The sequence below is a fragment of the Brassica napus genome, chromosome C7, assembly GCF_020379485.1.
Source record: "Brassica napus cultivar Da-Ae chromosome C7, Da-Ae, whole genome shotgun sequence".
Classification (NCBI taxonomy): Eukaryota; Viridiplantae; Streptophyta; class Magnoliopsida; order Brassicales; family Brassicaceae; genus Brassica; species Brassica napus.
Window position 1 is genome coordinate 26,698,985 of NC_063450.1, and position 59,464 is coordinate 26,758,448.

The window sequence follows — 59,464 nt, forward strand, 5'->3', positions numbered from 1 at the left end:
AACTTTTAAATTTTGGCTTATGTTTACCAATCGAGAGATGCTTAGTTTGTAGGTAATGGTTGTAGTAAATAATATTAATAGATTTTTTGTATGCAAGAGTAAGTGATCAATGGTAAAGATAGATTATTATTAAGTTAAATGTAATTATATAAGAGACAAGGGCCTTGTCCGCGCTTCGCGCAGAATATTGTTTCATTGTTATTAAGTATGATTTTTTGGATGATGTAACTATGTGGTCGTGTTTATTTGTTAAGACCATTATTTGGTATTTTATTTTGCTATGTATTAGATAGGTGATAGGTTAATATATTATGTGTTTGTTTTTTTAATAATGTTTTGTTGTGTATATAGTAGCATTTGTTAGTGGTGAAGTGAGTCTTTGATGTAAAACATATTGAATTTCAATAAGTTTGCATTTAAGAATTTGTTGATTCTAAGATTTACGGTTTCAACATCAAAATTGTATTTTATATTTCATATTTTGGAACATTATTCCTATAAGTTATTTTGTGCCCTCTCCCCAAAGATTGACCTTGAGCCGTTACCATCTATGTATTTCGTTTACCTTTTTTGTGTAAACGGTGTGTGGGTGCTTCTCACCATCACCGGAAAAAGACTCATATCCATGCTCTTGTTCTTCCTCGCCTTTTTCTCCTATGAGATTATCTGGTATTTTTTGTAGATCGGGTTTATGAGTTCCCACTTGTGCGGTTGTTTTTCACGGTGTTGTAGGCTGTTCCGGTCAATATTGGCGTTCCTTTTCTTCCTTAAATTTTGGCTTATGTTAAGAGCTGCATCTCCTTAGGTAGGGTCATAGTTTAGTCGTCTTTGATGTTGTCTTTCTCGTCGTTGGTCTGCCGTCGATAGTCCCTACTCGTCTTGGTTTTCAAGATCTAGTTTTAGGTGATCTGACTTCTATGATCTCTTTCATAGCTCGAGGACGATTCCATGACTTGATGATTTTGTTTCGTCTCCCTCTTCCCTCTCTGTTTTCTCATTTCGTTGCAGCTTTCATCAGTGCTCGCATCTCTGGTGGCTCTTCCTTTTGCCATGTTTGTAAGTCCAGGTTTAGATAGTGATTTCCTCTGTGTATGCTTTTTGGGCTTATAAGGTTGTTTCTGGTCTCAAGCTTAGGCTTTGGTTTTTCGGTGCTTGCCTCCCATTCTCCTTCTCTTCAGGTTGTTTCTATTCTTCACCTCATTCCCTTGGTATAGGTGTGCGGAGTTAATCTCTTGGAGTTTTGGTCATTTTTATCCAGAGCTTTGTGGTTCTTTGCTAGCATGCACAACTTGTCTATGTTTGTTTAGTCTGTGAGGTGTTTCTTACCTCTTAGCTGGTGTTTGTGCTTTCGGTGACTTTGGCATTCCAGTGATTATTCTTCCTAAGACTTCTTTCTTGGTTTTTCCGTCGTTTGTTGATCGCGCTTTTTTGTGTCGGGAATTGCTTTGTCTCATATTTTTTCTTTCTACCATTTTTTAACATTTGTTTGTTGTGGCCAAAATACTTTATGGTAAGGTGAGGTAATTTAGTTTTCGCTCTTGATCTCATTTCAGCTCCAGACCTTTATTAAATTAGTTTTACTATGACATTTCAGTTTTCTCTGTGACCGTGGAGGTTTTAAGTTTAAATTATGTGTTTTCTCTAGTTTTTTCATCTTAGTTTGGTTATTTTATAATTTTTAATAATAAAACAAATATATAATTTGTAAATGAAATATTAGTAAATAGTAAAAATACTAAATTAATGAAATTTTATGTGGCTGAATTAAATATTTAATTTTATGTTATGTGACGATGGTTAGTGTAAGAAGGTTAAAATTGCAGTAATACAAAAGAAGAAGGATTCAAAATGTAAAAAAAAATATGAAGACATATGTCATCAAATCTCCCTTCCACATGTCAAAAGACAAGAAAAATCTACTATATATATATATATATATAGATAGGATTCACGAGTTTAATTTAGTAATTAAGATAAATATAAATGTTTTTGATATTTTAATAACGGGAACCAGTAGACTTCTAAATAGTAAATAAAAATGGTACTTCTGTATTAAGATATGCTCCCCCCTTGATATGATATATACTTGCGGAATCGCGTTTCATACGCCATTCCGCCATTCCGCATTGTTACCAATCAAAGCCACAGTCACGTCAAATATATTACTCGGTTTTGTAAAGCAGGTATGATTCTTTGATTTCTTTATACGAGATTTTATTAAACACGCGTTATGGTTACATTGTGAATAATTTCCGATGACAAAATGTGCTCATCAAGTGAATGAGTTGATTATAGTTGGTTAAACAGTTGAATTATTTATTTATTTTAGCTTGTTGAAATTTTGAATCTATACTGAGAAGTGAATATGTTGATTTGTCATTGTTTTCATGATTTTGAGTTTTTTAATTGTGGAAACCGAAATTCGCAATGTCGATTTCCGCTTAAATAAAGAAACTAGGAAAACCCTAATTTCTCAGAGGTCCCAGATATCTGCTAATACCACACGTCAAGCAATCAGAACACGAAACGAGAACAATAATGAAATAAGAAATCGAAAAAGAGAGCAAGATAGTTTTTATTCCGAATCTGCGTTTGAGCGTTTACAACAAGGTAAGTGTCTGGGCTACGAGAGCTCTCGGCGAAATTCCTAGTTCTTAAACCCTAAGACGGCAAAAACCTAATTGAGTCGCAGCTCGAATAACAAAAACGGAAAATTGCCTAAAATTGCTCTAAGTGCTAAGTTTGCGGTGAAAAGTCCTCCCTATGCCTCTCGCCTAGGACTCCTTATATACTGGCTCCAAGGTCGGTTTACGCTTTTCCACTTCTGCCCTTAAGCCGCCATAGCATAAAAATGGAGATATTCCATATTTTCCGATCTTCGTAATTATCTTCAAAATTTCGTATTTATCCGCGGAAACTTGACATTTATCTTTCTTTGCGAACCAAGCGTAAACCGTCATGCGGCTTACGGGCTGTTGGTTAAAAAATTGTAAGTTGGGCTTCGAGTCATGTCTTAGGTCCCTTTGGGCCGTCTTCCGACTCGAAGCGTTTACTACGGCTTCTTTCGATAAAGAACGAACTTTCCGCGGTTTTTACGGTAAAGTTTGATCGATAACTTAGAATAGCGGGGAATCGTGAAATGGGTTCGCTACAGTCTTCGGGAGATAGCATCGAAGGGTAGACGAGAACGCATGGACTAATGTCGTATCGATGTTTCGGAAGAGCTCGTTCGCTACGTAGCGACTGAGCGCTCGATCGCTACACAGCGACCGAACTTTGGTTTGAGATCGTTCGCTATGTAGCAACCAAGCTCCTGCTCGAGCTCGGTCGGTACGTAGCGACCGAGCTCCGGCTCAAGCTCGGTCGCTGCGTAGTGACCGAGCAAGCTCTTGGTCGCTATGTTGCGACCGAGCGGAATGGACGTTTGGTCGCTACGTAGCGACTGAGCCTTGGCTCGAACTCGGACGCTACGTAGCGACCGAGTGGAGCACGTGTTCGGTCGCTGCGCAACGATCCTTTTCGGGCTTTTGTCCAATTACTCGCGTTTCCTCCGTAAAGCTTTTCGTAAAGAAGAATCTATTTCGTAAAAGTATTTGTCGAAGAAGTTTTCTACGTTTTTTCTTCTTCGGGGAATTGGACGTTAACTTCGTCGTAACCGTTTTTGACCCCAACAGTTAGCCCCCCAGCTCGTTGGGAGCGTGGATTTCTAGCGAGGTCCCAATGCGCGGTATGGCGAGTTTGGACGAGATTGGTGTATTTGGGCGAAGTTCGTGTCCAAAAATCCGTAGCTAAATAGTAATTTCTCATGCCTATAAGAAGGGAGGTAACTTCTTCACAATCTTCACACTTACTCATTCTCATAGAGAAGTTTTTCCTGAAAAGTTTTTTCTCTTTCTCTCAATCATTTCCTTCTTGATTAAAAAAAGAAAAACACGAGATGTCGAGTAAGAAGAAGAGTTCGAAGAAAGGGTCCTTGCCCGCGAACGTTTCTGAAGAGCTTCGAGTGCCGAAGATGGAATTCGTTCCTCATTCGGTAGACCCAGCCGAGAAAGAGGCATGGTGGGTGGCGTGTTACGGTTCGATCACGCCTCCCAAAGAAAAATCGTTCCCGGTCATGAACCATCGCCCGGTAGAGGCAGGTGCGCCGAGTAGGAGTACTAGTGAATTCCTCGAGGTCATGCGGTCGTTCTACCATATTTGGGACGCGGTGGAATTCAGGGTTCCTCGTCAAGGAGAATGCACTAGTAGTCCCCCGGAGGGCTTCTTTACTTGTTACGAGGCATTCGTAGTGCGTTGCCGTTTATGGTTTCCGATCCCCGAGATCATCGTCCGTGTGTTGGGTCGTTTCGGGGTGGCGATAAGCCAACTGAATTCTCTTGGCATCCAGCACCTCATAGAGATCCTGGTCCTGAGCTATGAGCATGGTCTTTCTCTCACCGTTGATCACTTCGAAGCGCTTCTTCGATTACAGATCATCAGAGACACGGACACGTACAGGCTGGTTCCTCGGAACTTCATGTCAGTGGTAAAGGGACTTCTAACTTCAACTCGTGGAGGAAGTTTTTCTTCTTCGTTCGTGTAGATGCAGCGTCCGTTGAGGAGAGTTGTATCCCACTGTTTCGGAGGTTGCCGAACAATCGTCCCTTTATCAACCCTCTTGCTCCGTTTCCTGAGGACATTATTGCGGTGAGGGATCTGCTCAGGAATGGTCCTTTTTTCTGGACTTCCTTTACGCCGAAGAGAGTTCGAAAGGCGCTGAGGTTTGTGCATCCTGGTCCTGCTTTGGGCGGAGAAACAAGGAGTGATTCCGAATCTGAAGACCAAGGTCCCAACGCTGCTCCCACGATTGTGACGGGGCCAAACTCTTCGAAGGGGAATAATATTGATCTCGGCGACCTGGAGTTTTCGGTGGACGATTGCATGCTTCCAGGATGGGATCCGAACCTTGCTTTCGGCTATGGAAGTGGTACGAGCGAGGTCACTATTCTGGACTTCGATGATTTTTTAGCTGGTCTTCCGTCGGGCTTTGACGCTCCTCAGGCCACGAGCGAGTCAGGGAGGCCGAAAGTTGTTGCGGAAGGATCTCGTATCATTAACGGGGTATAAACTTTAAGAATTTTGACGATCGTTATTATTATTTTTTGCTTATAACGTGTCAATCGGTTTTATAGGGTCTGAACTTGCTTGGATCGGCCATTGAGGCGAGCCATAGAGAGGCCATGATCTATCGCTTTAAAGCGGAGAAGGCGGAAAAGGATCTTGCTCGCATGCGAGACGAGATGCTGGCGCGAGACGCTCAACTCGCTCGTGATCATGCCATGGCTGTTCGTAGGGCGGAATGGAAGGGCACGAGGGAAATCGTCGAGGTGATGAAGACTCGCGCTTCTCAATTCCAGGTTGTGTACGGGAATCTTAAGGGCGTTTTCAACTCGATGGGCGACTTCCGTGAGTGTCGCGGGTCCGTCGGAGCCTTTGGAAGATGCAGGAAGATGACTACATTTTCGAGAGGGAGATGGAGTTAATGAAGGGTGGCATGAGGGATCATGCTCACGCTGAGCCGACCATTCCTCCGACCGATGGGAAGATCCAGGGATTCTAGAATCCCATCCCGGTTTCTCCTGATACCGTAGAAACTATGACTGATTTTGCCGGTGACGATGAGGAAGTGAACTTTCCCGCGGATGCATTCGGAGCTTCCTTGTCCGGGATCTGTGAGCGTTTTGACGGGAAGGACTTCTTCCCTTTATCTAGTATTTAGCGGCCGAGTGTGGCCTTTGCTCATATATGTCTGACCAAGTGTGGCCTTCGAACTTTGTATGGGCCTTTTTTAGGCCGTTTTTGTCGGGACTGGCCGTTGGTGGCTTTGAACCCCTACTGCTATGTGGTTTATATAATGGATGTTTGTTTGAGTTACTTTGTTTTAGAGTGGGTTTTGAAGTAAACATGAGTTGTCGTCTCATATTTATCTTCGTTGAGGCTTTCAATCTGTTAATTTGTTCGAGACGTGAGTTTTCGTAAAAATTACTTACGATCTTTCGGGAACGTTGAGATATGAACGAAGAGACATGTTTTAGGATCTCGTATCGTTTAGATATCATGTCTTTGAGATGTCTGAGACCAATGCGATGGGTTTAGGGCAAGACCTAGGTTTACTCTCGGTTTTAAGGTTTGTGCGGTGACTAGCCGGCTATCGGTTTTCCTGTTGCGATTTCTACCTGATTCGTACCGATTTAAAGTCCGCGATAGGTTCTCGGCTTATACGACTTGTATGGTACGAATCGAGCATCTTTCCAGAGACAAATTTTAAGCCAACTAGAAGTGCTAGACCAAAATTTCGGATTTTTTTTTGTAGCGCGGTTTCGTCCTTGAGTTGGACGTTTGAAGATCAAAAGAGTGACCAAGTTGCGTTTGTTTAAGACAGCTGATGTGTTCGTCGGGGCCAATCGACGAACGGAATGTAGGATTTGTAGTGGTCGCGTTCGGACAATTTGTTCGTATCATCTCGATATTTAACTTGGCGACGTCTCGCAGTTATTTCAAAGACAATACGTATATTTTTGGTGCTGAAGTGAGATTTTTTTGCGATTTTGTCTTAAAAAGAGCGACGCATATTTCATAAAAAATTTCAAAATCTCTATAGAATTTGATTACAATAACGCATCTTTTCCTATGTGGGAGTATACGAGTATACGCACCCACTACCCCTCCTTTTTAGAGAGTGGGATAGCTGAACTCGTCCTTCGACGAGCTGTCTACGTACCCCTTTCGAGGATCAAATCATCTCGTAGTTCTGTTTTATGCCGCGAGTATTTTCACTTGGCGGTTGTTGCCGTGCTGACCGCCTTGATCGTGATGATCGTGGCTGGATTAGTGTTCTCTTCCGGATGTTCCGGTTGAGTTGTAGTGTCGGCTTCAGATTCATGTTGAGTTTCGACACCCGAAGCCCCTGCGTCGGCAGACGATGTTAAATCGTTTTTTCTTGGAACGTTGTTGGTCGAAGATTTATCAATCTTCGTGCGTTTGCGATTTGCCGTTGCAGTGGTCGTTATCTGTCTTAACTTGTGTTCCACGAGGAAGCACAGTTGCGACTCTTTCTGACATCCCCAGATAGCTGCGACTCCGTTTGGGGTCGGGAATTTGACGCCCAGGTGGTACGTTGACGGAACAGCTTGCATAGCGTTGAGCCATGGGGTTCCCATGATCACGTTGTAGATGGCAGGATGATCGACTACCGCGAACTCAACGATTTTCGTGATCTCCTTTGCCATGACTGGTAGCTGTATCGATCCGAGGGTCATCGATACTTTGCCCGAAAAGCCTGTGAGCGGTTTCGGAATTGGAGTTACTTCTCCGAGTTCGATGCTCATCCGATTGAGAGTGTCGCGGAAGATTACATTGACCATGCTTCCCGTGTCAATGAGTACTCTTCCGACTTCCAGATCTCGTATGACGAGGTCTATGACGAGCGGATCGCAGTGAGGCTGATCAATCCCGCCGGCTTCCTCCTTTGTGAAGGTGATTGAGCAGTTCTGATCATCTTAGGTAGGAGACCATGTAGGCCAGTTTGCGCTTGACTCCGCCTTCCGCTGGTAAGCCTTGATGGCTGAAACCGTATCGTTGCAGAATTACGATCCTCTGATGATCATGTTGACTCTACGACGATTGTTATCGTTCCCTTTGTCGTCTGGCCTCCTGCCGCGTTTATCCCCAGATTGGTTTCTTTGGGGAGATCTCTCCGCAGGAAGATTTTGTCTGGCTTTGGGGGGCGATCGGTCTCGAGGATGAGATCTTTCACGCTGGTCACTTCCGAGAGTTCTCCGGCTAGTAGCTTCGCGGCCAGCCTTGCTCCCAAGACCTTGCAGTTAGTCGTGGAGTGTCCTCGGGACTGGTGGAACTAGCAGAAGGTGTTTTCATCATATCCTTGATTACGAGTCCACGTATTACCCGTGGTTCGGCCCTGGTCTGAGCTGATCACGTAATTGTGCTCTCCTTGGAGTTCTTCCCCCTCGTGATGGACATACTTGTCGTTACGAGGGTTCTTCTTCCTCGTTTTTGGGTCTACATCTTTTGAGGACGATCTCGCCGACTTATGTTTTTGCAATAAGATTTTCGTTTCTTCCTCGATCATAATGTAGTCCGTCGCCTTGTGGAGGGCGGCTAGGATCGTCCGCGGTTTTTCGAGGGATATCCATTTTCTGAATTTTGACTTGTACAAGAGCGCCTTTCTGAGCGCATCGATGGCAACTTTGTCGCTTATCCCGATCACCCTGGACATTACCAACTTGAATCGGCTGATGAACTCGCGGAGGGGTTCCTCTTCCCTCTGGGACAGACTCCAAAGATCGACATCGGAAGTTTCTCTATCTATGAACATAGAGTATTGCTTGAGAAATTCAGATGCGAGCTATCAGAAACTCCCGATAGAGTTTTGCTTAAGGCGCGCGAACCATTCGAGGGCTGCTCCTTCTATATTCTCGACGAACAGGCGGCAGTAGCCGGCGTCTCTCTCGCCGTCCTTCAGCCTCACTCTTCCCATCGTGATGTGGAAAGCCTGAAGGTGCGCTCTCGGATCGGTTGTACCATCATACTTCGGTACTTTGATTTTTCCTGGATCGGATACCCTCGTATCTGAGATGCAAGCGGTGAAAAGGGTCTTCTGAGCCCCTTCCAGCAGCATGTCGATCTCGGGGGCTGCGCTAGTAGCGTGATGGATTTGGGATTTTACGGCTCTTACTTTTGTCGCAGTCTTGGTGATATAGTCGCGAAGATCGCGTATATCCGACGTCTCGTCAGCAGATTTTCGTGCTTGTCGGCGTTTACTGCGAGTGAGCTCGGTTTGTTTTTCAGCCAGCTCTTCTTGTTCGTTCCAATAGAGGATTTCCTCCTCTTATGTCATTGGTTTATCGAACGGAGAGCTTTCCTGAGTGAATCGGCTTCTGGTCCTACTTGGATGTCTGTCGACGTCCTCATCAGTATTGTTGGAGACATCGCTAGGATCCAGGTCGACTTGCTCGACTCCGTTGTCCTCCGAAACCTTCGCGGGAGGCGGAGGGCTTTCGGAGTTTCCCTTTTTGACTGGAGATTTCTCGCTAGGGTTTCAACCCGAAGGTCGTTCCTGCGCGGCTCCAGGCCTGTTTAGTGGGGTTGCAAAGTCGAGTCTTTTCCCGCGGACTTTAGTGGTTCCGGGGGGGGGGGGGGGCGGATTGCTCGAGACCTTGCCGTTAAAGTTTCAACTTGTTTGGTCAAGTTGCTCACGAGCTTATCCTGTTCTTCCGACCTTTTTTCGTAGGTGGCGAACATCTTTTTAAACTCCTCGAGCGCCGCGGCGTTGGCTGGCCGGCGTTGGCTGGTGCGGGAGTGTGGAGATTAGTGCCGCTGCCTCTGTTAAGAGGAGTCTGCACGTTATCTGTGTCGTCAGTTGACATGTCTGGTTGAGCGTGATGTGGTTGAGAGTTAGATTGATCTGTACCCCCCCTCCTTCTAGCGCCAAACTGTGGGAACCAAAATTCGCACTGTCGATTTGTTTAAATAAGGAAACTTGGAAAACCCTAATTTCCCAGAGGTCCCTAATTTCTTATTCCGAATCTGCTTTTGAGCGTTTACAACAAGGTTAGTGCCTGGGCTACGAGAGCTGTCGGCGAGATTCCTAGTTCTAAAACCCTAAGACAGCAAAAACCTAATTGAGTCGCAGCTCGAATAACAAAAACGGAAAATTGCCTAAAATTGCTCTAAGTGCTAAGTTTGCTGTGAAAAGTCCTCCCCCATGCCTCTCGTCTAGGACTCCTTATATACTGGCTCCAAGGTCGGTTTACGCTTTTCCCCTTCTGCCCTTAAGCCACCATTGCATAAAAATGGAGATAGTCCATTTTTTCCGATCTTCGTAATTATCTTCAAAATTTCGTATTTATCCGCGGAAACTTGACATTTATCTTTCTTTGCGAACCAAGCGTAAACCATCATGCGGCTTACGGGCTGTTGGTTAAGAAATTGTAAGTTGGGCTTCAAGTCATGTCTTAGGTCCCTTTGGGCCGTCTTCCGACTCGAAGCGTTTATTACGGCTTCTTTCGATAAAGAACGAACTTTCCACGGTTTTTACGGTAAAGTTTGATCGATAACTTAGAATGGCGGGGAATCGTGAAATGGGTTCGCTACGGTCTTCGGGAGATAGCATCGAAGGGTAGACGAGAACGCATGGACTAATGTCGTATCGATGTTTCGGAAGAGCTAGGTCGCTACGTAGCGACCGAACTTTGGTTCGAGCTCGGTCGTATCGATGTTTCGGAAGAGCTCAGTCGTATCGATGTTTCGGAAGAGCTCGGTCGCTACGTTTCGACCGAGCGGAATGGACGTTCGGTCGCTACGTAGCGACTGAGCCTTGGCTCGAACTCGGACGCTACGTAGCAACCGAGTGGAGCACGTGTTCGGTCGCTGCGCAACGATCCTTTTCGGGCTTTTGTCCGATGACTCGCGTTTCCTCCGTAAAGCTTTTCGTAAAGAAGAATTTATTTCAAAAAAATATTTGTCGAAGAAGTTTTCTACGTTTTTTCTTCTTCGGGGATTTGGACGTGAACTTCGTCGTAACCGTTTTTGACCCCAACATTAATGATGTATAATTATACTATTACAAACTAAGGAAAATATTATTTTATAAGTCTTATGAGGATTCACACCTGACTGCATCACCTGAACCGTCCTATGGGGTCCACGCTTGACAGTACTTCTTGCGCCTTGCTGCAGATCTCTTGTAAGCATTTTCTCCATTAATTTGCATAATTCTGCCTTTTCTGAGAATAGAAACTCAGACCTTCTGGTGTAGAATCATTAATGAATAATTAATCAAACCACTGGACCAAGTGGACTTCTACTATTTGATTTTAGGTTTATTCAATAATTTTTTCATAAATATTTTATTATATATCTTAATAATAAACAGTTTTGAAAACATGATAATTACAATAGTTCATCTATATAAAAATTTAATATTATATTATTTGTTATTATATTAAAAAAATTCTTAGCTTAGTCAATGGTTTTAATAATATTTATATTAGATAATAAACCGTTTTAAGAAAATAGGTAACTATCACCTACACAAATATTTGATATTATCCTATTAAAATTATATAAAAAGATGATTCTCTTATATGTTATAAAAGGATTATATCTATATTTTTGGTATTAAAATTTTATATATTTTTTTGATATTAAATCATTGATAGCATAAACAGTTTATTATTTTAATTGATTAGTATTTAGTTTAAAAATATATTTTTCACAATTATAAATTTTGCTAATATGTGTTACCACCAACTGGTTACCACAGAAGCTCATGTATATGTTCTACCGATACAAAGCAGTAAACGTTTACATGTTCTAAAGAAACATACAAAAAACTTGCAAAGATAAAAGATGAATATTTTAAAACATAAAACAGTGCCTAAATATTTTCAAAACAGTGGTACATTTATTTATTAATTGAAAATCATATTTTAAAAATAAAGATAATTCTTATATATATATATATATATGTATTATGTTTTTATTTGAAAATAATATTTTCTATTATAAATTTAAAAATTAAGATGAGAGCATTTTATAATTAAACATTAATTAAAGAAAAACATTTGTAAAAGATATTTTAAAAATATTTTTAAAATGTGAGTGTTAAAAAAATTAACTCAATAATAAGCATATATATTTTGATTAAAATTTTCGATAACATTTTTAATAAAATATAAACATTTGTAAAACTATTATGCCCGCATGTGAAGGTTAAACATCTAGTTAACCATTATATATTAATATACTGTAAAGTAATATTTCATCTATTATTTTGTAGTAATTTGAGTTCAAATATGGTCACATATTACTGAAAGTATTTACTACAGGATATTTTAAAGGGGAAATTTTGGAAGAATACCTTTCCCGAAGATTTTATTTTCAAATCTACACCATCTTTTAATTTTTTTGGGAAAATACACTTTATCTCTAAATGAAAGGACTAAATTATCCAATATTAATGTTATAATTATTTTAATACTATATTAATAACTTTAATGAAAAAAGAAAAAGAAATTGAATTATGTGTTTTATAAAAACGTTTTAGAAACAAATTAAAAAAACTTGATGACACGAAATAAATTATACTTCCTACGTTTCATTTTACTTGTTGTTATAGACTTCGACACGCAGATTAATAAAACATTTAAATTTATCTATTTACTAGATAAAAACATCATTACCAATACACCTAACCAGATTTCAACCAATAGAAAAATAGATTAGAATAAAAAGCCAATAAATTTTACACTGAAATCATAAAACGACACTAATTTTGAAACGAAAATTTTGCTATAAAACGACATCTAATTCGAAACGGTGGGAGTAGTATCTATTAGAATATACTTAAGTGATAACAAAACGTCATCGCCACTTTTTCGTTCTATGTTCTCACTCAAATCACATAGCATGTGTTCTCCACATTTGCATCATTTACATGCATGTATTATTTTCTTTAATTTCAAATCATGGTCTCCTTCTCCCTTTATTTATCCAGTAATTTATTTTTTGAACTCCATTTTCAATTGTATTGAAATAACATAAGCAAACAGATCTATAAAGTAGAGAATCAATCGTTTGCTTTAAACTTTTAAAAGTCCTGAAATTTGAACTAACCAAATAACTTTTATCAAGTACTACACCAATGATCACTTAATAGAAAATGCTAACAAGATCATATGAATGAAGAATATATCTGATTAAAACGATGTTGTGTAAATTTTATATTTACATAGATTCATAAAACTGAAAATTTGTAGGAAATGTTTTAAGATATTTTGTATTCATTTTTATTTAAAAATATTAACATGTATTATCTCAAACATATATTTATCTCAAACATAAATACTTATACTTTCAAATTTTAAATTTAGTTTTAAGTTTGAAATTTTAACTAGTTTATAAAATATTATAACTCATAAAATTGTCTCAAAATAACTATAAACTAATAATTTCGAGTTTTTAATTGTTAATTTTTAAATTTAAAATTAAATAAGGGCAAAAGAGTCTTATATCACATAAATAAGTGTAGTTTTTAAAATATTATTGTAACAGTATATTTTTCAAATTTACAATCTTAAATAAGGTAGTTTACAAATTATCCCTGTTTTAAAGCTATTCAAATTTTCTTACTTTTTCTTCATGTTAGGGTCCTTAGGGATAACTTATGATTACTATGTATTCACCATATTGCAATATGACAGAAATTTTTATTTTGGATAAAAAGTCAAATACCATCAGATATAGATTAGGAAAAAGTATTAAGATATAAAATCCAAGCTTATATATATATATATATTAGAAATACATGTGAATAGTATTGATAGCGGATTAGATATACATAATTCAAGTATAGAAAAACTACTTAGAATAGAAAAGAATCAGATTTGTGTTCTGGTAAACAAATGGTTGTATTCATTATTTCAGAAATTAAAATTATAACACATAGATTGTAAACTGAAAACTACAACGTTATATATAAATAAATCTCTGAATTAAAAAATATTGCAATAGTCTTATATAGTTATATTAATTTTGAAAGTTATTTTTATAATTTTATTTATCACTACACCAGTTAATCAAAAACGTTGGAGAGTTATCAAAAATAATTTCAAATAATATATTTCTCATTTCATAGTATTTTAGTCAAATTCTGTATTTTTGTTTTATTTTTTTGTTTGGACAAGAAAATGGTAATGATTCGAATCGATTCGATTACAAGTTATTAATAATAATATACCACATGTTTTTTTAAAAAAATTAGAATGCATGTTCTTGCCGTCTCATGTCACCCAAATCATTACTTATTCAAATCAAATAGTCAAGGCGTGCATCCCTATACTCAAATAACCACAAGAGCCAAGTGAGTCAGGTCCGCTGCTCCAAGACTATTAGAGCATCATTAACCCTAAAATTGATTTAGTTATGAAAAAGATAAAAGACACTTTAGCTTTCATTATTTTCTTCCCTCCAATCAAATGCTCCATAACAAATGGAGATTAGATAGAATATTTAATCAAGATATTTACACATATACTGAAATTTGGATTTTAAAAATCGTTTTCTGCATGTGTCGTTTTTTTTTTGCCTAAAGCATGTTTCGTTTATTCCACCTTTTGTTTTTCTTTTTTTCACAAGACTTTTACTTTTGATCCCCCCATGCAAAGATAACGTTTAAATTAATTCGAGCATTAAATTTTTGCTCGTGGTTCATGTGGTGAAGTTATGGACTTATTGTTGGGTTCACCCCTAGGGTTAAGTTCACCAACCAATAGGATTGTGTTATTCATATTCGATATCTTTTAAAAAAGGAAACAAAATATTGTCAAATTATATTATTTTTTTAAAATTAAATGGTAAAAAAAATAAATAAAAAATAGTAGTAATTACAAAAATAAATATTTTTAACGTCGTCAGCAAAACATTAAACTCTAAATCCTAATCCCTAAAACTCTAAATCCTAAACATTAAACCCTAAACCCTTGGGTAAACCCTAAACTCTAGGATAAATCTTAAACTCAAAATCAAAATCACTAAACACTAAAACACTCAGGGTTTAGCGTTTAGGATTTAGGGTTTATAGTTTTAGGGTTTAGAGTTTTTATTTAGAGTTTAGGATTTATCCAAAGATTTAGGGTTTACCCAAGGGTTTAGGGTTTTACCCAAGGGTTTAGAGTTTACCCAAGGGTTTAGGGTTTACCCAAGGGTTTAGGGTTTAGGGATTAGGATTTAGGGTTTAGGGAATAGGATTTAGGATTTAGTGTTTTGCTGACGACATTAAAAAGATTTTTTTTAATTCTTTTTTCTGTAACTACTTTTTTTTATTTTTTATTTTAAAAACATAATATAACTTAACAATATTTTGTTTCTTTTTTTAATTCAAATAATGAAATCCTATTGGTTGTTGAACCTAGAGGTTCACCCTAGGGAGTGAACCCAAGAATAACTTGAAGTTATGTATCATTAGTAGTAGTATGTAACTATTCTCATAAATTATTCAAAGGCCAATATAGTTAAGTAAAGGTAGAGAGTGCGGCTAATCCCCAGCGAGACTAACTCGGAAAAGAAGTGGCTTTAATCAGTATCTCAATTAGTTAAATACTGTTTCCTCCAGTTTTTTAATATAAGTCGTTTTAAAGAAATTTTTATGTTCCAAATTAAATGACGTTTTCGGTTTTTTATGTAAAATTTATTAACACTTAATGTTATATGACCAATGATAATATACATTCTATTTTATTATTGGTTGATTTGTGGTTACGTAAATAATCAATAATGTTTTTGTTTAAAAATATAAAAAATTAATGATTTCTTAATCTACGTGAACAATTATAAAATGAATTATATTAAAAAACAGAGGGAATACTTAATTGCAGCATAATTGGTTTGCAAAGGAAGCTTAGTGAACAAGACCACGTGCGGGAAATAACAAGATTGATAAGATAAGAAATGTATTATATACTAATTTACAACATACTATTAGCTTGTAGGACAAGTCTTATCAATTGATAAAAAGGGGCACAATTTATGAGTTTACGTACTCGTTAAGACAAGAGTGAAAACTAGACAGAGAAAGTAAAGATCGATGAGCTCGGTTGAAAAAGCGGCGGCGGTAGAGAATGGTGAGTGGCGGCAACGACGGTTGGGCCCGAAACAAGGGAGTGTGTTCCCAAAGATGAGGAAACTGGTGAAGACGATGATCTTGGAGGCTCTGTTTTCATCTCGCCCTTCTTTGAAGTCCAAGCAGATAGCAAAGCCGCCGTGTAGCAAGCGCGTGCAGTCCACGCTCCGGTAGCCTCCAAGTTATATTCTACTTTTTGTTAGAGTAAAGAAGAAATCAATTTGGATCGGAACCTAGAACAAGTTAAATTAGTCTTCTCCCCGTAATGTCCTCTCCTCTCTCTGTCTCTCATGTAGGATCATTTGTGTTCTTTGCTTTATGTACGAAAAATATAGCTGCATGAGCTATTAATTTTGCTTGTTTATTTGTGTTTACATCTTTGATTCCTCGTGTATTCGTGTTAATTTAAGATTTATATTAGATTTCAGAAACAACTACTCTCTCCGTTTTAATGATAGAATTTTTAGAAAAAAAGTTTGTTTCAAAAAGATGCATTTTTGTATTTTCTATGAATAATTTGTAAATTTCAAGAAAATTAATTGATTTTATTGAATTACTATTAGTTAAATGTTATTAAAAATTGAAAATTACTGAAAACAATACATTTATTATGGTAGTTTAATGTATTTTCTTAATATATGTAAAAGTACTAAAAAATCTATTTTTGTGGTACAGAAGATATCTTATACTCCATTGTTTTCAACCAAAAAAAAGATACAGTAGTTGTATTGTTATAAACGTTGGAACTTAGAACAGATTGATAAGCTTTAAAGCTAAAAGTTACAAAAACCAATAAATGAAAAAGAAATTTAAATGCTAAAAACGTCGCTTTTAAGTCATGGTGTATCAAATTTCGTATTAGAACACGCCAAAATGAAAAAGGAAACTTGAACTAGTGAACCAAAAAACATTTGTTCAATTAGCATCCTTTGACTTATTAAATTTTGTTTAATCAAAACCATTAAGAAATTCTAGTGAAATAGATAGACAAGCTGGTGAAGCAAGAAAATTAGGGGTTGATGTCGTGGTTAATCCCTAGATGATAAGAACTGACCGTACGGAATTATTTTTTTTTAACGCCACAATCAAATAAATACATACCATTTTCTAAATGGTTCACGCTGTCAGATAATATTCAATCGACATAACCATTGAATAAATATAATCTGAGAAATAGAGCATAAAAAATTTGTCATCGTAGCATAAAATTTTGTCATTGTGGCATAAATTTTGTATTGCAAAATAAATCTCGTGTTATGATTCCAACGCAATTTTTATAATAATTTATTTTTATACCCCTATTTAAATTAAGTTAAATAATACTTCTTTCGTTTCATTTTAAATTTTGCCAAAACCGGAAAAATGTATTTTTCTGCCAAAACGCATTTTCCCGCCAAAACCAGAAAACACATTTTTTCGCAAAAAAAACCGGGAAAACGTATTCTCCCGCCAAAACCGAAAAAAGCATTTTCCTGCCAAAACTGGAAAAACGCATTTTCCCGCCGAAACCGCAAAAAATATTTTCCGCCAAAAATGCACTTTTCCCGTCAAAAACGCAAAAATACACATTTTCCGCCAAAACCGCAAAATACATTTTCCCGCCAAAATCGCGAAATGCATTTTCCTGGTAAAATCGCGGAAAAAACTTTACCTGGCAAACCCGCGAAACACACTTTTTTGTCAAAAACACATTTTCAGTCAAAACCGCAAAACATACTTTTCCCGCCAAAATCGCAAAAAAGTATTTTCCGCCAAATCCATAAAAACGTATTTTCCGCCAAAACCGTAAAAATGATATTTTTCCGCCGAAACATAAAAAAATATATTTTAGTCATTTTATTAACAAGTCCACCTGGATGCAGATGCAAGTTAAAAAAACGAACATAGCTGCATTCAGATGATTCATCTGGATGCATGGACGAAATGAAGAAACGAACAACACCCAGATGAAACATCTGGATGAGACATCTAGATGAACCATTTGGATGAGACATCTAGATGAACCATTTGGATGAGACATCTAGATGTACCATCAGGATGCATTTTCCAGATGTACAAACGAAAAGAGAAAAAAAAAGGAAGGCTGAGATTGCAAAGATTAAGAAAAGATTCAATTTTGAATGAAATATATTATGACTGAATTTTTAATGAAATTTTATTCTGAGTGATGAAAAATAAGTAATAGCAATTAGGAAGGAATGATAAATTATAAAAATTTAAAGAATAAAAAAAATTGCAGGAGAAGATTAAAAAAATGGAGAAGAAACTACTAGAAATTAAAGAATATCGTTCAAAAGAACAAATCAATCGAGACAACAGATTTATGACTGATTTTTTTGATAAAAACTAAATTTCTCTAATAACCTTCTCACACAGCTGAATCTGATAATAATGGCTACATCAATATATTTGTTTCAAAAATAAGTTTGATTTATACAACGATTTCATGGAGATGTTGGCCAAATATTAGGGTTCTTGGTGCCTATTCGTAGCTGTCAGTGATGAACATAGTCTTTTAGTTTGTGATATGTAAATGTTATCTTATTCCTTTTGCATTTTGCATTGCAGAACCAACATAATAAAATGAGAAAGTGGCTCTAGAAGTTAAAGTTTTCGCACTTTCCAATTTTAATATTTTTTTCTTTTGACTAGATTTGCATTACTATCTTATTCTCAATTAATATAACATTCTAATTTTGATAAGAAATGCAACTTCAAATAATCACTACTTCAACTCCAATTGCATGTCGAAAAACTATGATCTTAAAATAAAAAATAAATATTTTTATATCATACATAAAATCCACACTTCAATCTTTCTGAACCCAAATATTACAAACTACAAATAACACACCAAATATGGAATCAAAATTTTGTAAAAAGAAACAACATGCAGACCATTTGAAGCACTCACGACATATCAATGCCACAACTCTTTAATAAAAAAATAATTATTACAAACAAGCAAAATATATTTTATCACATATAATCTCTCCTCACCTATAACATTTTAAAAGACAACAATCATTATCATATACATCTTTTGCAAATGCAAACCAAAAACACAACTCACAAAATCATACAAAAATAATAATTTAAATGACAAGTAAAATATATCCCGCCGACCCTAGTTATATTGATTTTACTGTATTTGAATGAAGTCAATAAAAACAATAGCTGTATATCCGTTTCAAAAGAAAACCAATAGCTGTATATTTGTCTATAAGCCAATCTCCGCTTAGGTCGCTATTATTTTCTTCTGCATAAATACTACTCGTATTTCTTAGATCGGATAAAATCTTTTATTTATTAATTGAGAAACATTACAACATTATTTTGTAGCCACGTGTCATCATGAGAATAAAATTCAGAATTCTTAAACAAATATATTGGTTCATCTTAACTTATATTATACTTTTTATTAAACTAACTATTAAATTGATAAATAATATACAAAAGAATATTCTTTCACTTTCCTTAAATAAAATATACGGAATTGCCTAATATGATTAACGTATATATGAAAATTAATGATTATGAATAATAAATAGTTGATAACAATTTTCGTATCTTAGCTTTCTTTTTTAATTTTATATTATTAAAAAAAATTAAACAACCACATATAATAAAAAAATTAATTTTTTTCTTATATGTTATATTTTGAATTTTTAAAACAAATATAAATGACTAAAACGTTAAATGTCTCATTTACTAAACAAATTTTTGTGATCAACGGTTATTCTTTCACTTTCCTTAAATAAAATATACGGAATTGCCTAATATGATTAACGTATATATGAAAATTAATGATTATGAATAATAAATAGTTGATAACAATTTTTGTATCTTAGCTTTTTTTTTAATTTTATATTATTAAAAAAAAATTAAACAACCACATATAATAAAAAAATTAATTTTTTTCTTATATGTTATATTTTGAATTTTTAAAACAAATATAAATGACTAAAACGTTAAATGTCTCATTTACTAAACAAATTTTTGTGATCAACGGTTTATCTTTTTGGTAATAACAAGATACAAGTGATTATAAATCGTATGAATATGAAGTCTCATTTACTAGACATTCATATTATATATTAATATAGTTTAAAATTAAACTATATAACATAGGAAAATACTTAAATATGATCATTTCTAAATTTGTATCGAAAAAGTATTGAAACCTTAATATTTTAATTGTGAAATTTTGCATTCAAAAAATCGCACATTAGAAATTTTGTGTTTATCATATAAGTATGAATTCTCAATAATAAATATTTATATTAAAATATATTATATATCTATTTCGATGTTACTGAAATTTAGTTATATATCATATAAAATAAATAAAATAATTTTTTTGATTCATTTACCTAAAAAATATCATAAATAAATAAGATGTATTGTTTTGATTTATGTGTTTACTCTAATTTAGTTATATACATAATACGTAAATAAATAGAAATAAATAATAATATATAAAAATAAAAACATTCATCCCACGCAATTGCGCGGATCTTGAGCTAGTAAAATATAAACCCGGAAATTTAAATGGCCCTGGCCGGATCTTTCTATTGTTCCTTACGAGAACAAATATGGTTTGGTCGGAGCTTTAAAACATTTATGAAAATAAATTACAAATAATAATATAGAAATAGCGTCAAAATATATATATGTATATATAAGGACAGACATGTCTTTGGGCCCCCATGTCTTTTAGGGAAAAGCAAAACATAACATAAGTATAGAAAAGTCTAGGATTTTAAGTTTAAACCATGTCAAGAGATGTTCCACGCTTTGAGAACTAAACCAAGTGGACGCAATAAAAGGATGGCCATTAAGACGGACATGAGCAAAACATATGATAGTATGAAATGGTCGTTTATTGAAGCTGTCATGCGTAAGATGAGATTTTTAGAAACATGGATCACCTGGATAATGAGGTGTATTACGTCGGTGAAATATAAGGTACTCATGAATGGGCAGCCAAGAGGAAATATTGAACCTGGTAGAGGCCTACGCCAAGGAGATTCTTTGTCTCCTTTCATTTTTATTCTATGCACGGAAGCACTCGCTAGCCTTCTCAATCATGCAAAGAGCTAAGGGAAGATAACGGGGATGCGCGTTACACGCGCGTGTCCGTCGGTGTCCCACCTTCTTTTTGCTGATGATAGCCTTTTCTTCTGTAAGGCGGAGCCCCGTGAATATGAAGAAGTAATGAAAGTAGTCAGGAAGTATGGTAAAGCATCAGGTCAATGTATCAACTTTGATAAATCATCCTTACTCTTTGGTAAGCGGGTTAATGCAACAAGTAGACAAGAGATTAATGATGTGCTGGGAATTCAAAATGAAGGTGGAATGGATACTTATCTAGGGATCCCGGAAGACATAAGTGGCTCCAAGTGTAAGCTCTTTGCGTTCCTAAAGGATAAGCTGATTCATAGAGTGAATTGATGGACAGGTAGATGGCTCTCAAAAGGAGGAAAGGAAGTGTTGCTTAAATCCATTCTGCTAGTTCTTCCGACATATGTTATGTCTATTTTCCTGCTCCCATTGGAGATACGTGAAAACCTTGCAAGTGCCATTGCTAAATTCTGGTGGAGCTCAAATCCACCAAAGAGAGGAATACACTCCGCGAAATGGGAGAAAGTCTGTTTACCAAGGGAAGAGGGTGGGATTGGTTTCCGTATGATCCATGAGTTCAATTTGGCATTATTGGCAAAACAATTATGGAGACTAGTTCAATTTCATAACTCTTTGGTGGCCCGGGTTTTGAGGGGTAGATACTATAGAATGAGTTCACCACTCAGAGTAAACTCTGCTAGCAGCCCATCGTATGTGTGGTCTAGCATTTCTGCTGCGCGAAAGTTGCTTTTAATGGGAATCAGACAAAATATACATTCAGGCTATGAAGTCAAGGTGTGGGAGGATCCACGGATTCCAACGACCCCGGCGAGACCAGCTCTCCCCACAGCGCCGGTAATGCATCCTAATATGAGAGTTAGTGACTTCATTAATCCGGTAACGAAAGAGTGAGATGTTGGTCTTTTGGAGAATTATGTCAATCCAGAGGACATACCACTTATAAGGAGCCTGGCCACAAGTTCAGCTCATCGTCGCGATACATTATGTTGGAATTACACAAGGAATGGCCAGTACACGGTTAAATCTGGATATTGGGTGGCTCAGAATGTGTTAAAGGCAGAGGAGGAGAAGGAAGTCCTAGAACCGAGTATCACAAAGTTTCAAGCCTTCGCTTGGAAGTTAAAGGCACCTTCGAAGATATGTCAACTTATATGGCAGTTGTTAACTGGCCATGTGGCAGTAACGAGGAACTTAGCAAGACGCAATATGAGGTGTGATAACTACTTCCCAAGATGTGGAGAGCTAGAAGAATCTGTAACCCATGCTATATTCGAGTGTCCGCCAGCTCTACAAGTCTGGTCCTTATCATCAACTCCGTCAAACCCAGGTTTATTTCCAGTACCAAGCGTTTACGCAAACATGGATTATCTATTCTAGAGAAAAAACAACATTATCGAGCCGGAGCAGGACAGGGATCCTTATCCCTGGATAATTTGGTACATTTGGAAGGCTAGGAATGACAAACTTTTCAGAGGGATAGACAGAGATCCTTTGGAGCTAGTTCGACATGCATAAAGTGAATGTCAAGCCTGGTTTAATGCGAACGAAGTGGTACAACCTGTGGTACAAGAAATCACTTCTGAGGAACCCCAAGTCATAAGCTTGGGTAATATTTGCTTGCTAGATGGATCCTGGACAGCTTCGGCTCAGTTTAGTGGATGTGGATGGGTTTGGTGGGATAGTGGAGGAAACATTTAAATGCTGGGGACAAGAAATTTTGATCAACGAGAATCGGCTTTGCATTCGGAAGTAGAAGCTCTGCGGTGGGCAATAGAGAACATGCTTCAACACTCAATCTGCCAAAGCTTTGGGACAGACTGCAAGGAGCTGATAGCAATGATAAAGGAACCTCATGTCTGACCTAGCTTTGCGACGAAATTGGAGAGGATAGAGACGCTGATGATTTGCTTCCCGGATTTCAACATCATTCATGTTCCACGAGCGCGCAACCAGTTTTCAGATTTTTTAGGTAAGACTGCTAGATCTTTCCATAGGAAGTTACATTTTATTGGTTGTTATATTCCGGTCTGGTTACCCAGCCCACCTCAAGCTTGAGTAATAGAATGACCGTTTGACCTAAAAAAAAAAAAAACCATCGTGAGAAAGTATCTGCGTATATCATCCGCAAAGCGAACAACTTATAGTTTGTAGCTTTATTTACGGAGCACATGCATTTACAGTTTCAATAATGGTGCCTCTGTTTAGTCTTTATGATATGAGATTTTATTTAAGAATCTATCTACTAATGGTCACAGTAAAAAGAAAACTAAGAATCATTATTGTCAATAAGAATTCCTTCCTTTCTTTAATAGTTAGTTATAAAATACCAGCACTAAAAAAAAATCGGTAAATGTAATGGAATAATCATTTTGGATTAACGTTAACAGTATGACTGGGAAGTAGCAATTGTCAATAAGAATCCATTTTTTCCTGAAAAAGTTGTCATACAATACTAGAGTTAAAAAAAAAAGAGTTTAAGTGTAATATATCCAATAGAGATCTATATTAGCTAAATGCCTTTGTGTAATAAACTCCAAAAGTCAGTTATCTTTTTAGGTTTAGACGGACGATAATACCTTTTTTTTTTATCAGAAAAGATATACAGAAAAAGATTCAGCACAAAGTTGTTCTGACCTAGGTCTGACCATAGGAGACGTTTCACCGAAATAACCAGTGAAAAAAGAGTAGGTTTTATACAGTCTCTGATACTTCTTTTCACTGTAATCAAAACAATAACAAATATATCATGCAAGCTTCAAGAAACTACATCAATGGTGGACTGATGCTGATAATTTTTTTTTTTTTTTGATAAAAATTTGAGAATATATTGGATGTGTATTAGGCTTTTTTTTGTTCTTATAATTAGAAAGAGTGAACGAAATTTAAGATTGAAGAGAAGAGTGAAAGACAAGTGAATACATCATGGAGATTATAAAGCATGTATTGATAAAAAGACTATGTATTGAAGTTAAGATTACGTTAACGGTAAAATATTCTATAGTAGCTAATATGTTGTGTTACATATCCAATATATATTAACAGTTAACTTTGTTGTTGCCAAACATTACCTAGCTTACACAGCGTGTAACTATAGAATTTAGCGGGTATACATTATGTTAGCTGAAAACTAATTTGTGGTCAAACGATAATTATTGTAATGTGTAACCGCTAAGGCATAATAGTATATATTATTTAACATGTATGGGATAACATATCAAAATATGTAATATAAAAATAGTATTAGATGTTAACGACGAAAAATACACCATGCACTTTAATGGTTTGCATAAATTGATCCAAATATATTTATGTCTACTTAAATATTTCGATGTCTAAATATATGTGTATTGTGTTGAAGTATTGAAAGTTATTACAAAATGTTAATTGTTATATAAAATGTTAGCATATAAATAACAATTTTTCTTAAACAAATACATAAACTGCAAAAAAAAAATATGAATAACAACCAATCCGATAAAAATTTGGTTCCTCTACATAAAGACGCAGCCATCAATCTTCTTTCATAATCTTTCAGCTGTCACCAATTACGGTTCCGGAAAATTATGAAACACCTAACAAAACATGTACCAGATAAGAAATAATGTTTCAGATAACAACTTATTAATCCACACCATGTATTAACCTATTTGCCAGCTAACAAAATAAGTATAAAAAATGTACAAGCTCACAAGTTAGAGCAAGAGCATCAGTGAACCCCCCTTGGGGTTCATCTTTTCAAATTTTTATTATTAATTTTTTTTCTTTTTCTTTTTGATTTTTTTTTAAAAAAAAAAAAAAAAAAAACTAGACCAATCGCGGGCTGCCACGACACGTGGGGCCCGCGCTACAGTGTTGAACTTTAGGAGAGAGGGGTTCAGCCGAGAGAGCTTTAGGAGAGAGGTTCATGTGATTGAGTTATTATTTTTTTTTCTTGATTTCTGTGTGAACTCCCCCCATAAACCCTCAAAGCAGGTGCTCTTATTTATTCAACTATTTATCATCTACACAGACCATGTATCAATGAACGTCAAGTCTCTTGTAATATCATACCAACCAATTATCAAATCTTCGATATCAAATTATATATGTATCAGCTAATAATACATGTACCAAGTAACAAATCGTTTATCAGATAACAACCAAATTATCATGTAATATATTAATTCACAGACATGTAGCAACCCATTTGTCAGCTAATAAACTAAGTGACAAACAATGTACGAGCTAGCAAACCATTTATCAGCTAAATAAACTATGTATCAGTTAACGTCAAGTCTTTTGTAACATCATATCAAACAGTTATGAATTCTTCGGTGTTATCCTATGTGTCAGCTAACAAAATATGTAACATATAACAAATCATTTACATGTAAAAAAATTATCATACAACATATAAACTCACAAAAACACCAAAGATCTGATAAAACTAAAGATCTGCAAAAACATTCTGAAATTAATCGGAAGAGAGTGTTGAAATTAATAATCTCAAGCTCTCCAAAAATATGTTTTGATTGAGCTCCTCTTCATCACAACATTCTCATACACAACCAATTAAATCTTTTTAGGCAGACATCAATCAAAAAAATTAAAGAAAAACTAGTTCAAATCTAATTTGGTAAAAATCATTTTAAATAAAAAGAAAAAAAAAAGACAGTGTAAGAAAGATTCAAACGGCGATTTTGATTTTGTGGTACTAGTTGATACGGTCGCCCAACGGCTCTTCACCAACGGCGAACATTCTCGGCGGAAGTGGTATTTCAATCATCTGAATGGGTAAGGAGAAAGTAGAGGTGAGGAATTAGGGATTTAGGGTTCTGCAGAAATTAGGAATAGAGAGATCCAAAGTTAAAACTCATATGAAAATGAATCGACAAAAATGAAAAAGAAAAGAAGAATAGAAAATATTGGTTGGGGAAACGCGAATTAATATGTTTTTTATGGTAAAAATTGAAACCGAAAAGGAAAAGTGGAACTCTTTTGTTCTGTTTTCGAAAATGCACAAACCATGGAATTATCCAATGGTTGGAAATGAGCAATTTGACGCACAACACAGAGGTTGCACTGCATAAGAGATATAGCTTGAAGGGGCAAAAGGGTCATGCAAAATAATTTACTAAATGCAAGAGTATATGACTAAATAAAGGTGTCTTTGGGTGCAGTGGCACCAATTACTCTTTAAAAAATTGGTAAATATAATATGGAATAACCATTATGGATAGACGTCAACAGCATCAAACCTAATATGTAACTTTTTCTCCCTATATGATATAAGCACAAAATACAAGTCTTTATATAGATTACAGATACATGCCAGTTCATATTATAATTTTTGTAACTTTAAAGTCATAATGCTATGTATATTTTTGTTTGGAACTTTATCTATTTTATACATTGTTTAATACAATTAAAAACTACCGAATGTTTGTCTTTCCGGTTCCAAATGGTCCTAAGTTCTTAAGTGGGCTCGACTGTCTAATAAATGCATAGAGTTAATCAAATAAACCGAGATGCATAGAAATTTCATATTATTGTAATTTATTTTAACTCTGTAGTTTATACGTAAACCACAACTATGAAAATTTCAGGAAGTTGAACGGAAGTTTCTCTTGATTTTAATTTATTTTCCGTTCAAGCTTAAATCGTAAATAGGATATCGTTTTAATTAAAATATATGCTATTTGCACAAATGGGATGTTAACAGGTGGATTTTTCCGGTGTATGTAAACCAAAACTATCAAAATATTAGGAAATAACTGAAAGTTTCGCTTGAATTTCTTTCATTTTTCCTTTCCAAACTTATATCATAAGTAAGTTATGGTAAATAAATTTCCTCGCAACAAATGGGTGCCCGACACGTGGGTACATATATGAGCTTAGAGCTTAAGTTTAATTCTCATCTAGGTGCATTTCTTCTCTTTAATCTATATATATAAAGAGCACATTGTGCATTGGCTTCACAACCACAACAACAACAACATACACATACATACATATATACTCATACCTTCTTTTTTTAGACGTATATACTCATACATCTAGATAAGAGGGCTAAAAATGAGTTCCAAAGGAGAAGACTCTAGCTCTATGGCTGATCGGATGGTGAAGAAAGACACAGCGAGTGTGATTCCTGTTGAGAGAAAATTGGTAAAGACTATGGTTGTGAAAACCATTATCTCTGCCTTCACCCCCTCTGGTTGTACCGGGGGCTCTGAGCCTACCGGCAACGGCAATGGCAACGGAGGGCGGCGCGTGCACCCTACTCGTCGCTGATCGGTCCTTTTCTTGGGGCTGAAGATATTTGCGCCACCGCTGTGAACTCTTCTGGTATTTTTCCTGTATGCTTTTTGTAAACATAAGTTGGTGCTCTTGTCGTCTAAGCTTAATGTAATGATGCGTCTCTTTGTTTCTCTTGAGTTTGAATGTTTGTATTGTTCATGTTCCGGCCTGTAGGTGTGACGATGATTATGATGATAACCCCTTCTGTAAAAAACACATGTTGTACGGGTTATGTTTATGATAAGGTGGTGTTCTTGTCGTCTAAATTTAATGTAATAATGCGTCTCTTTGTTTTTGCTAAGTTTAAATGTTTGTATTGTTCACGTTTGACGATGATTATGTTATCCTTTTTGTTTAAAAACATGATGTATGTGTTATGTTTGTGCTACTAGTATTTAAACAGTATTCTTTCTGTTTGTAACCATGTTCACAGTTTCTAATAATTACATATGCCAACGTGCTGTCTAATTAACCTAATTAGTTTTAACATGAAATCTAAATGGGAGCAATAATGAAATGCTTTTTGACCAGACTTGTTTCTTTATGTGTGAAATTATGGAAAGCATGTGGGCTTTTTGTGGTATTTTTCTTAAAACGAATTATAGTTTCCTCCAAATTCTTTCGTTCAATTTTGGAATGTATTTAAATCATAATACTATCTTTATTGTCCAGATAAAGGTAAAAGTGTTTTCAATAAAATTTGGATCCAGAAAAAGAATAAATCGAATTTACGGCATATCACTACTACGATACGTCGATACCTTTTACCATTGACATTTATAATAATAATTGCAAAACACAAAGAGTTAAGTGTCACGAAATATACAAAAAAAACAAAAAAATACGATGAAAAGCCAATCTATAACATATATTTTCAATACATATTACTGAAAATATTTATTATAGAATATTTTTAAGCTATTCAAATTTTCTTACTTATTCTTCATGTTAGGAATAACTTATGATTTCTAGGTATTCAACATATTGCAATGTGACATATACTTTTTTTTATTGTGGATAAAAATTCGAATAACAACGGATGTAGATTAGAAAAAATATTTGGGTATAAAATTTATTCTTAAGATATATATACATATTAGAAATACATTTGAATAGTATTGATACCGGATTAGATATACATAATTCAAGTATAGAAAAACTACTTAAAATGGATAAGATTCAGATTTGTGTTCTAGTAAACAAAAAATTATAACACAAAGATTGTAAACTGAAACCTACAACATGATAAATAAACATTTGAACTAAAAAAAATCTTGCAATAGTCTTATTTAAACCAAGTGGCTTGGCCACCCGAGGCACCTAAAATGGTAAGAAAATGCAGATCATGCGGACCTCGTAGTAATTAGTCATTGGGTCTTGAAAGCTTTTGGGATCAACACTATGGTTATCAAAAAAAAAAAAGCAATTGTTAAAATTTGAGAGAATATTTGTGAGAATGTGTTGTATATTTCTTATTGCTTACACCACTATATATAGTGGTTCATACAAGGTGGAGTCAAAGGGAGAATTGATTACAAAGATACTCTACATAATGACATGGTCAAACTCATGAAGACATAATGTTGAATGTGTCTTCCATGTGGCTGGATGTAAACCCCCAATGGATTCTAGTCTTGAACTTGTATGGTCTAGGTTATGGACCATCCACTTCATGATTCATAACACTCCCCTTTGGATGCCATAACCATATAGGGTTTGTAACATACTAATGTTGCCTCATTAAAACCTCTCTTGGAAAACTCAAAACCCAATGTGGTAAAAAGAGAAACCAAAGAAAGGAAAAAAAGTACAACACACATTACTCCCCCTGATTTGGACATCACTGAAGGTCCTTGAGTCTACGCGTGCCAATCTTGTTGCGTGAACTTCCTGAATGTGCAAGAGGGCAATGATTTGGTGAAGAGGTCGGCTGAGTTTTCACTAGACCGGATTTGAAGGACGTTGACCTCTCCAGCTTTCTGCAACTCATGGGTAAAGAAGAACTTGGGTAGAATATGTTTGGTTCGGTCACCTTTGATATACCCATCTTTGAGTTGAGCAATGCAAGCTGCATTATCTTCATATATGATGGTCGGACCCGTTGGGTCGCATATGGACGCATAATGTGGTCCTATACCTTTTGTTCAAAGATGAACTTCGATCTTATAGCTTATCTTTATGATAGCTTATTCATTCATACCACAGCTTGGTTGGTTCATGCTGAGAATTCGACCAACCATAAGTATTACCAAAATTTGGCTAATTTGTGGTGATGGTCTATAACCTTTTCTAAGGTTTAATGAATAACCATTTAACCTATCTTAGGCTGGTTAGTATAAAACACAAGGAATTTAAAATTCCTCTATGGACTGATTTGAATTGTTCTTATAGAACTCTTCACTTGCTTACATGTAGTAATTTAATTCAGTCTATGAACAGCTTTAGGAAAATGCTGTTCAAGAGAACTTCTTTTCTCATCTTTTGATTCTGAGCTCAATACCGTTTGGTAAACCTTTTGCTACCAATAATATTATCATCATCATCCAGTGAGTCATATATAGCATACTACATCTTTTGAATTTCTTCCAGACATCATATGTAGTGAAATATGTAGTAATATCCACAACATTGGATTATATAGACCTTTCCCGGTCTGTCTCACGATTTATCCTTCTTTCAGGATTTATATATTCACTGGGCATCATATGGCGTTTACATATTCATGGCCAATACAATACGCCTTTTATATATCACGTTTCTTTCATTATTCATTATGAGTACTCTTGTGTGGGTTTATGATCCTCGATACATATCTTTGTATTCATGTGCTTCACACTTGTGCATTTTCTATGAATTTATGTGTCGACACACTTATATATATATATATATATATATAGTTCCATTTAGTTCCAGACATGGTATAAATCAATTTGAGATTTCATTATCTAGGACCTTAATAACCTTATAACTTGGCGTCCCAAGCTATATGGTATGGTACCTAGTTGTTCAGCTGGCCAGCCTTATATCTCAATGTCTGGAATGGTTTCCTTTAATAAAACTCGGATTTTATCTCATGCACCTTTCTTTCTTTCCGAGGTTCCTTAGAATTTATGGAACTTTATTTGGAACATTTATTTGGTCTATCTTATATAGACTTTGTAGCAACTTGGTTGTGTCTTTAAGACATCAAAACCGTGTGGTGCTAAGCTGGGATGACATAGTCATTCTTTCTCTCGGGTCAATGTGTCTGGCATTTTATTTTGCTATCATTGTAGCATATGGACGTCTATAAATTATTTTCTAGTCCGAGGATCTTTGCCAAGACATTGATGGTTGATACCAGATGGTAGATACCATTCTTTATCATTCTTTATACCAGCTTATTACTTTTCTCCTTTCATTGTTGGATATTCGGATTCATAAACCTTATGTAATCCTTGTTCCTTGGCCTATAATTAGATCACCCATTTTGGCTCAAGGTTTCTTTTAAACTTATGGAGAAAGTATATTCATAGTATATATCCAACATATATTCCCAATCCTCTTTATGAGATTCTAAGATCACATGATCTTAGATGGCACATATATTTGTGGTGGATTCTTTCATAATATCTTAAGATGATATATGTCTGGACTCATGACCCGTATCAGTCTGAGGTGGGAATATCTATGATCACTTATATGGCCTGATATAATTACTATGGCCTGATGCAGGTTCATTCTTTTATAACTCATGGTATCCCCAAGCATATGGACTTTTAGAATTTGAACCTTATAGATAATGGTCTTTATATCAAATTCAACCAATATGTAATATGGTTGTGGACCATGTTTCACGGATTTTAGTATGGTCATATATCATGGGATTTGTCCTCACTCCCCCTCATGAACATACTCTAATTCGTGGTGCTTGGGACAATAAATTCCCTTGTGCATAGATATATTGCACACACGTGAGATCTTATGGGATAACATTTGTGCCCTTTTAAATATTTGCATCATAATCTGAATGGCTAAGTATGGTAATGCCATCTAAGTGATAAATTTCGTGGGTTAATCAAACATGATTGCCCTGGCTATTTGCCTAATATCATATTGATCACTAGATCAATAGAGAATGTAGTCTCGACCACTTAGGCGATTTTAATTTAGGTACTCTTATTCCCTTTTGTCCATTGCTGGAAACCATTTTCTCTACTTAATTCAATGGACCTTATAGGGTGAATATAATGCCATTTAGGCAAAGCCTTGGTCGAGCTTCTTTTCCTTTCTTTCAAGGAATGTCCAGTTGAGTTCAAGAGTATTTTATAACTGAGCCTGGATGGCAGAGCATGTCGTGCCATTTGTCAAAGGCTTCTTTGAACTCTTTGAAAAAGTGAGTTGGGGTATTAATCCTCAATCATATTTATCTTGGCACAATAAAGGTATATAAATATAGTTTCTTATCAAACAACAGTTTGAATAAGATAATGATCATGAACTCAAAGCAATTCATTTTATTAATGAAGTCGTGTATAAAGCAAAGTATCAAAGTAATTCATGAAACATAAACCCAGGAAACATGAAAATGAGAATGTCAAAAGACAATTATATAATATGGCCTTCACAATGCATGTGTTGCCATATGGCGCTCAACTTCAGCTTCATCAGCTATAGGAGGCCTCATCTCATTATTCTTTAGCTCAATGTATCTTTTCTGAAGCTTGTCAAATCTGTTGATGATATCTTTGATTTTCTGCTTTCTTTGTTCATAAGCCAAAAGATATGACAAAAGGTCATTATAAGTGGTGAAATTCTTAGCCGTGTGTAGCAACATCACATCCTTTGGATGGAATGTGGAGTAGGTCTTATATAATAAAGAATAATGTGTTATCCTTTCACCACATAGTTCAAGACTATAAGCAATATCCATCAGAGTAGAATTATATTTGTCCACGGATTCAAAATCCTGGAATCTAAGGATCTCCCATTCATGGTTGGCCTTTTGCCACGATACCGGTTTGAACCTTTTCCTTAACTGTAACCAAAGGTCACAAGGATCCTCAACATGGAGATACATGTCTCTTAGTTCCTCAGTGAGATGATAACAAATAATCGTTATAGCCCTATGCCTTTCACTGTCAATGATATCATTGTACTCATTGATGCATTGTCCGAGTCCTCTGGATCTCAGGGCAACAAGAGTATTCTTTACCCATTCTAGGTAATTATCTCCAGAGAGATTTAGGGCAGAGTAATCTGAGGGTTCAAATCTCGACATCTGAATATTTAACGAGTAATTCAAGCACTCAGAATTCTATGTAAGCAATAGAATAAATCAATGTATATGATTTCAATAAGGCTTTCTCCAAAATCATATAATCTATTTGCTTAAGCAGTCTTAGTATGAGAATGATCAATTGATCATTGCATCTAGTAATCCTTTTAATTATAATTCAAATTGGATTGATTATATATATAGGGTATTAAGGCCCTTTAGAATTTGAATAAGGATCAATCATCATTTTATTAAATGAGATCAAGCAAGATGGATGAAACCAAGCAAATGCATGGATCAAGAAATAGCTGAATGCATGTTCAGAACTAAGCATTGGACATAAACAATCTATATGTGATTCCTAATGCATGAGGATATTTGGTTTTTAAAGAGCATAAAATAAAACTGATTCCTTCCCCCCTTTACAGGGTAAACAAAGACAAGGAAAAATTATAATTTTCAGGATATGTCTAAACCAAATTCAATTAGATTTTCAATCAATTTGGTTTCAAGGCAGGTTTATTATTTCAATTAAAGCAAACATGTTTAGTTTAAACAATAACCGATTTAATCTAATTAGATGCAAGCAATATGAATCAATTAGATGCAAGCAATATGAATCAATTAAATTTAAATTTAAATGCACCATGATTAGAATAGTCAATGATATGCAAGCATGCATGATCGGTTTTAACAAAATGACAATCGGATGCATGGAAAAAGGTTGGTTCAAAATAATCCAAGTTTGATCTAATGATTTACTAATCTAATAGATGCTATCAGGTATGCATATAAGATCAATATATAATTCAATCATCACAAAATCAGTCTTCAAGGATGGTTTTATATCAAAGTTAATTTAACAAGCAACTATGTGATCAATGTTCAGTATATGATTTAATCATCACAAAATCCGGTTTTAAGGTTGGTATTAGATCAAGATAAATTTATATCATTTGTTCAAACTATAATGAACCGATTTCAAGGCCGGTTAAGATATAGATAAATTCTGACAAACAATAATGTGATCAAATGATATCAAACCAGAATTTATTTTATTTTATGACATATTAATTTAAATCAAGACTATAGGTTATAATACTTAAAATACTAACTAGTCAAATATATGCATTTATTAAAATCAAATGTACATTTAGAAAAATTAAATATGCATTTATAAAATCAGAAAAGTTTTTAAAATTTTATCAGTTACAAAAAAAAACATCAATGGTCAAAGATATGCATTGATTAGAATTTATTTCGATTTTATTTGGTTTAACTGATTTTCAAAGAATCTGGCCGAATATGGCTCAGGATGTTTTTGATTGTTTTGAATTTTGGATTTGCTGGTTGAGAAAACCAAGCAAGAAGGATTTAGGGGATTGATATGTATAATGGCCATCAAGATACATATTTAGATTTAAGGATTTTGATGGTGAGGTTTTTGATGGCCGACTTAAGCTTATTCATCCTGCTAGAATAGCTGGTGATGCGGATGATCAAAGGGTTTGATTATGGGTTTTAATCCTTTAGACAATCCGGATTTAAGGTCGGATCAAATAGGAGAAAAAGGGAGAGCCGATTTAAAGGCTTATGATTTTATGATTTTCTCTAATATTTTTTATGATTCAAATAGTTCTTAGAATCAAGATTCATATAGATACTTAGATCTTTAGAGATTTATAAGTTTTTAGGATTCAAATAATTTTAGAATCAAAATTTATATAGATCTTAGATTCAAGATTAATATTTGAGATAATTTTAGATCTATAGATTTTTATAAGTTTTAGGATTCATATAGATCCAAGATTCAGATATATGATGTTCTTAGATCTTTAGGTTTTGATTAGTTTACTTTTTACACCACAAGGATTCTGAATGGACAACCGTGAGAGAGAGGGAGTGATCTGCGGATTGAGGTGGTTGAGAGAGAGGTGGAGGAGCTGGCCGGAAAACCGTGAGAGGGATAGACTTGGCCGGCGGAGCAAGGCTGAGGGCTGGATGAGATGGTCGGAAAAGAGATGATCGCCGGCGGATGGGATTGCTCAGGTGGAGAGAGTCTCGTGCTGATAACGTGTTAAAATTTGAGAGAAGATTTGTGAGAATGTGTTGTATATTTCTTATTGCTTACACCACTATATATAATGGTTCATACAAGGTGGAGTCAAAGGGAGAATTGATTACAAAGATACTCTACATAATGACATGGTCAAACTCATAAAGACATAAGGTTGAATGGATCTTCCATGTGGCTGGATGTAAACCCCCAATGGACTGTAGTCTTGAACTTGTATGGTCTAGGTTATGGACCATCCACTTCATGATTCATAACAGCAGTAAGCAGTAGTCTTATTTAAGTTTTGAAAATTGTTTTTATAATTTTATTTATCATCAATACACTAGTTAATCAAAAACGTTGGACAATTATCATTTTTTTTTCAAATAATATATTTCTTATTTTATAGTTATTCAGTCAAATCTGTTTCTTGTTTTATTTTTTGTTTGGACTAGAAAATGGTAATGATTCTAATCGATTTGATTACAAACTATTAATAATAATATACAAAATGTTTTTTTCTTTTCTTTTCTTTTTTTTAACAAAAAAAAACTTTTCTTCTTTTTTGTTCAAACACAAAAAAAACTTTTCTTCATTGCATTTCTTGCCGTCTATATATTCATGTCACCCGAATCATTCGTTATTCCAATCAAACAGTCAAGGCGTGCATCCCTATTCTCAAATAACCACACGAGCCAAGTGAGTCAGGTCCGCTGCTCGAAGACTATTAGAGCATGATTATCGAGTTTAAGAGTTTCTTAAATTTTTTTTTTGTCCGAATTTTTTTTTTTTAAAAAAAACAATCACGAGCCGCCACGTGTCAGTGGGACCCGGAACCCGTGAACGGTACATGAAACCAACAAAAATCGATCTTTATTTGGTTACTTTTGTTACCGATTTTTAGTTGAATTGTGGGATCCACTATCTTTTCTTCGTAAAACTCCTTTAGAAACTTGGGATAAAAATGACCTTAATTATAGAAAGATAAAAAACACTTTATCTTTCATTATTTTCTTTCCCTCTAATCAAATGCTTCGTAACAAATAGAGATTATATATAATATTTAATTATATATTTACTTATAAAATGAAATTTGGGTTATATAAATCTTTTTCTGCATGTTTCGGTTATTCCACCTTTTGCTTTTGTTTTTTCACAAGACTTTTACTTTTGTTCCCCCCATAGATAACGTTTTAAATTAATTGTTGTAAGAACATTAATTTTTTGCTCGGGGTACATGTGGTGAGGTTATGTATCATTAGTAGTAGTAGTAGTAGTATGTAACTATTCTCATAAATTATTCAAAAGGCCAATGATTAAGTAAAGGTAGAGAGTGCGGCTAATCCACAGCGAGCCAGCCTAACTCGGAAAAGAAGTGGCTTTAATCAGTATCTAAATTAGTTAAATACTACTTAATTGCAGCATAATTGGTTTGCAAAGGAAGCTTAGTGAACAAGACCACGTGCGGGAAATAACAAGATTGATAAGATAAGAAAAGTATTATAACTAATTTACAACATACTATTAGCTTGTAAGACAAGTCTTATCAATTGATAAAAAGGGGCACAATCTAGGAGTTCACGTTCTCGTTAAGACGAGAGTGAAAACTAGACAGAGAAAGTAAAGATCGATGAGCTCGGTATTGATAGCGGATTAGAAATACATGTGAATAGTATTGATAGCGGATTAGATATACATAATTCAAGTATAGAAAAACTACTTAGAATGGATAAGATTCAGATTTGTGTTCTGGTAAACAAATTGTATTCATTATTTCAGAAATTAAAATTATAACACATAGATTGTAAACTGAAAACTACAACGTTATATATAAATAAATCACTGAATTAAAAATCTTGCAATAGTCTTATATAGTTGTATTAATTTTGAAAGTTATTTTTATAATTTTATTTATCACTACACCAGTTAATCAAAAACGTTGGAGAATTATCAAAAATAATTTTAAATAATATATTTCTCATTTCATAGTATTTTAGTCAAATTCTGTATTTTTGTTTTATTTTATTTTTTTGTTTTGATGACCGTGGGGTTCCCAGGCGGTAAGCCCAGACTAATCCCTACGAAGTCTTCCATCCGGACACGCACGGTTATAGGAGGGAAGATGGCCAAGGCGACTCAAACCCAAGGCGGGCACTCCAGCCGGAGTTCCAATACCACTAGGCCAAAAGCTCTTGATTTTTGTTTTATTTTTTGTTTGGACAAGAAAATGGTAATGATTCGAATCGATTCGATTACAAGTTATTAATAATAATATACCGCATGTTTTTTAAAAAAATTAGAATGCATGTTCTTGCCGTCTCATGTCACCCAAATCATTACTTATTCAATTCAAATAGTCAAGGCGTGCATCCCTATACTCAAATAACCACAAGAGCCAAGTGAGCCACAACATGATTAACCCGGAGTTTTTAAGATGAGGTTTTTATCGAAAGTTAAGAAACTGTTTCTTAACTTTTAACTAAAAAAGTTAAGAACCGGTTCTTAAATAAGGACTCTAAAAACCAGTTCTTAATTTTTTAAGTTAAAAGTTAAGAAACAGTTTCTTAATTTCCGTTAAGAACTCTACTCTAAGAACCACGTGTTAGTCATGGTCTCAGGTCCGCTGCTCCAAGACTATTAATTATGAAAAAGATAAAAGACACTTTAGCTTTCATTATTTTCTTCCCTCGAATCAAATGCTCCATAACAAATGGATATTATATAGAATTTTTAATCAAGATATTTACACATATACTGAAATTTGGATTTTAAAAATCGTTTTCTGCATGTGTCGTTTTTTTTTTGCCTAAAGCATGTTTCGTTTATTCCACCTTTTGCTTTTCATTTTTTCACAAGACTTTTACTTTTGATCCCCCCATGCAAAGATAACGTTTAAATTAATTCGAGCATCGAATTTTTGCTCGTGGTTCATGTGGTGAAGTTATGTATCATTAGTAGTAGTATGTAACTATTCTCATAAATTATTCAAAGGCCAATAGTTACGTAAAGGCTAATCCACAGCGATCCTAACTCGGAAAAGAAGTGGCTTTAATCAGTGTCTCAATTAGTTAAATACTACTACTTAATTGCAGCATAATTGGTTTGCAAAGGAAGCTTAGTGAACAAGACCACGTGCGGGAAATAACAAGATTGATAAGATAAGAAAAGTATTAGCTTGTAGGACAAGTCTTATCAATTGATAAAAAGGGGCACAATCTAGGAGTTCACGTTCTCGTTAAGACAAGAGTGAAAACTAGACAGAGAAAGTAAAGATCGATGAGCTCGGTTGAAAAAGCGGCGGCGGTAGAGAATGGTGAGTGGCGACAACGACGGTTGGGCCCGGAACAAGGGAGTGTGTTCCCAAAGAAGAGGAAACTGGTGAAGACGATGATCTTGGAGGCTCTGTTTTCATCTCGCCCTTCTTTGAAGTCCAAGCAGATAGCAAAGCCGCCGTGTAGCAAGCGCGTGCAGCCCACGGTCCGGTAGCCTCCAAGTGATATTCTACTTTTTGTTGGAGTAAAGAAGAAATCAATTTGGATCGGAACCTAGAACAAGTTAAATTAGTCTTCTCCCCGTAATGTCCTCTCCTCTCTGTCTCACATGTAATATCATTTGTGTTCTTTGCTTTATGTACGAAAAATATAGCTGCATGTGCTATTAATTTTGCTTGTTTATTTGTGTTTACATATTTGATTCCTCGTGTATTCGTGTTAATTTAAGATTACTACGTATGAGATTTAAGAAGCATATCTTTATATTCCTTTTTTTTCTTAAATTTATGTTTATATTCTTTTCTTGCACAGGAAATATTTGTAATTGTTTGTTTTTGGAGAAGAAATATATTTATAATTATTTCTATCCAAGACAGGTGATGATTGTTTCACTAGTTTTTAGTTTTTTTAGTTTTAGTTTTTGGTTTTTAGATTTTAGTTTTTGGTTTTTAGATTTTGGTTTTGGCTTTAGCTTTTGGTTTTTGGTTTTTAGATTTAGATTTTGGTTTTTGGTTTTGCTGTATTTTTTTAATTTTAAAAAATTAATTAATAAAATAAAATAGCAATAAATATTTAGATTTAACAATTAAATTTATCAAAAGACTGTGATTATTATTTTGAAATAAAATACGATAACATATTTTAATTGTTATATTTTTATAAAAATATAATATAGTAAAATATAAATCATAAAATATATATAAATTACAAAAAAAATAAAATAATTAAATTTTGAAACTAGTTGGAAACTTTTTCTTATATAAATTATTTTTAATTTCTAAAACTTGAATAGAAAATTTTTTTCTTATATATATCATAAATTATACAAAAATAAAAAAAACCTAAAATTTTGAAATTAATTATAAATTTTCTTATATTAATTATTTATATTTTCTTAAAGTTGAATGGCTATTTTTAGTTTTCAGTATTAATAAATATATCTTATTAATAAAAACATATTATGTTTTTTTTAGAATTTTAGTTATGTTCAATGTGAATAATAATTATTAAAATAATTCAATTATTTTATTTAGAGAAACTAATAACTAAGTTATAAAACTAAATAATATTATTTATAAAATATATAAAATTATTTACAAATATGAAACACAAATTAAAATATTTCACATTATTGTTTAAATGATATCTAATACACAAAATATTGTATGATAATTTTTTTACGAAAAAATTATTTATTAATTATTAATTAATGTAGTAGTTTCTACAACAAAAACAATCAAAATTCTTTTTTTTCATAAAAGCTCACAAAAGTTGGTTTTTGGTTTTTTTTCATAGATTAGTTAAACTTTTCAAAAACTAGTTTTCCTAAATTTTAAAAAATCTATTTATTAAAAATCTTGATTGGTAACTCAAATGGGTTTTACAAAAATAAAAACTAAAGACAAAAACTTGATTGGATGAAAAATGGTTTTTTCAAAAACAAAAACCAAAAACTAAAGTAAAAAGCGTAAACAATCATCACGTGAGAAACCTCAAATGCTAAAAACTACCCATGCCTTTTCATTTAATTGTCGTTTTATATTTGGGCACATACATTAATAAAATATTTAATTTTGCATATTTCCAAAATAAAAAAAAACATCATTACCAATACACTTAACCACATTTAAACCAATAAAAATATAGATCGGAATAAAAACTAAAAAAAAATGCATTGAAATTATAAAACAACATTTATTTTGAAACAAAAATTTTTCTGAAACTGAAACTAAGGCATAACTAATGAATTGTCACTTTTAAGTCATGGTTCAGTAACAAAAAGAAAAGTCATGGTTTATCAAGTTTCGATTTCAACAAGCTAAAATGAAACAAAAAACACACAAAATCTCTTAAACTAGCAAACCAAGAAATCATTTGTTCAGTTAACAATCGGTTGACTTTTAAATTTGTTTAATCAAAACCATTAAGAAATAGAGAGATGAGCTGGTGAAGAAGGAAATTTAAGGTTTGATGTCGGGCAGTGTTTTTAAAACCGAACCGACCCAGTGGTTCAACCGGGTTCGACCATGAACCCGGTTACATGACCGGGTTGGATCTAATAATTGGTTCGATCATGAACCGGTTATGTAGCCAGATTAGATCTCAGAGTTATTAAACTAATAAAAACCATTAAAACTATCAAAAATCTCTAAACCAACATAAACATAAAATTAGTTTATCTTTATAATGTTTTATGTTTTAAATTCATTAATATTTTAATTATGTATCGTATTTACTAACATTACTTTTAAATCTATACACTAAAAATATATTAAACCAGATTATTGAACCCGGTTTGACCCGATCGAACCATATTGAACTGTGATCCAAAAATTATCTGGTTCAGCTTTCAGTCCGGTTTTAAATACACTGATGTCGGGGTAGTCCCTAGAATCCTAGATGATAAGAACGGACCGTCCGGAATTGTTTTTATAAATGCCACTATCAAATAAATCGCATTTTTAAAAGGGGGTGTATAGAATCATGGATTTTAAAGTATTTGTTTTTAAAAAAAAAAAAATCTCTTGTTATTCAACTAATGATTTCTATTTTTTTTTTTTAAAATCCTATGTTACTGAATATAACATTTATCTAAAGTTACTTAAAATTACTTGCAATCCGCTGTTATTCAATTAACAATTTACAAAAGCAAAATCAAATTCATTGTTATTCAAAGAAAAACAATTTTAAAAAGAAAAAACTATGAAGATGATTTGAAGTAAACTTTTTTATTATTTTCAGTCAAAACTATCGTAACTCAAATCCCACCTCTCTACCTGTTATTTGGAAAGACCCAAATTCAATATTAAAAATTGGCCAAAGGAAAAGACGATACATATCCCTGAACACAATAGTGACGATGAAGCTCACACCTTTGTACATGTTACTCTGCCACCGTCTCTCCAAAATTAATAGTGGCAGGATTCATCGTGATTTGGGTGTTCAAGGTGACGTCTTCGCTCGTGCTGCCTAGTTCTGTCTACAATGGAGCTAGTGTAAGATTCAATGCTTCTCAATATGAATACACATAGTTCGAGTAATGTTTATGCAGCAGCTTTGTTATTGTGCCATATCTACCGGCAATCACTCTTGTATTACGAGAATATATGGTGCTTCTGATCTTGTTAACATACGAGAGGTTTAAGATCACTCTTTTCATGTCTCTACTACTTTGATGGCACTGACAAAGAAGGCTAAAGAAGTTTGTGGTGGGGAAGTGTTGATGGCATGTCTCTGTTTTGTATTGTTGGAATCACTATTTTTCTGTTTCTTTGTGAAACGAAAAAATTCACAGCAGATGGTAAAGTATGGAATGTCTATCTGCAGGTAGAAAACTAGAATATGAAATTCATGCTTACGTTGGTGTTGTTTACATATGATTCTTATTATAGTGATATTTTTTTAATAGGCTGATCAAAATAATACATATCTGCATGAGGATTCATTTGAAGATTTTGAAGAGCTAAAAACTATATTTGAACAAAATACTGCAACTGGGCAATGATGTGGGACTAGGTGATTCTATTGTCGCACGATCCTATCAATTTGATGAAAACGAGAAGCCAAATGATAATGATTTTAGTCCACGTGATAGATGAGGCATAAGGAACAGTACACCCGCAAACATGTGATATAAAAAAACGCTTTGGAGAAAAGCTTTCCCATAGAAAGAAAGCTAGAAAGGATGCATATAACTCGGGAAGGGTTTGCGAGGAAGTTACAGAAATCAGTAGCCAAATTTTGATATGATTCAGAAAAGATGGGTGAAGGAAGCTGAAGACAAAGCTAACAATATTTGAGATGCTATCAGGGAAATTCCTGACTTGGATTGCGTTACGAGGAGATGACTCTTGTTCACAGCATATGCACGAAATCTGGTTTCGTGTATATGTCCTTAACAAGAAGTTCTATTTTCCATTACATTTTTAAATTTATATTTTATGTAGTCGTTTATTAATTTGATATTTTGATTAACATTTTTGATCACTTATATCTTCTTCTCAGTAGTATCACCTCACCAGACCTCATTTTGCAGAGAACACTAGACATCTCCTCCCTCTTCCTCTGGGCTCTTTTGTGGGTACCCAACTTCCTCTTAGCAATCTTAAGAGCCCTCTTATCTTTACCAACTTTGAGAAACTCAGTGGTTCTCTTCTCGTAAGGAGCAAATCCAGCTACTGACCTTATCAATGATATTATGAACAACGTACTCTTGCTCGTTTCTCTTTGCGAGAGTTACGACACAGAGCCAATTCGTGTACGATGTGTTCTTTGTTCAAAATGGAACAACATAGATTGATAATGTCAAATGATCTAGAGTACTGTGATTTTTTTTTGGGTTAAAAGTACGCTGAAATTTAAGAGAACATGCCACCCACATCTTTGTTTCACTTTCTAAAAATCCCACTCATATAAATGAAAATCTCTTAAAACTCCAATATTTTCCAAATCCACTAGAACTTTTAAAATCTGGGGAAAAAAAGAGAGAGGAAGATATCCAATGCTGGAGTGAAAGACTATGGTCTGGATTCAGAATTCACAGACTGATCGAACTTCTTCGATTGAAAGACTATTGTCTGGACTAGTGATTCACAGACCCCCGTCACACGTTAATTTCATAAACTAGAAATCAAATAAAATAAAATAAAATAAAATAGAGAATATAACTCCAGAATACTAAATAAATTGGTGAATACGGTATGATTTTCAAAGCATCTAGCTATACGCACAAATCACAAAACTCACTCTAAGACCTTTTTGTTTCTTCCGATTCGTATTCCTTTTTTTTTTTAAAGAAGTGTGTTACTTTTTAGGACATTTTCTTTTTTCTTTTTAACTTTTAAAACACTTCCTGCTGCAGAAGCATTTCTTTTCTACGAAAGTCTAAAGTGAGACGGAAAAATGCACCTCGCTGGATAATCTGGAACAGAAAGCAAGATGGTGTAGTTTTGTTTTGTGTCTAGTTAGTTACCTTTTGTGTTTACTTTACATTTTATATTTTTTTGTTTTTCTTATTTCCTTTATAATTTCATTTAATTTTATTACAAATTCTAACATATATAAAACAAAATAATAATCAAATTAAATTATATATAAAATAATTTATCTCTTAACATTCATTATCATATATATATTAAAATCTATACGAAAAAAATGGATATGGACATATGACAAAAAAAAAATGGATATGGACATTACAATGTAGGTAATAGAGTTATAAACTATGCGTGGACATGGACATCAAAGCTGAACATCGACACTAAAACGTTAACATCCATACTTTCACCAAGTTAGATCTATAATGAAAGTAAATAGACCACGCTTTGGAGTCTGGAAAGGTGTTGAGGTGCATCAATCGTGGACTCTTGATGGGTGGGAGCAAGATTGATGTTTACGACATTGTTGTTGTGGACTACATCATAGACTCTTAATGTGGTCAATAGTCAAAATATCATGCTGCATCATCCTTGGATTCTTGCTGTGGTCATGTCAAGTTTGGCCCAAAAATTCATCTAGTTATGTATTCAAAGTATCGATTTAGAACTCTTGCTGTAGGAGACAAAAAAGGTAAACAAAGAAGTGTTTTAATTAAAGCCAAGAACTTTACCTTCCGTTTGCAACCTTTTATTTCTTCCGCCGAGGAAAAGGAGATAGATCTAAGCTTAAATCTATAAACCCGTATGTAAAGTTTCTAACCTTTTGCTTCTTAGATCTCTAATACGTAGAAGAAGTGTTCAACTTTTTAATCTCAGATTCTGATACGAAGAAAGGAAGTGATATTGGAACCTGTAAATGTAAAAATTGAGCTCTTTGTGGAAAAAGGAATGAAGCTAACCTTCACACCACGAGAGCTCGTCGTCGTCTTTTCCACAACGGAGGTCGGACCTGCTCGTCGTCGCGTCCTCTCCACACCGGAGCTCGGACCTGCTCGCAGTCCCATCGTCCTCTCCACAACGGAGTTCGGACCTGCTCGCAGCCGCGTCGTTCTCTCCCAACCAGAGCTCTCGGATCTGCTCGTCATATCTCCCGTCCAAAAAATCTCAAAGATTCGATTCAATTGGAAAATTACAACATAAATAATATTTAAAAAAAAAGAAAGAAAAATAGAAAAAAGTAAGGGATTTCGAGAACTCTTGAAATTCAAAAAGAGTTAAGGAATTCGAAATACAAACCTCCGATGTCGATCTGCGGTGAAGAAGGTTAACTATTGAGCTTCCCTTTCTTCTTCGACTTCAATTTCGCCATGGTTTCTCGAAGTTGAACGAGGTTCGCGGGTAGAGGTCGTCTCAATTAGGGTTCGAGAAACTATGAAAGTGATTTCAATTTTTTGTCTCAAAATTCGAAATATGAGAGATAAAGAATGAATTGTATTTTACTATTTTTAATTGAGATGTGTGTCCAATTGGACAGATTGTTGTTTTAGTTAGGAAAGGTTTAGTTACGAAAGAATGGATGTTGGGGAGAAACAAAGTTGGGAGTCTAAGTTACAATCATTACACAAAAGTGTGTCACCGGCAACATGTGTCTGATTGCGTAAATCGAAAGTGGAAATGTGTCTTAAAAGCATATTCTGCAAAAAAATAAGCAATAGTTGAACAAAAAAACAAGAGAAATTCCCTAGAATAGTTATTTTTAAGTTTTTGTCACAAAATATCTTTCAATGAAGAAAATGATCAAACTAAGTTTTATTAAAAGGTAAAAATGTATTTTTATCTTAGGGTTAACTAATCTAGAGTTAGGATTTAGAGTTAACGAGTAAGGTTTTGGGGATAAGGTTTCAAATTTTTAAAAATAAATATTAAAATTTTCAAAATAAAAAGGGCTATTTTAGTCATTTTGTTTCTTTAGGACTATTTTTGTGACAAAAACTTAAAAATAGATATTTAAAAGAATTACCCAATAAACAAAATTTAAGCAATTTAGACTTTGCTGACAAATAAATAAATTGGTAAAAGTACATCCGACACTTTCTAGCCTAGAATTTATAAGTCCGCAAACCACTTACATGAATATCATGGCAAGTGACAAGAGACTCAACTTTAGATTATCAAACCCAACTAAATCTTAAGTATGTGACGAAGTTTCTTTATGAGATATTATCCTAAGCCTATAACTCTATACACACCATCACCTTGTAAAGGGAAGATTTCATTATTTGTAATTCATTGATCCTTTAACTAAATTAATGAAATAAGATTAAGCCGTGATGGACTGTAGGGGAGAGAGAGAGAGAATTAGAGAATTAGAGAATTAGAGAATAACTTGACCGAATGATGAAGAACAAGAGAAAGAGAGAGAGAAATATAGAAGAAAAAAGAATAATTATCCTTAATTCATTTATGTGTACCAAAAAAAACTATTTATAACCATAACTATAAATACAAAAGGTACGAGAAGATAATAAAGAGATAATGCTCCAACAACTATATTCCTAACAACTATATTTTGAATTTTAAATTTTGGACTACAATGAACAGTGTCCGCAAATCCCTACAACACCAAAATATGTAATGCAGGTTTATCAAAGCCTCCACTTTGGTGTTGTAGGTAATCTGCCTTTTTCTTCAGCAACTGTTCTTTTCTCTATAGCATCAAAGTATTCAACGTAGCTTTCTCAAAGTGTCCACTTCATTGATGTAGGTAGACTCGGCCTCTTTAGTTATTTTCTTCTTCTTTTGTTTCCATCTCAACACTTCCCCTCAAGCTTGATAGTAGGAGAACCGGAGGTCAAGTTTGGAGACCATGAAGACATCCCTCATCAAAAACCTTAGCAAGAAAAATCCAGTGGGACAAAACCTTACCAAGGAAAAAAGAGTGGAGACTCCATGGTTAAGAGGATCATGGATGGCAGCTATATTTATGGCGGCTTGGTTGTCACAGTGCATGGTAATAGGAGTGTTGGTTTCGATGCCGAGATCCTTGAGAATTCCTTTAATCCATACCAACTCATTTGACAGCTTTCACATTGCTCTATACTCAGCTTTAGCACTGGAGAATGACAACATCTTCTGCTTCTTGCTCTTCTAAGTGACCAGGTTGCCTCCAATGAATGTACAATACCCTATGGTTGATCTTCTGTCCACTCTATCTCCTGCTTAAACAGCACACAATAACCAACTACTTCAGTGTTCTTGTTACATCTCATCCAAACTCCTTGGCCTGGTGAGCCTCTCAAGTATCTCAGAATGCGATCACCATGTTCTAATGTTTCATCTTGGGAGCTTGCATATGTTGGCATATCAAATGCCTAGTCTGGTAATGGTCAAGTAGATCAGTTTCCCAACCATCTTCATGTATTGTTTGGCATCTTCAAATGGCTTGTTCTCTTCAATCTTCCCGTCAAGTAATAATTTATACCCATCTTCAAGTGGTGTTTTGGCTGATTTTCCATCTAGTTTACTTGCATGTTTCAACAAATCAAGTGTGTACTTCTTTTGGGAAAGGAACAATCCTTCTTTAGATCGACATATTTCAATCCCAAGGAAGTACTTTAGCTCACCCAAGTGTTTAATATCAAACATAGATTTGAGAAAAATTTAGTAGATTGAATGCCAACTTTGTCACTTCCTGTTATGATGATATCATCAACGTAGAAAAGAAGAACAATAATACCTGAGGTTGAGGTGAGAGTGAAGAGGGTATGGTCAAGTTCTGATTTTCTAAAGCCCCTTCCATTGAGTGTTGTGCTCAACTTGTTGTACCATGCTTTAGGAGATTGCTTGAGACCATAGATAGCTTTTTCAGCCGTAAAACATTTCTAGGTTTCACCAAGTGTTCAAGACCAGGTGGAGGATGAATATAGACTTTATCTTCAAGTTCTCATTGAAGAAATGCATTCTTTACATTCATTTGCTATAAGTCACACTCAAGGTTGGTTGCAATGGATAAAACAATGCAGATTGTGTGGAGCTTACAACTGGAGCAAAGGTATCCAAATAGTCTTCACCATAGGTTTGGGTAAAGCCTCTTACTACCAATCTTGTCTTGCGCCTATCAATCTTTCCATTGCTTAAATATTTGATGGTGAAGATCCATCGGCTAGTGACTGCTTTCTTCCCTCTTGGCAATTCTGATTCAAACCAAGTATCATTTCAAATCATAGCATCCCTTTCCTCTCCTACTGAATCTCTCCACACTTGGTGTTTCATGGCTTCTTCATAGGATTTTGGGATCTGCTCTTCATCCAGACTTCTTATGTAGACTTGGTGTTCCATGGGATAATGTGCAAGAGAGCAAACAGCTTGAGCTGGGTGATAAACTGCCTTTGTATTGAAATAAACCCTTATGTCCAACCACTTTGAAGCTTTTCTAACTCTTGTACTTCTCCTTAATGGTTGAACATCTTCTTCTGGTTCTTGAGTTTTTTTCATGCTCATCTTCATCATTGTGAGCCGCTTCTTCTTCTTGAGTACCCTCTTGATCATGGTGACCCGAATCCTCATGATGATGTTGTTGTACTTGTGATTCAGTTTCATTTTCCCCCTCATGGTCAAGATGGGTTATAACTTCATCTCTTCTAGCTTCTTGAGATATTGTGGGAGTTGGCGATTCTTTGCTAGGTTCCTGATACTGGGACATATTGACCCCAACTCTCTATGATGTTTCTTAGGCTTGTAGCCTTATCTGAGGATGATTGAGAAAGATCTCTGAGTTCATCCCATCTGCTTTCCTCATAATACCATATTCCTTCTACAAACTTCACTTCCCTTGATATTGATACTTTCCTTGTTACTGGATCATAACACTTTTAGTCTTTTTGGGTTGTAGAATATCCAATAAACATTGCCTTTAAAATCTTAGCCTCTAGCTTATTCTTTAAATTTCCTGATACTAAGACATGGCAAAGACATCCAAATACACGTAAGTGATCTAAAGATAGTTTGCATTTATTCAGTACCTCAAATGGGGAGATGTCATGAAGGATCTTTCTCGGAATTAGATTGATGAGGTAGCAAGCTGAAATCACAGCATCGTTCCAAAACTTATTTGGAACGTTTGTATGAAACATCAAGGACATTGCTACCTCCATTAGGTGTCGGTTCTTCCTGTCAGCAACCCAATTCTGTTATGGAGTGTAAGGAAAATTTGTGTAATGGATGATTCTTTGTTTGGCTAAGTGTTCCTTGAAGGCATTGCTTGTATATTCTCCTCCATTATCTGATCTAAAGATTTTAACTTTGGCATTGTAATGGTTAGTAATATAAGTCTAAAAATTCTTAAATGCCTCAAGAACTCTATCTTTAAACTTAAGCAGAGTGATCCAACTGTATTTAGATTTTTCATCAGTGGAGCAATCCAAACATCAGAATGCACAAGATCAAAGCAGTACGTTCATAGATAGTATTTCTGGTTTTCGCACGATAAACATGGAGCAGTCCAAACATCATAATGCACAAGATCAAAGCAGTACGGTCATAGATAGTATTAGACCTTGTAAAGACAGACTTGCAATGCTTACCCAAGATACAAGCTTCACAATCATTATTTTTAAATAAAACATCAGAAAAGATCAAATTCAAAGCTCTAACATGTGGATGTCCTAGTCTAGCATGCCACAATGCATCTTTATTCAAAACAGGAATGAAACTACATGCGCAATTATAATCTTTGGTAGTCCCCTTTCCAATTACTCTGTTGCTTTCAATATCTTGAAACTTAGCATCATTAAGACTAAATATGACATGACAATTCAAATCAAAAGTAGCTCTTTTAACTGATAACAAGTTGGATGTAAAATCATGCATATAGAAAGCTTTACAATTTTTTTCAAACAACTGCAAGTTTCCAATTCCTTTAATAGGTATTTTATCACCATTTGCAATAACAACATTTCCTAAAGTCGGTATTATGTCTTTTATCAGTCTAGTGTCACTTATCATATGATGAGATGCACCAGAATCAATAATCAAGGGTTTAGGTGTGTTGGATGCAATTAATGATGTACTAATAATGTTCTGAACTTTAGATACAGTTAAGGAGTAACCGAGAGCCATACCAGAGTGTTCCTTGAAAGCTTTGATGAGTAAGTTAAAGTTAGATTTTGTGACCGGTTCATCATTAGTGCTCTTCAAGATACTGTGAGTCGCCAATGCTTTGCCTCCTTCATTCTGGCTGGTTGACGGACATGCTTGATATCCTTATTCAGTTGGACCACTAGTGAAATGAGCTCTTGCATCCCTATTCTTAGAAATGGGCTTAGGTGGCCTGAGATGTGGGTGGACGATCCAACATTGCTCCTTCTTGTGTCCTTTTCTTGCAGTGCTCATAACCTTCAAACCTTCTCTCCTCATGCATGTATGTCACTTTGTTGGCTTGAGGAGTTTCAACAGCTTTGTTTTCTAAGGCAAGATCTCCTTTGCCTCCAAATAAATCTAGTGAGCCTTTCTCCTTCTGAATATGTGCACAAACTTCTTCAAGGGTTGAAAGTTTCCCAGATCTCAAGATGTGTTTGATGAGATCGTTGTATACTGGATTCAGGTTGAGTAAGAGCCCAAATCTCTTGTCTTGTTCACACCTCTCATTGAGGGCCGCTGGATCTGTAGAAATTGGGCTCAACATCTCAAGTTCAAACCATAAAGATCTAAAATTTTCCAGATATTGAGTGAACTCCATTCCTTCTTGATGAAGGTTGTTGTGGGCTTGTTTCACCTCAAACATACAGCTCAAGTTTGAAACGTTTCCATACACTTTTTGAAGTGTATCCCATAGATATTTCGTATTCTCATAGTAGGAGTAAGCCTCAAGTATAGAGGTTTCAAGAGAGCTCTGAAGAATGGACAAGACCATCATGTTTTCTTGCTGCCACATTTTTTCATCTGTAACGACAATTTCCTTGTCACCATCTTGAATGGTTTGCTTTGGAGCCTCAGATCTGGTGACATGGCTCAATAAGCCTCTGCCTCCCAGTGGTGTATTGACCAAGCGTGACCAGAGTAGTTCCTCCCGTTCAAAGTATTCAGAATCACCAAAGGCTTGGTGTTCTCCATCTTTGTAAGATGGTTTCTTCGAACTTAAGAACAGAGTATTTGAGGAAGTAAATCAGATAACTAAGCAACATGGCTCTGATACCATGTAAGATTTTGAATAGAATTAAGAATAAACTTGACAGAATGATGAAGAACAAGAGAAAGATAGATCTGGAAAATATAGAGAGAGAAATATAGAAGAGAGAAGAATAATTCTTCTTAATTCATTTATGTGTATAAAGAAGGCTATTTATAGCCAGAACTATAAATACAAAAGGTATGAGAAGATAATTCATTTATGTGTATAATTCTCGAACAACTATATTTCGACAACTATATTTTGAATTTTGGACTGTAGTGAACATTGTCTGTGAATCCCTACAGTACCAAAGTGTGTAATGCTAGTTTATCAAATCCCCCACTTTGGTGTTGTAGGTAATCTGCCTTTTTTCAGCATCTGTTCTTTTTTCTATAGCATCAAAGTGTTCAATGTAGCTTTCTCAAAGTGGTCACTTCATTGTTGTAGGTAGACTCAACCTCTTTAGGTATTTCCTTCTTCTTTTGCTTCCATCTCAACAGAGAGAGAGAGAGAGAGAGAGAGAGAGAGAGAGAGAGAGAGAGAGAGAGAGAGAGAGAGAGAGAGAGAGAGAGAGAGAGAGAGAGAGAGAGAGAGAGAGAGAGAGAGAGAGTGAGAGAGAGAGAGAGAGAGAGAGAGAGAGAGAGAGAGAGAGAGAGAGAGAGAGAGAGAGAGAGAGAGAGAGAGAGAGAGAGAGAGAGAGAGAGAGAGAGAGAGAGAGAGAGAGAGAGAGAGAGAGAGAGAGAGAGAGAGAGAGAGAGAGAGAGAGAGAGAGAGAGAGAGAGAGAGAGAGAGTTACTTATAAAGTTGTAAACATAACACAATTTTAAATGTCAAAACCACACTATTTTAATGTAGTTTGAGCACTATAAAAAATTTTCCTCCAATCACAACACCAAACTTTACCCTAAAAGCTATTTTTATAATATTATATGTATTTATGCTCTTATTTTTTATTTAATTAATTGTATATTTATTAATTAAATAAATGAATTATGTTCTAGTGGGATGAATAGTGTTTTAGGGCATCTCCAATGGGGTTCTATTTTTTTCCTCAATAATTTACACTAAAAGAGTTAATCTATTACAGAGTAACTTTTGCTCCAATGGTATTACTCTATAATTTACACTAAAATATAATAACTCTATTATAGAATACACTATTGGAGCAAAAGTTATTCTAGAACAGAGTTGTTTTATTTTAGTGTAATTTATAGAGGAAAAAAAGAGCTCCATCGGTGATGGTTTTAGTGTGGTAAATAGTATCACACCAAATTTGGTGTAAAATTATAGTGTTACACTAAAATAGTGTGCTTTTTAATGTTCGATTGGAGAAGGTTTTTGTGTCAAAATCACACTAAAGTAGAGTTTTACTTTATAATAGATTTACTCTATAATATAGTGAAATATACACTAAAATAGAGTTTTAGTGTTGGGTTGGACATAGCTTAAGACTATCTCCAATGGTATTCTATAATTTACTCTATATTTTACTTTAGAATAGAATAAGTTTATTATAGAGTTAGATTTGCTCCAATAATTTACTTTATAATAGAGTTATTCTATAATAAAGTGAAATATAGATGAATGATGTAATTTACTCTATATTTAAAGTAAAAAACAACATTATTTTATATTATACTCTATTATAGAGTAACTTTATTATAGAATAAGTTATTGGAACAAATTTAACACCATAATAGAATTATTCTATTTTGAATGAAATATAGACGTATAGAGTACCATTGGAGATGCTATAGTATCCCCTAATTATTTCTTCCTAACTATACTCACGATAAAATTGATAACTAATTAATATCTTTGTTGGTGTGTGCATACAAAACTATCTAATACAATAAAGTTGAGTGTTTTTCTCTCCATAGGGGGAAAATAAACACGTGGCAGCTTATGTCATTATTTCTTTTATTTTTGTTTTTCATCTTTAATAACGTCATTTATGTTCCAAAGGATCAAGTTATAAGATCATATGAAGAGACTTCCAGAGATTATCTCAAATTGATATTTTTGCGATAGATCTGAATCAAAATCAAAAGTCAGCTATATAAGACCTTCTTCCGCGGGATCTAAATCATCCCTTTGTTTTTCTCTCATTCCTCATCAAACCTTTCTCAAAAACCCTAAATCCCACATCTATATGTCTCTTTCACGGTATATTCTTAAACGATTGGTTTTGATTTGTTTTTCCTCTTTATAGTTCGTCTCCTAATTTGTTTTCATAAGGTTATTGAATCCAAACTGTTACCTGGTGTGGCTACAGCGCGCTGTTACTACTATTGCAGTAGTCGCTGCCACGTCTTCGAGCTTTGGGAAGGATGTAGCCACATGTTTAGTAACTTCAAATATATGTGCTTTTGGTATTTTAAGTTTTGATAAAGAAAAACAATCATTTGATCTTATGTGAGACATGCTTAATATTTCTTGACAACATAATCGTCATTGCTCAAGTTCTTTTTTTTTTTGGGCAAAGCTAAAGTTCTTATATTGAAAATGTAACAACATTGCTAATATTCAGAGATTATCTCAAGATTGGTACTCTATGAAGAGAATAAAGTTATGTTTAGGTATTTGGTGCATAGGTTTAAGAGGAGCGACAACATTGAAAGTGAGGGCTAATAAAGGAAGTTTGGAAAATTGCGTCAGTGATTCCACTGGATAAATGACTCACTACTTCTGAAAGATGCAGAAAAGTTAATATGGTAGCAGTTGAGGCTCGGATAGCAGTCACAGTGGCAAGCTTATACAAGAGGAGATTTTCTTGGGAACTGGTAGCAGAGAATGAATTGCAAGAGACTGTAAACTTCTCAAACGTATTTGCCAAGGTAAAAAAGATTATCATTTCTTTTTCGTTTTAGTTACGTTTTAGTTCTTGAATATTTTCATGTTGCTTTGTTACTTTTACAAGTGATTTCCACTGGAAAATAGTCATGTTAACATCAACAAGATGAATCAGTACAGATCGTTGATATGTATGATGAATAAGATAAAAGAGGCTAAATTATTTGTAAGCTATGGCTAATCTTTAGCTAGCTTCACATGGATGTTAACTTTGTTATATCAAACACATATTGATATTTTAAATGGCGGGATAAGAAGAGAAATCAGAAGCAAAACTTAAGCTGATAAAAACATTCATTATGGCAACGATGATGATGATGAAGTTATGGGATCCACATTTGTTTCTTACTCAAGCTTCTTCTTAGAGAATCACCAAATGAAAGACTGTAAAATGTATATCTTGGCACTGTTATCTAGGCTTTTTAGTGTTAGTATATTTTGTGATAAAGACAGATTTTGTTTGGATCTTCTATATATATGTATACACATGTTTGTAACTAAGTTTTTAACGTCTCCGGAAAAAAAAGAAATTGCCAGCGAGGTTTTTTATTGGGATATGAAAATGTGATTCTCACTTGATGTTTTCTTCCATTACTATAGATAAATAAGCGAGATGAAAGAGCTCTCAAGTATCTCAAAGATTCCATGTGGAATAGGGTTGAAGAATCTAAATAGTTCACGCTTGAGCTTTTTTTTGTAGCCTATTGCAACGAAGAACAATGAATTTTCCAGTTAGGAGGTTCGTTATTAGGATATGTGTTTTTTTAATATATTATTCTATTTTTGATGTTTTTTCCTATGATTTTATATAAATAAGCGAGAAGAAGGAGCTCTCAAGTATCTCAACGATATCAAATAGAATAGAGTTGAAGAACCAAAAATATTCACACTTGAGCTTCTCTTCGTTCAGAACTCTTACTTCAAAACACTATCTTCACCAAGACATATGTATCACATAAAGACAAGCTTATCCTCGAAAAGACCATTGGGTATGAATATGATCTTCTCCTCTTACCATTGGGTATGAATATGACCTTCTCCGTCTAGGTATAACAAAATATTGATTTTTTTAATTTTCTACTGGACGATTTACACAGAAGTCGTCCAGGAAAAGTTAAATTTCTGACACAATCCAGTCGAATGCAAAACTAACTCGTTTTCTCTAGACGACTTACATGGAAGTCGTCTCGAATTTTTTTCTTAACAAACAAAGATGGACGACTTACATGTAAGTCGGCTAGGTTAAAAATCAATTGCAAAACTAACATAAATGGACGACTTCCTAGAAGTCAGACGACCTCCGTGGAAGTCGTTTGCGTCAATGTTTAATAAACTTTCATTTTCTCTAAAAGTATAAAGAATTTTTAACATTTTCTTGTTAATTCATGTCTAATAATCAATATTTTAACTACTGAATGAATTTATAACTTATTTCATGATATTTATGAGGTTACCAACATTCATGTTTATTAAAGTTTCTAGCTGATCCGAGAAGACTTCCGTGGAAGTCTTCTACGCTTGTTTTTGAATAACTTGTATTTTTAAGAGTTTAAGTAACTTCAAGATATGTAAAACTCATATTTTCAAAATATGTTTTCTCCCTTAGTTTTACTAAATTTGACTAAGTTTTTCAACATAAACTTATAAAAACTGTGATATGCTTTGACTAGTTACTATTGTTTGTTTTCATCTCTTAAGTATTATTGTTATAGACACTAATGATAACTATTGTTATGAGTTGGAAGAAGGGTTAAAATGCTTCTTAAAATGTTGTATCAATATGAAGCTACCAACATTCTTGTTTATTAAGATGAGAAGAAGGCTATTGGAGTTTATTATTACATATGAGAGATCCAAAGATAAGAGAAAGGCTATTGAAGTCTATTATTTCATTGATTCGTAAATGTGTAAACACATTGTTAGCACATGTATTACATCTTGGGAAACATTATTACTGATTTTACAAAAAAAATCACAACTAAAAGAGTAGACATGCAAATCACAAAACAGACCACAAACAAAACTATTATAGATCATTCCTCTACAAAGACAAGCTTGGACTCCACTTGATATGGAAAAAGACTTCGTCAGAAGACTTCCTGGAAGTCATCTGGAAGACTTCCTGGAAGTCGTCTAACGCATTATATTTTAGTAGACTAACAGGTAAGTCGTCCCAGAAGTCTTCCAGATTTGAAAAACCTGCATATCCAAATCCAGATCTGAAAAACCTGCATATAAAAAAACGTTCAAATGGCTTAAAAACAGAGAAAATGAGTGGAAGATTAGATAAATCTACCTTTATAGAACACACAAAAATACATATCTAAAATTAATAGACCTACCTTTAAATGAGTGGAAGATGAGAACCATCTGATTAAAAACATGCAAAAAAAAAGATAGATTAATGAGAAAGACATGAGACAAAACTGAAAAATTCATATAAAGTTTGATGTTTTCAAGTCAAAGAGATTAGAGTGGGTTTGGAGAGTTTTAGTTTGGAAAAAAAAAGTAAGAACTTTATACAACATGAAGTTACCAAATGAAGAAAAATCAAACATAAAAACTTACCAAAACGCTCAGATCTGTTATGAAAGAGAGACTTCATCAGAAGACTTCCAGGAAGTTCAGACGACTTCCTGGAAGTCGTCTGGCGCATTATATTTTAGATGACTAACTGGAAAGTCGTCCCAGAAGTCTTCCAGATCTAAAAAAAACCTACATATCAAATCCAGATTTGAAAAACCTGCATATAAAAAAACGTTCAAATGGTTTAAAAACAGAGAAAATGAGTGGAAGATTAGATAAATCTACCTTTATAGAACACACAAAAATATATATCTAAAATTAATAGATCTACCTTTAAATGAGTGGAGATGAGAACCATCTGATTAAAAACCTACAAAAAAAAGATAGATTAGTGAGAAAGGCATGAGATAAAACTGAAAAATTCATATAAAGTTTGGTGTTTTCAAGTCAAAGAGATTAGAATGGGTTTGAAGAGTTTTAGTTTTGGAAAAAAGTAAGACCTTTATACAACATGAAGCTACCAAATGAAGAAAAATCAGATATAAAAACTTACCAAAACGCTCAGATCTGTTATGAAAGGGAGACTTCGTCAGAAGACTTCCTGGAAGTCGTTTAGTGCATTATATTTTAGACGACTAACATGTAAGTCATCCCAGAAGTCTTCCAGATCTGAAAAACCTGCATATCCAAATCCAGATCTGAAAAACATGCATATCCAAAAATGTTCAAATGGCTTAAAAACAAAGAAAATGAGTGGAAGATTAGATAAATTTACCTTCATAGGAGAGAGAATGTGTAAATTTTTCTTTATATAGGAAGACAAAAAATCCAATTAGGTTAAAATATTTTTGATTCAGACGACTTCCTAGACGACTTACTTGTAAGTCGCTTAGAAGACTTTAATATTTTTAGCGGAAAATTAAAATATTTTTAGTGGAAAACTAAAATAGAAGACTTTCCAGACGACTTACAAGTAAGTCGTCTAATTTAAATTATTTAAGCGGGAAAATATTTTTTTTAAAAATTTTAGGCGGGAATATATGGACGACTTACATGTAAGTCGTCCAGCTAAAATTATTCTCCAGACGACTTCCATGGAAGTCGTCTAGACCCTAAACATAACCCCTAAACTTAATTAACTAACTAAACGCTTCATAAAATCAAATTAAACTTCAAAATTGTTTTACTATACACAAAAATAAATACTTATAGGTAAAAATTTAATTTTTCAAAAAAACATTCAAGCTTTCCAAAATCTAACCCTGAGAATACATACAATACTACAACATATGTTGTCAAACCCTAGACCAAAGAATACCATGATTCACTACCTACACTCATCTATGTTGAAAACAATTCAGTTTTGTTATATTTTAATTTATATCATTTAAAACTGTTTATTATTACATGATTTTAATTTTTCGCTTTCCAAAATATTTTTTAAAAAATTTATAAATTATTTTTAAGATCAGCTACACCAGAAGACTTACTTGGAAATCGTCTAGAAGACTTCTAGCATCTCAGACGACCCAGACGATTTACTGGGGCTATATTCGTAAAAATTGCTTCTGTTTTTTTGTTTAGTCACAAGGAACTGGCTGTAATTTCACAAAGCTTTTAGATTAATTTTTCATTTGATTCAAGTTTGGGTATATGTTTATATTTAAAATCAAGTTATGAGTCACATATGGCAAATCCCATAATCTGCATTGATTTCTGCAAATCGTCAAGTATAGTGAAACAGACAAATCATTTCAAAAACGTTATTTAAATAAACACGGAAGGAGTATCCAATATCAATTTTAGGAAATTTCAACGGTATATGTAATATATTTTAACGCAGCCAATAAAAACAAGAGTATAACTGTTTTTTTCTTTTTGCTAATCTCCGTTGTCGTCATTTTTCTAATATTTTTCACCACCCGAATCTTACTTAGATCGGATATAAAAAAATGTATATAAACCCAGAATTCAAATGGCCCTCGCCTGATCTTTAGATCGTTCATAAAAAGAACATATATGGTTTGGTCGGAGCTTCAAACAATTATTAAATTGGACAAAAGAAAAACTAGCGTAATTTCCCTAGAGTTATTAACAGCAGTTTTTATGTTTTTATTACAAGATAAGGCAGTTTCACATACTAAGATAGTTTTCACCGGTTGTTTACTTTGATGTCCCCAACTAAAACTTAACTATAAAGCTTCTAGTTTCTTATTTGTTGGCCAATTTTTATTTTAAAATTTTAAACTGACAAAAGCAGTAAATTGCTTTTTATTTTCAGCCACATGTTTAAGACTCTTTTTTTATCTCTTTCACTCTAACATAGATAAGAAGTACGGTGAATAAAGTTGAAAACAAACACGTCGGAGTTTAAGATATGCATAACGGAGACTGTAGGCTGAAGATTTGAGATCAAACACGCCGTTCTTCCTGGTCCTCGTCTGTGAACCTCAGCCCAATTCCATTGCGGTTCGTCTTCTCCTTCGCCATGAATCACACGACTAAGCTTCCTCCTCCACGTTGTGCTCCGCAACTCATCCACCTCGCGCTGTGACAGTATGTCATGGTGGTTGTGATGGTCGGAATCCGTGTCGGACGGTGAAGCTCGGGCAGTAATGGAGGTGTTCTCACATTTTCACATTTGGTCTTTTATTTGTTAGCTCATTACCAATTTGGCCCAAACTATCAAATTTTTAGATACATCCCTTTTAATTGTCCATAAACTTTTAATTGTTCAACCCAATCCCTACAATATGTAAATATGAATTTAAAATGTAATATAACAAATATGTACACAAAATTATTAAATATCTTAATTTGAGAAATGTACAAATGAATCGGTGTACATGTGTCAATTTGTAAAATACTGTACACGTGGATGGTACAATATATGTGTACACGTTGACGATATTTGACACACTCATATTGTACACATACATATATATCATAGTGTACATACGTACATCAACTTATAAGTGTACATATGTACACTTCATATGTTCTTTTAGATATAAATAAACTGCACCACAATTGCATGCAAACAAGCGGGTACATGTGTACACATGTATAGCTTAAATGTAATGTACACACGACATTTGTCTACGCGCAAGTTTCGATGTACACACGACATGTACAAGCGACATGTACACACAACATTTCTGTATAACTTAAATGTAATGTACACAGGACATGTACGAGCGAGTTTCAATGTTGGTCAACGATGGTCTAATTAGGTGTACACATGTATAGCTTAAATGTAATGTACACACGACATTAATATTAATTTAGTTATGAGAATGATACTTGAAAGGTACTCAGTGTGTCAAATATCGTCAACGTGTACAAATATATTTTTTGTCCATGTGTACAATTTTGTACGAAAAATCACATGTACACCGATTCATTTGTACATTGCTAAACTTATGATATTTAATAATTTCAATGATTTTTTAGTAGGGTTGCTAAAAAGATGCATTTCAATGATTTTGGTTTCAGTCAGATTTCAAAGATGCCCCGACCCTGGGTGTACATGGGAAGAAGTAAAAAAAATCACATGTGTATTGTGTTAACATTATCGGGAGTTTATGAAGTCGCATATGCTTAGTTATTTAGATAGAAAACCTGCAAGAAGCAAAAATGTGTATACAATCACTTTGATATATAATACAAAATTAGGTGTATACATTTACAGTTTGAAAGTAATGTACACACAAACTTTTTATTTTGATTTTTTTCATTAATGATGGAAATTTACGAAAATACCCTCGTCTTCTTTCTTGGTCACTGTCGACCAGAAACCCTAATTTCCGCCTCTCTCACCTATTTTCACGATTCTTTACATTCCTCACTAATTTTTTTTTTATGTATTTTGTCCGGATCTGATAGATTTAAATCTTAATTCATGGTTTTACATCTCAATCCTAATTCATGGTTTCAATCGTGGAAGAGGAGAGCTTCGACTTGGGGGGTTTCAGGCGAGTTGACAAGTGGAGAACGCGATGAGATCGATGGAAATGCGACAGATGTTAAACGTCGTTGAGTAACAGATGGGCCAGAGATGAGCTGAGGATGATGATTGGAGTTGTAGAGCACGATGGAGACGAGCACAAAGCAGGAGGCATGGCGGCTGGTGGTGC

General features: G+C 34.3%; 2 protein-coding genes and 2 long non-coding RNA genes across 4 annotated transcripts; 3 read left to right on the top strand and 1 right to left on the bottom strand.

The window, feature by feature from the left end:
- Window positions 1-15,309: 15,309 nt before the first annotated feature.
- Window positions 15,310-16,094, top strand: LOC111207483. The gene has a single exon (XM_022705564.2). The coding sequence runs from the start codon at window positions 15,644-15,646 to the stop codon at window positions 15,851-15,853; it is 210 nt and encodes a 69-aa protein (XP_022561285.1). The 5' UTR covers window positions 15,310-15,643; the 3' UTR covers window positions 15,854-16,094.
- A 4,010-nt stretch (window positions 16,095-20,104) lies between these two features.
- Window positions 20,105-27,550, top strand: LOC125589983. Its single transcript, XR_007326165.1, has 2 exons — window positions 20,105-27,148; window positions 27,275-27,550. It is a non-coding gene; the product is annotated as an uncharacterized LOC125589983 (long non-coding RNA).
- Window positions 27,551-36,732: 9,182 nt separating this feature from the next.
- Window positions 36,733-38,160, top strand: LOC111207512. The gene has a single exon (XM_022705640.2). It carries the CDS (start codon window positions 37,690-37,692, stop codon window positions 37,897-37,899), a length of 210 nt encoding a protein of 69 aa, XP_022561361.1. The 5' UTR covers window positions 36,733-37,689; the 3' UTR covers window positions 37,900-38,160.
- Window positions 38,161-42,975: 4,815 nt separating this feature from the next.
- On the bottom strand, window positions 42,976-45,462 carry LOC106352148. The gene is made up of 3 exons (XR_002659985.2): window positions 43,741-45,462; window positions 43,513-43,660; window positions 42,976-43,417 (listed from the first exon to the last, which is right to left on the bottom strand). It is a non-coding gene; the product is annotated as an uncharacterized LOC106352148 (long non-coding RNA).
- Window positions 45,463-59,464: the final 14,002 nt, after the last annotated feature.

Bases quoted from the DNA above. Each gene is read 5' to 3' on its own strand.
- LOC111207483 (XM_022705564.2), top strand. From the start codon at position 15,644: ATGAGCTCGGTTGAAAAAGCGGCGGCGGTAGAGAATGGTGAGTGGCGG.
- LOC111207512 (XM_022705640.2), top strand. From the start codon at position 37,690: ATGAGCTCGGTTGAAAAAGCGGCGGCGGTAGAGAATGGTGAGTGGCGA.